Source organism: Camellia sinensis, chromosome 11 (assembly GCF_055761805.1).
Source record: "Camellia sinensis isolate YWXY chromosome 11, ASM5576180v1, whole genome shotgun sequence".
Classification (NCBI taxonomy): domain Eukaryota; kingdom Viridiplantae; phylum Streptophyta; class Magnoliopsida; order Ericales; family Theaceae; genus Camellia; species Camellia sinensis.
The window spans coordinates 1388908-1460996 of NC_138971.1; positions in this window are offsets into that span (position 1 = coordinate 1388908).

Here is a 72089-nt window from a genome sequence, read left to right on the forward strand (position 1 = left end):
AAACCACGTATTTACATTTCTGCCACTGTGCAGGAGAATCCGCATAGGTGTTCGAGTGCTCGAACCGTATTGCGCAAGAAATGGTATGTAAACCCCGTATTTACATATCTGCCACTGTGCAGGAGAATCCGCATAGGTGTTCGAGTGTTCGAACCGTAATGCGCAAGAAATGGTATGTAAACCCCGTATTTACATATCTGCCACTGTGCAGGAGAATCCGCATAGGTGTTCGAGTGTTCGAACCGTAATGCGCAAGAAATGGTATGTAAACCCCGTATTTACATATCTGCCACTGTGCAGGAGAATCCGCATAGGTGTTCGAGTGTTCGAACCGTAATGCGCAAGAAATGGTATGTAAACCCCGTATTTACAAATCTGCCACTGTGCAGGAGAATCCGTATAGGTGTTCGAGTGTTCGACCGTAATGCGCAAGAAATGGTACCGAAACCCCGTATTTACATATCCGCCACTGTGCAGGAGAATCCGTATAGGTGTTCGAGTGTTCGAACCGTAATGCGCAAAAAATGGTACCGAAACCCCGTATTTACATATCTGCCACTGTGCAGGAGAATCCGCACAGGTGTTCGAGTGCTCGAACCGTATTGCGCAAGAAATGGTATGTAAACCCCGTATTTACATGTCTGGCACAGTGCAGGAGAATCCTTATAGGTGTTCGAGTGTTCGAACCGTAATGCGCAAGAAAATGGTACCGAAACCCCGTATTTACATATCTGCCACTGTGCAGGAGAATCCGCATAGGTGTTCGAGTGTTCGAACCGTAATGCGCAAGAAATGGTTCGTAAACCCCGTATTTACATATCTGCCACTCTACAGGAGTATCCGTATTGGTGTTCGAGTGTTCGAACCGTAATGCGCAAGAAATGGTACAGAAACCCCGTATTTACATATCTGCCACTGTGCAGGAGAATCCGCATAGGTGTTCGAGTGTTCGAACCGTAATGCGCAAGAAATGGTATGTAAACCCCGTATTTACATATCTGCCACTGTGCAGGAGAATCCGCATAGGTGTTCGAGTGTTCGAACCGTAATGCGCAAGAAATGGTACGGAAACCCCGTATTTACATATCTGCCACTGTTTAGGAGAATCCGCATAGGTGTTCGAGTGTTCGAACCGTAATGCGCAAGAAATGGTACCGAAACCCCGTATTTACATATCTGCCACTGTGCAGGAGAATCCGTATAGGTGTTCGAGTGTTCGAACCTTAATGCGCAAGAAATGGTACCGAAACCCCGTATTTACATATCTGCCACTGTGCAGGAGAATCCGTATAGGTGTTCGAGTGTTCGAACCGTAATGCGCAAGAAATGGTACCGAAACCCCGTATTTACATTTCTGCCACTGTGCAGGAGAATCCGCATAGGTGTTCGAGTGCTCGAACCGTATTGCGCAAGAAATGGTATGTAAACCCCGTATTTACATATCTGCCACTGTGCAGGAGAATCCGCATAGGTGTTCGAGTGTTCGAACCGTAATGCGCAAGAAATGGTATGTAAACCCCGTATTTACATATCTGCCACTGTGCAGGAGAATCCGCATAGGTGTTCGAGTGTTCGAACCGTAATGCGCAAGAAATGGTATGTAAACCCCGTATTTACATATCTGCCACTGTGCAGGAGAATCCGCATAGGTGTTCGAGTGTTCGAACCGTAATGCGCAAGAAATGGTATGTAAACCCCGTATTTACAAATCTGCCACTGTGCAGGAGAATCCGTATAGGTGTTCGAGTGTTCGACCGTAATGCGCAAGAAATGGTACCGAAACCCCGTATTTACATATCCGCCACTGTGCAGGAGAATCCGTATAGGTGTTCGAGTGTTCGAACCGTAATGCGCAAAAAATGGTACCGAAACCCCGTATTTACATATCTGCCACTGTGCAGGAGAATCCGCACAGGTGTTCGAGTGCTCGAACCGTATTGCGCAAGAAATGGTATGTAAACCCCGTATTTACATGTCTGGCACAGTGCAGGAGAATCCTTATAGGTGTTCGAGTGTTCGAACCGTAATGCGCAAGAAAATGGTACCGAAACCCCGTATTTACATATCTGCCACTGTGCAGGAGAATCCGCATAGGTGTTCGAGTGTTCGAACCGTAATGCGCAAGAAATGGTTCGTAAACCCCGTATTTACATATCTGCCACTCTACAGGAGTATCCGTATAGGTGTTCGAGTGTTCGAACCGTAATGCGCAAGAAATGGTACAGAAACCCCGTATTTACATATCTGCCACTGTGCAGGAGAATCCGCATAGGTGTTCGAGTGTTCGAACCGTAATGCGCAAGAAATGGTATGTAAACCCCGTATTTACATATCTGCCACTGTGCAGGAGAATCCGTATAGGTGTTCGAGTGTTCGAACCGTAATGCGCAAGAAATGGTACCGAAACCCCGTATTTACATATCTGCCACTGTGCAGGAGAATCCGTATTGGTGTTCGAGTGTTCGAACCTTAATGCGCAAGAAATGGTACCGAAACCCCGTATTTACATATCTGCCACTGTGCAGGAGAATCCGTATAGGTGTTCGAGTGTTCGAACCGTAATGCGCAAGAAATGGTACCGAAACCCCGTATTTACATTTCTGCCACTGTGCAGGAGAATCCGCATAGGTGTTCGAGTGCTCGAACCGTATTGCGCAAGAAATGGTATGTAAACCCCGTATTTACATATCTGCCACTGTGCAGGAGAATCCGCATAGGTGTTCGAGTGTTCGAACCGTAATGCGCAAGAAATGGTATGTAAACCCCGTATTTACATATCTGCCACTGTGCAGGAGAATCCGCATAGGTGTTCGAGTGTTCGAACCGTAATGCGCAAGAAATGGTATGTAAACCCCGTATTTACATATCTGCCACTGTGCAGGAGAATCCGCATAGGTGTTCGAGTGTTCGAACCGTAATGCGCAAGAAATGGTATGTAAACCCCGTATTTACATGTCTGGCACAGTGCAGGAGAATCCGTATAGGTGTTCGAGTGTTCGAACCGTAATGCGCAAGAAAATGGTACCGAAACCCCGTATTTACATATCTGCCACTGTGCAGGAGAATCCGCATAGGTGTTCGAGTGTTCGAACCGTAATGCGCAAGAAATGGTTCGTAAACCCCGTATTTACATATCTGCCACTCTACAGGAGAATCCGTATAGGTGTTCGAGTGTTCGAACCGTAATGCGCAAGAAATGGTACAGAAACCCCGTATTTACATATCTGCCACTGTGCAGGAGAATCCGCATAGGTGTTCGAGTGTTCGAACCGTAATGCGCAAGAAATGGTATGTAAACCCCGTATTTACATATCTGCCACTGTGCAGGAGAATCCGTATAGGTGTTCGAGTGTTCGAACCGTAATGCGCAAGAAATGGTACCGAAACCCCGTATTTACATATCTGCCACTGTGCAGGAGAATCCGTATAGGTGTTCGAGTGTTCGAACCGTAATGCGCAAGAAATGGTACCGAAACCCCGTATTTACTTATCTGCCACTGTGCAGGAGAATCCGTATAGGTGTTCGAGTGTTCGAACCGTAATGCGCAAGAAAATGGTATCGAAACCCCGTATTTACATATCTGCCACTGTGTAGGAGAATCCGCATAGGTGTTCGAGTGTTCGAACCGTATTGCGCAAGAAATGGTATGTAAACCCCGTATTTACAAATCTGCCACTGTGCAGGAGAATCCGTATAGGTGTTCGAGTGTTCGAACCGTAATGCGCAAGAAATGGTACCGAAACCTCGTATTTACAAATCTGCCACTGTGCAGGAGAATCCGTATAGGTGTTCGAGTGTTCGAACCGTAATGCGCAAGAAATGGTATGTAAACCCCGTATTTACATATCTGCCACTGTGCAGGAGAATCCGTATAGGTGTTCGAGTGTTCGAACCGTAATGCGCAACAAATGGTACCGAAACCCCGTATTTACATATCTGCCACTGTTTAGGAGAATCCGTATAGGTGTTCGAGTGTTCGAACCGTAATGCACAAGAAATGGTGCCGAAACCCCGTATTTACATATCTGCCACAGTGCAGGAGAATCCGCATAGGTGTTCGAGTGTTCGAACCGTAATGCGCAAGAAATGGTATGTAAACCCCGTATTTACATATCTGCCACTGTGCAGGAGAATCCGCATAGGTGTTCGAGTGTTCGAACCGTAATGCGCAAGAAATGGTACGGAAACCCCGTATTTACATATCTGCCACTGTTTAGGAGAATCCGCATAGGTGTTCGAGTGTTCGAACCGTAATGCGCAAGAAATGGTACCGAAACCCCGTATTTACATATCTGCCACTGTGCAGGAGAATCCGTATAGGTGTTCGAGTGTTCGAACCTTAATGCGCAAGAAATGGTACCGAAACCCCGTATTTACATATCTGCCACTGTGCCGGAGAATCCGTATAGGTGTTCGAGTGTTCGAACCGTAATGCGCAAGAAATGGTACCGAAACCCCGTATTTACATTTCTGCCACTGTGCAGGAGAATCCGCATAGGTGTTCGAGTGCTCGAACCGTATTGCGCAAGAAATGGTATGTAAACCCCGTATTTACATATCTGCCACTGTGCAGGAGAATCCGCATAGGTGTTCGAGTGTTCGAACCGTAATGCGCAAGAAATGGTATGTAAACCCCGTATTTACATATCTGCCACTGTGCAGGAGAATCCGCATAGGTGTTCGAGTGTTCGAACCGTAATGCGCAAGAAATGGTATGTAAACCCCGTATTTACATATCTGCCACTGTGCAGGAGAATCCGCATAGGTGTTCGAGTGTTCGAACCGTAATGCGCAAGAAATGGTATGTAAACCCCGTATTTACAAATCTGCCACTGTGCAGGAGAATCCGTATAGGTGTTCGAGTGTTCGACCGTAATGCGCAAGAAATGGTACCGAAACCCCGTATTTACATATCCGCCACTGTGCAGGAGAATCCGTATAGGTGTTCGAGTGTTCGAACCGTAATGCGCAAAAAATGGTACCGAAACCCCGTATTTACATATCTGCCACTGTGCAGGAGAATCCGCACAGGTGTTCGAGTGCTCGAACCGTATTGCGCAAGAAATGGTATGTAAACCCCGTATTTACATGTCTGGCACAGTGCAGGAGAATCCTTATAGGTGTTCGAGTGTTCGAACCGTAATGCGCAAGAAAATGGTACCGAAACCCCGTATTTACATATCTGCCACTGTGCAGGAGAATCCGCATAGGTGTTCGAGTGTTCGAACCGTAATGCGCAAGAAATGGTTCGTAAACCCCGTATTTACATATCTGCCACTCTACAGGAGTATCCGTATAGGTGTTCGAGTGTTCGAACCGTAATGCGCAAGAAATGGTACAGAAACCCCGTATTTACATATCTGCCACTGTGCAGGAGAATCCGCATAGGTGTTCGAGTGTTCGAACCGTAATGCGCAAGAAATGGTATGTAAACCCCGTATTTACATATCTGCCACTGTGCAGGAGAATCCGTATAGGTGTTCGAGTGTTCGAACCGTAATGCGCAAGAAATGGTACCGAAACCCCGTATTTACATATCTGCCACTGTGCAGGAGAATCCGTATAGGTGTTCGAGTGTTCGAACCGTAATGCGCAAGAAATGGTACCGAAACCCCGTATTTACTTATCTGCCACTGTGCAGGAGAATCCGTATAGGTGTTCGAGTGTTCGAACCGTAATGCGCAAGAAAATGGTATCGAAACCCCGTATTTACATATCTGCCACTGTGTAGGAGAATCCGCATAGGTGTTCGAGTGTTCGAACCGTATTGCGCAAGAAATGGTATGTAAACCCCGTATTTACAAATCTGCCACTGTGCAGGAGAATCCGTATAGGTGTTCGAGTGTTCGAACCGTAATGCGCAAGAAATGGTACCGAAACCTCGTATTTACAAATCTGCCACTGTGCAGGAGAATCCGTATAGGTGTTCGAGTGTTCGAACCGTAATGCGCAAGAAATGGTATGTAAACCCCGTATTTACATATCTGCCACTGTGCAGGAGAATCCGTATAGGTGTTCGAGTGTTCGAACCGTAATGCGCAAGAAATGGTACGGAAACCCCGTATTTACATATCTGCCACTGTTTAGGAGAATCCGTATAGGTGTTCGAGTGTTAGAACCGTAATGCGCAAGAAATGGTACCGAAACCCCGTATTTACATATCTGCCACTGTGCAGGATAATCCGCATAGGTGTTCGAGTGTTCGAATCGTAATGCGCAAGAAATGGTACCGAAACCCCGTATTTACATATCTGCCACTGTGCAGGAGAATCCGCATAGGTGTTCGAGTGTTCGAACCGTAATGCGCAAGAAATGGTACGGAAACCCCGTATTTACATATCTGCCACTGTTTAGGAGAATCCGCATAGGTGTTCGAGTGTTCGAACCGTAATGCGCAAGAAATGGTACCGAAACCCCGTATTTACATATCTGCCACTGTGCAGGAGAATCCGTATAGGTGTTCGAGTGTTCGAACCTTAATGCGCAAGAAATGGTACCGAAACCCCGTATTTACATATCTGCCACTGTGCCGGAGAATCCGTATAGGTGTTCGAGTGTTCGAACCGTAATGCGCAAGAAATGGTACCGAAACCCCGTATTTACATTTCTGCCACTGTGCAGGAGAATCCGCATAGGTGTTCGAGTGCTCGAACCGTATTGCGCAAGAAATGGTATGTAAACCCCGTATTTACATATCTGCCACTGTGCAGGAGAATCCGCATAGGTGTTCGAGTGTTCGAACCGTAATGCGCAAGAAATGGTATGTAAACCCCGTATTTACATATCTGCCACTGTGCAGGAGAATCCGCATAGGTGTTCGAGTGTTCGAACCGTAATGCGCAAGAAATGGTATGTAAACCCCGTATTTACATATCTGCCACTGTGCAGGAGAATCCGCATAGGTGTTCGAGTGTTCGAACCGTAATGCGCAAGAAATGGTATGTAAACCCCGTATTTACAAATCTGCCACTGTGCAGGAGAATCCGTATAGGTGTTCGAGTGTTCGACCGTAATGCGCAAGAAATGGTACCGAAACCCCGTATTTACATATCTGCCACTGTGCAGGAGAATCCGTATAGGTGTTCGAGTGTTCGAACCGTAATGCGCAAGAAATGGTACCGAAACCCCGTATTTACTTATCTGCCACTGTGCAGGAGAATCCGTATAGGTGTTCGAGTGTTCGAACCGTAATGCGCAAGAAAATGGTATCGAAACCCCGTATTTACATATCTGCCACTGTGTAGGAGAATCCGCATAGGTGTTCGAGTGTTCGAACCGTATTGCGCAAGAAATGGTATGTAAACCCCGTATTTACAAATCTGCCACTGTGCAGGAGAATCCGTATAGGTGTTCGAGTGTTCGAACCGTAATGCGCAAGAAATGGTACCGAAACCTCGTATTTACAAATCTGCCACTGTGCAGGAGAATCCGTATAGGTGTTCGAGTGTTCGAACCGTAATGCGCAAGAAATGGTATGTAAACCCCGTATTTACATATCTGCCACTGTGCAGGAGAATCCGTATAGGTGTTCGAGTGTTCGAACCGTAATGCGCAAGAAATGGTACGGAAACCCCGTATTTACATATCTGCCACTGTTTAGGAGAATCCGTATAGGTGTTCGAGTGTTAGAACCGTAATGCGCAAGAAATGGTACCGAAACCCCGTATTTACATATCTGCCACTGTGCAGGATAATCCGCATAGGTGTTCGAGTGTTCGAATCGTAATGCGCAAGAAATGGTACCGAAACCCCGTATTTACATATCTGCCACTGTGCAGGAGAATCCGCATAGGTGTTCGAGTGTTCGAACCGTAATGCGCAAGAAATGGTACGGAAACCCCGTATTTACATATCTGCCACTGTTTAGGAGAATCCGCATAGGTGTTCGAGTGTTCGAACCGTAATGCGCAAGAAATGGTACCGAAACCCCGTATTTACATATCTGCCACTGTGCAGGAGAATCCGTATAGGTGTTCGAGTGTTCGAACCTTAATGCGCAAGAAATGGTACCGAAACCCCGTATTTACATATCTGCCACTGTGCCGGAGAATCCGTATAGGTGTTCGAGTGTTCGAACCGTAATGCGCAAGAAATGGTACCGAAACCCCGTATTTACATTTCTGCCACTGTGCAGGAGAATCCGCATAGGTGTTCGAGTGCTCGAACCGTATTGCGCAAGAAATGGTATGTAAACCCCGTATTTACATATCTGCCACTGTGCAGGAGAATCCGCATAGGTGTTCGAGTGTTCGAACCGTAATGCGCAAGAAATGGTATGTAAACCCCGTATTTACATATCTGCCACTGTGCAGGAGAATCCGCATAGGTGTTCGAGTGTTCGAACCGTAATGCGCAAGAAATGGTATGTAAACCCCGTATTTACATATCTGCCACTGTGCAGGAGAATCCGCATAGGTGTTCGAGTGTTCGAACCGTAATGCGCAAGAAATGGTATGTAAACCCCGTATTTACAAATCTGCCACTGTGCAGGAGAATCCGTATAGGTGTTCGAGTGTTCGACCGTAATGCGCAAGAAATGGTACCGAAACCCCGTATTTACATATCCGCCACTGTGCAGGAGAATCCGTATAGGTGTTCGAGTGTTCGAACCGTAATGCGCAAAAAATGGTACCGAAACCCCGTATTTACATATCTGCCACTGTGCAGGAGAATCCGCACAGGTGTTCGAGTGCTCGAACCGTATTGCGCAAGAAATGGTATGTAAACCCCGTATTTACATGTCTGGCACAGTGCAGGAGAATCCTTATAGGTGTTCGAGTGTTCGAACCGTAATGCGCAAGAAAATGGTACCGAAACCCCGTATTTACATATCTGCCACTGTGCAGGAGAATCCGCATAGGTGTTCGAGTGTTCGAACCGTAATGCGCAAGAAATGGTTCGTAAACCCCGTATTTACATATCTGCCACTCTACAGGAGTATCCGTATAGGTGTTCGAGTGTTCGAACCGTAATGCGCAAGAAATGGTACAGAAACCCCGTATTTACATATCTGCCACTGTGCAGGAGAATCCGCATAGGTGTTCGAGTGTTCGAACCGTAATGCGCAAGAAATGGTATGTAAACCCCGTATTTACATATCTGCCACTGTGCAGGAGAATCCGTATAGGTGTTCGAGTGTTCGAACCGTAATGCGCAAGAAATGGTACCGAAACCCCGTATTTACATATCTGCCACTGTGCAGGAGAATCCGTATAGGTGTTCGAGTGTTCGAACCGTAATGCGCAAGAAATGGTACCGAAACCCCGTATTTACTTATCTGCCACTGTGCAGGAGAATCCGTATAGGTGTTCGAGTGTTCGAACCGTAATGCGCAAGAAAATGGTATCGAAACCCCGTATTTACATATCTGCCACTGTGTAGGAGAATCCGCATAGGTGTTCGAGTGTTCGAACCGTATTGCGCAAGAAATGGTATGTAAACCCCGTATTTACAAATCTGCCACTGTGCAGGAGAATCCGTATAGGTGTTCGAGTGTTCGAACCGTAATGCGCAAGAAATGGTACCGAAACCTCGTATTTACAAATCTGCCACTGTGCAGGAGAATCCGTATAGGTGTTCGAGTGTTCGAACCGTAATGCGCAAGAAATGGTATGTAAACCCCGTATTTACATATCTGCCACTGTGCAGGAGAATCCGTATAGGTGTTCGAGTGTTCGAACCGTAATGCGCAAGAAATGGTACGGAAACCCCGTATTTACATATCTGCCACTGTTTAGGAGAATCCGTATAGGTGTTCGAGTGTTAGAACCGTAATGCGCAAGAAATGGTACCGAAACCCCGTATTTACATATCTGCCACTGTGCAGGATAATCCGTATAGGTGTTCGAGTGTTCGAATCGTAATGCGCAAGAAATGGTACCGAAACCCCGTATTTACATATCTGCCACTGTGCAGGAGAATCCGCATAGGTGTTCGAGTGTTCGAACCGTATTGCGCAAGAAATGGTATGTAAACCCCGTATTTACATATCTGCCACTGGGCAGGAGAATCCGTATAGGTGTTCGAGTGTTCGAACCGTAATGCGCAAGAAATGGTACCGAAACCCCGTATTTACAAATCTGCCACTGTGCAGGAGAATCCGTATAGGTGTTCGAGTGTTCGAACCTTAATGCGCAAGAAATGGTACCGAAACCCCGTATTTACATATCTGCCACTGTGCAGGAGAATCCGTATAGGTGTTCGAGTGTTCGAACCGTAATGCGCAAGAAATGGTACCGAAACCCCGTATTTACATATCTGCCACTGTGCAGGAGAATCCGAACAGGTGTTCGAGTGCTCGAACCGTATTGCGCAAGAAATGGTATGTAAACCCCGTATTTACATATCTGCCACTGTGCAGGAGAATCCGTATAGGTGTTCGAGTGTTCGAACCGTAATGCGCAAGAAAATGGTATCGAAACCCCGTATTTACATATCTGCCACTGTGCAGGAGAATCCGCATAGGTGTTCGAGTGTTCGAACCGTATTGCGCTAGAAATGGTATGTAAACCCCGTATTTACAAATCTGCCACTGTGCAGGAGAATCCGTATAGGTATTCGAGTGTTCGAACCGTAATGCGCAAGAAATGGTACCGAAACATCGTATTTACAAATCTGCCACTGTGCAGGAGAATCCGTATAGGTGTTCGAGTGTTCGAACCGTAATGCGCAAGAAATGGTATGTAAACCCCGTATTTACATATCTGCCACTGTGCAGGAGAATCCGTATAGGTGTTCGAGTGTTCGAACCGTAATGCGCAAGAAATGGTACCGAAACCCCGTATTTACATATCTGCCACTGTTTAGGAGAATCAATATAGGTGTTCGAGTGTTAGAACCGTAATGCGCAAGAAATGGTACCGAAACCCCGTATTTACATTTCTGCCACTGTGCAGGAGAATCCGCATAGGTGTTCGAGTGCTCGAACCGTATTGCGCAAGAAATGGTATGTAAACCCCGTATTTACATATCTGCCACTGTGCAGGAGAATCCGCATAGGTGTTCGAGTGTTCGAACCGTAATGCGCAAGAAATGGTATGTAAACCCCGTATTTACATATCTGCCACTGTGCAGGAGAATCCGCATAGGTGTTCGAGTGTTCGAACCGTAATGCGCAAGAAATGGTATGTAAACCCCGTATTTACATATCTGCCACTGTGCAGGAGAATCCGCATAGGTGTTCGAGTGTTCGAACCGTAATGCGCAAGAAATGGTATGTAAACCCCGTATTTACAAATCTGCCACTGTGCAGGAGAATCCGTATAGGTGTTCGAGTGTTCGACCGTAATGCGCAAGAAATGGTACCGAAACCCCGTACTTACATATCCGCCACTGTGCAGGAGAATCCGTATAGGTGTTCGAGTGTTCGAACCGTAATGCGCAAAAAATGGTACCGAAACCCCGTATTTACATATCTGCCACTGTGCAGGAGAATCCGCACAGGTGTTCGAGTGCTCGAACCGTATTGCGCAAGAAATGGTATGTAAACCCCGTATTTACATGTCTGGCACAGTGCAGGAGAATCCGTATAGGTGTTCGAGTGTTCGAACCGTAATGCGCAAGAAAATGGTACCGAAACCCCGTATTTACATATCTGCCACTGTGCAGGAGAATCCGCATAGGTGTTCGAGTGTTCGAACCGTAATGCGCAAGAAATGGTTCGTAAACCCCGTATTTACATATCTGCCACTCTACAGGAGTATCCGTATAGGTGTTCGAGTGTTCGAACCGTAATGCGCAAGAAATGGTACAGAAACCCCGTATTTACATATCTGCCACTGTGCAGGAGAATCCGCATAGGTGTTCGAGTGTTCGAACCGTAATGCGCAAGAAATGGTATGTAAACCCCGTATTTACATATCTGCCACTGTGCAGGAGAATCCGTATAGGTGTTCGAGTGTTCGAACCGTAATGCGCAAGAAATGGTACCGAAACCCCGTATTTACATATCTGCCACTGTGCAGGAGAATCCGTATAGGTGTTCGAGTGTTCGAACCGTAATGCGCAAGAAATGGTACCGAAACCCCGTATTTACTTATCTGCCACAGTGCAGGAGAATCCGTATAGGTGTTCGAGTGTTCGAACCGTAATGCGCAAGAAAATGGTATCGAAACCCCGTATTTACATATCTGCCACTGTGTAGGAGAATCCGCATAGGTGTTCGAGTGTTCGAACCGTATTGCGCAAGAAATGGTATGTAAACCCCGTATTTACAAATCTGCCACTGTGCAGGAGAATCCGTATAGGTGTTCGAGTGTTCGAACCGTAATGCGCAAGAAATGGTACCGAAACCTCGTATTTACAAATCTGCCACTGTGCAGGAGAATCCGTATAGGTGTTCGAGTGTTCGAACCGTAATGCGCAAGAAATGGTATGTAAACCCCGTATTTACATATCTGCCACTGTGCAGGAGAATCCGTATAGGTGTTCGAGTGTTCGAACCGTAATGCGCAAGAAATGGTACGGAAACCCCGTATTTACATATCTGCCACTGTTTAGGAGAATCCGTATAGGTGTTCGAGTGTTAGAACCGTAATGCGCAAGAAATGGTACCGAAACCCCGTATTTACATATCTGCCACTGTGCAGGATAATCCGTATAGGTGTTCGAGTGTTCGAATCGTAATGCGCAAGAAATGGTACCGAAACCCCGTATTTACATATCTGCCACTGTGCAGGAGAATCCGCATAGGTGTTCGAGTGTTCGAACCGTATTGCGCAAGAAATGGTATGTAAACCCCGTATTTACATATCTGCCACTGGGCAGGAGAATCCGTATAGGTGTTCGAGTGTTCGAACCGTAATGCGCAAGAAATGGTACCGAAACCCCGTATTTACAAATCTGCCACTGTGCAGGAGAATCCGTATAGGTGTTCGAGTGTTCGAACCTTAATGCGCAAGAAATGGTACCGAAACCCCGTATTTACATATCTGCCACTGTGCAGGAGAATCCGTATAGGTGTTCGAGTGTTCGAACCGTAATGCGCAAGAAATGGTACCGAAACCCCGTATTTACATATCTGCCACTGTGCAGGAGAATCCGAACAGGTGTTCGAGTGCTCGAACCGTATTGCGCAAGAAATGGTATGTAAACCCCGTATTTACATATCTGCCACTGTGCAGGAGAATCCGTATAGGTGTTCGAGTGTTCGAATCGTAATGCGCAAGAAAATGGTATCGAAACCCCGTATTTACATATCTGCCACTGTGCAGGAGAATCCGCATAGGTGTTCGAGTGTTCGAACCGTATTGCGCAAGAAATGGTATGTAAACCCCGTATTTACAAATCTGCCACTGTGCAGGAGAATCCGTATAGGTATTCGAGTGTTCGAACCGTAATGCGCAAGAAATGGTACCGAAACATCGTATTTACAAATCTGCCACTGTGCAGGAGAATCCGTATAGGTGTTCGAGTGTTCGAACCGTAATGCGCAAGAAATGGTATGTAAACCCCGTATTTACATATCTGCCACTGTGCAGGAGAATCCGTATAGGTGTTCGAGTGTTCGAACCGTAATGCGCAAGAAATGGTACCGAAACCCCGTATTTACATATCTGCCACTGTTTAGGAGAATCAATATAGGTGTTCGAGTGTTAGAACCGTAATGCGCAAGAAATGGTACCGAAACCCCGTATTTACATATCTGCCACTGTGCAGGATAATCCGTATAGGTGTTCGAGTGTTCGAATCGTAATGCGCAAGAAATGGTACCGAAACCCCGTATTTACATTTCTGCCACTGTGCAGGAGAATCCGCATAGGTGTTCGAGTGCTCGAACCGTATTGCGCAAGAAATGGTATGTAAACCCCGTATTTACATATCTGCCACTGTGCAGGATAATCCGCATAGGTGTTCGAGTGTTCGAACCGTAATGCGCAAGAAATGGTATGTAAACCCCGTATTTACATATCTGCCACTGTGCAGGAGAATCCGCATAGGTGTTCGAGTGTTCGAACCGTAATGCGCAAGAAATGGTATGTAAACCCCGTATTTACATATCTGCCACTGTGCAGGAGAATCCGCATAGGTGTTCGAGTGTTCGAACCGTAATGCGCAAGAAATGGTATGTAAACCCCGTATTTACATATCTGCCACTGTGCAGGAGAATCCGCATAGGTGTTCGAGTGTTCGAACCGTAATGCGCAAGAAATGGTATGTAAACCCCGTATTTACAAATCTGCCACTGTGAAGGAGAATCCGTATAGGTGTTCGAGTGTTCGACCGTAATGCGCAAGAAATGGTACCGAAACCCCGTATTTACATATCTGCCACTGTGCAGGAGAATCCGTATAGGTGTTCGAGTGTTCGAACCGTAATGCGCAAAAAATGGTACCGAAACCCCGTATTTACATATCTGCCACTGTGCAGGAGAATCCGCACAGGTGTTCGAGTGCTCGAACCGTATTGCGCAAGAAATGGTATGTAAACCCCGTATTTACATGTCTGGCACAGTGCAGGAGAATCCGTATAGGTGTTCGAGTGTTCGAACCGTAATGCGCAAGAAAATGGTACCGAAACCCCGTATTTACATATCTGCCACTGTGCAGGAGAATCCGCATAGGTGTTCGAGTGTTCGAACCGTAATGCGCAAGAAATGGTTCGTAAACCCCGTATTTACATATCTGCCACTCTACAGGAGAATCCGTATAGGTGTTCGAGTGTTCGAACCGTAATGCGCAAGAAATGGTACAGAAACCCCGTATTTACATATCTGCCACTGTGCAGGAGAATCCGCATAGGTGTTCGAGTGTTCGAACCGTAATGCGCAAGAAATGGTATGTAAACCCCGTATTTACATATCTGCCACTGTGCAGGAGAATCCGTATAGGTGTTCGAGTGTTCGAACCGTAATGCGCAAGAAATGGTACCGAAACCCCGTATTTACATATCTGCCACTGTGCAGGAGAATCCGTATAGGTGTTCGAGTGTTCGAACCGTAATGCGCAAGAAATGGTACCGAAACCCCGTATTTACTTATCTGCCACTGTGCAGGAGAATCCGTATAGGTGTTCGAGTGTTAGAACCGTAATGCGCAAGAAAATGGTATCGAAACCCCGTATTTACATATCTGCCACTGTGTAGGAGAATCCGCATAGGTGTTCGAGTGTTCGAACCGTATTGCGCAAGAAATGGTATGTAAACCCCGTATTTACAAATCTGCCACTGTGCAGGAGAATCCGTATAGGTGTTCGAGTGTTCGAACCGTAATGCGCAAGAAATGGTACCGAAACCTCGTATTTACAAATCTGCCACTGTGCAGGAGAATCCGTATAGGTGTTCGAGTGTTCGAACCGTAATGCGCAACAAATGGTACCGAAACCCCGTATTTACATATCTGCCACTGTTTAGGAGAATCCGTATAGGTGTTCGAGTGTTCGAACCGTAATGCACAAGAAATGGTGCCGAAACCCCGTATTTACATATCTGCCACAGTGTAGGAGAATCCGCATAGGTGTTCGAGTGTTCGAACCGTAATGCGCAAGAAATGGTATGTAAACCCCGTATTTACATATCTGCCACTGTGCAGGAGAATCCGCATAGGTGTTCGAGTGTTCGAACCGTAATGCGCAAGAAATGGTACGGAAACCCCGTATTTACATATCTGCCACTGTTTAGGAGAATCCGCATAGGTGTTCGAGTGTTCGAACCGTAATGCGCAAGAAATGGTACCGAAACCCCGTATTTACATATCTGCCACTGTGCAGGAGAATCCGTATAGGTGTTCGAGTGTTCGAACCTTAATGCGCAAGAAATGGTACCGAAACCCCGTATTTACATATCTGCCACTGTGCAGGAGAATCCGTATAGGTGTTCGAGTGTTCGAACCGTAATGCGCAAGAAATGGTACCGAAACCCCGTATTTACATTTCTGCCACTGTGCAGGAGAATCCGCATAGGTGTTCGAGTGCTCGAACCGTATTGCGCAAGAAATGGTATGTAAACCCCGTATTTACATATCTGCCACTGTGCAGGAGAATCCGCATAGGTGTTCGAGTGTTCGAACCGTAATGCGCAAGAAATGGTATGTAAACCCCGTATTTACATATCTGCCACTGTGCAGGAGAATCCGCATAGGTGTTCGAGTGTTCGAACCGTAATGCGCAAGAAATGGTATGTAAACCCCGTATTTACATATCTGCCACTGTGCAGGAGAATCCGCATAGGTGTTCGAGTGTTCGAACCGTAATGCGCAAGAAATGGTATGTAAACCCCGTATTTACAAATCTGCCACTGTGCAGGAGAATCCGTATAGGTGTTCGAGTGTTCGACCGTAATGCGCAAGAAATGGTACCGAAACCCCGTATTTACATATCCGCCACTGTGCAGGAGAATCCGTATAGGTGTTCGAGTGTTCGAACCGTAATGCGCAAAAAATGGTACCGAAACCCCGTATTTACATATCTGCCACTGTGCAGGAGAATCCGCACAGGTGTTCGAGTGCTCGAACCGTATTGCGCAAGAAATGGTATGTAAACCCCGTATTTACATGTCTGGCACAGTGCAGGAGAATCCGTATAGGTGTTCGAGTGTTCGAACCGTAATGCGCAAGAAAATGGTACCGAAACCCCGTATTTACATATCTGCCACTGTGCAGGAGAATCCGCATAGGTGTTCGAGTGTTCGAACCGTAATGCGCAAGAAATGGTTCGTAAACCCCGTATTTACATATCTGCCACTCTACAGGAGAATCCGTATAGGTGTTCGAGTGTTCGAACCGTAATGCGCAAGAAATGGTACAGAAACCCCGTATTTACATATCTGCCACTGTGCAGGAGAATCCGCATAGGTGTTCGAGTGTTCGAACCGTAATGCGCAAGAAATGGTATGTAAACCCCGTATTTACATATCTGCCACTGTGCAGGAGAATCCGTATAGGTGTTCGAGTGTTCGAACCGTAATGCGCAAGAAATGGTACCGAAACCCCGTATTTACATATCTGCCACTGTGCAGGAGAATCCGTATAGGTGTTCGAGTGTTCGAACCGTAATGCGCAAGAAATGGTACCGAAACCCCGTATTTACTTATCTGCCACTGTGCAGGAGAATCCGTATAGGTGTTCGAGTGTTCGAACCGTAATGCGCAAGAAAATGGTATCGAAACCCCGTATTTACATATCTGCCACTATGTAGGAGAATCCGCATAGGTGTTCGAGTGTTCGAACCGTATTGCGCAAGAAATGGTATGTAAACCCCGTATTTACAAATCTGCCACTGTGCAGGAGAATCCGTATAGGTGTTCGAGTGTTCGAACCGTAATGCGCAAGAAATGGTACCGAAACCTCGTATTTACAAATCTGCCACTGTGCAGGAGAATCCGTATAGGTGTTCGAGTGTTCGAACCGTAATGCGCAAGAAATGGTATGTAAACCCCGTATTTACATATCTGCCACTGTGCAGGAGAATCCGTATAGGTGTTCGAGTGTTCGAACCGTAATGCGCAACAAATGGTACCGAAACCCCGTATTTACATATCTGCCACTGTTTAGGAGAATCCGTATAGGTGTTCGAGTGTTCGAACCGTAATGCACAAGAAATGGTGCCGAAACCCCGTATTTACATATCTGCCACAGTGCAGGAGAATCCGCATAGGTGTTCGAGTGTTCGAACCGTAATGCGCAAGAAATGGTATGTAAACCCCGTATTTACATATCTGCCACTGTGCAGGAGAATCCGCATAGGTGTTCGAGTGTTCGAACCGTAATGCGCAAGAAATGGTACGGAAACCCCGTATTTACATATCTGCCACTGTTTAGGAGAATCCGCATAGGTGTTCGAGTGTTCGAACCGTAATGCGCAAGAAATGGTACCGAAACCCCGTATTTACATATCTGCCACTGTGCAGGAGAATCCGTATAGGTGTTCGAGTGTTCGAACCTTAATGCGCAAGAAATGGTACCGAAACCCCGTATTTACATATCTGCCACTGTGCAGGAGAATCCGTATAGGTGTTCGAGTGTTCGAACCGTAATGCGCAAGAAATGGTACCGAAACCCCGTATTTACATTTCTGCCACTGTGCAGGAGAATCCGCATAGGTGTTCGAGTGCTCGAACCGTATTGCGCATGAAATGGTATGTAAACCCCGTATTTACATATCTGCCACTGTGCAGGAGAATCCGCATAGGTGTTCGAGTGTTCGAACCGTAATGCGCAAGAAATGGTATGTAAACCCCGTATTTACATATCTGCCACTGTGCAGGAGAATCCGCATAGGTGTTCGAGTGTTCGAACCGTAATGCGCAAGAAATGGTATGTAAACCCCGTATTTACATATCTGCCACTGTGCAGGAGAATCCGCATAGGTGTTCGAGTGTTCGAACCGTAATGCGCAAGAAATGGTATGTAAACCCCGTATTTACAAATCTGCCACTGTGCAGGAGAATCCGTATAGGTGTTCGAGTGTTCGACCGTAATGCGCAAGAAATGGTACCGAAACCCCGTATTTACATATCCGCCACTGTGCAGGAGAATCCGTATAGGTGTTCGAGTGTTCGAACCGTAATGCGCAAAAAATGGTACCGAAACCCCGTATTTACATATCTGCCACTGTGCAGGAGAATCCGCACAGGTGTTCGAGTGCTCGAACCGTATTGCGCAAGAAATGGTATGTAAACCCCGTATTTACATGTCTGGCACAGTGCAGGAGAATCCGTATAGGTGTTCGAGTGTTCGAACCGTAATGCGCAAGAAAATGGTACCGAAACCCCGTATTTACATATCTGCCACTGTGCAGGAGAATCCGCATAGGTGTTCGAGTGTTCGAACCGTAATGCGCAAGAAATGGTTCGTAAACCCCGTATTTACATATCTGCCACTCTACAGGAGTATCCGTATAGGTGTTCGAGTGTTCGAACCGTAATGCGCAAGAAATGGTACAGAAACCCCGTATTTACATATCTGCCACTGTGCAGGAGAATCCGCATAGGTGTTCGAGTGTTCGAACCGTAATGCGCAAGAAATGGTATGTAAACCCCGTATTTACATATCTGCCACTGTGCAGGAGAATCCGTATAGGTGTTCGAGTGTTCGAACCGTAATGCGCAAGAAATGGTACCGAAACCCCGTATTTACATATCTGCCACTGTGCAGGAGAATCCGTATAGGTGTTCGAGTGTTCGAACCGTAATGCGCAAGAAATGGTACCGAAACCCCGTATTTACTTATCTGCCACTGTGCAGGAGAATCCGTATAGGTGTTCGAGTGTTCGAACCGTAATGCGCAAGAAAATGGTATCGAAACCCCGTATTTACATATCTGCCACTGTGTAGGAGAATCCGCATAGGTGTTCGAGTGTTCGAACCGTATTGCGCAAGAAATGGTATGTAAACCCCGTATTTACAAATCTGCCACTGTGCAGGAGAATCCGTATAGGTGTTCGAGTGTTCGAACCGTAATGCGCAAGAAATGGTACCGAAACCTCGTATTTACAAATCTGCCACTGTGCAGGAGAATCCGTATAGGTGTTCGAGTGTTCGAACCGTAATGCGCAAGAAATGGTATGTAAACCCCGTATTTACATATCTGCCACTGTGCAGGAGAATCCGTATAGGTGTTCGAGTGTTCGAACCGTAATGCGCAAGAAATGGTACCGAAACCCCGTATTTACATATCTGCCACTGTTTAGGAGAATCCGTATAGGTGTTCGAGTGTTAGAACCGTAATGCGCAAGAAATGGTACCGAAACCCCGTATTTACATATCTGCCACTGTGCAGGATAATCCGTATAGGTGTTCGAGTGTTCGAATCGTAATGCGCAAGAAATGGTACCGAAATCCCGTATTTACATATCTGCCACTGTGCAGGAGAATCCGCATAGGTGTTCGAGTGTTCGAACCGTATTGCGCAAGAAATGGTATGTAAACCCCGTATTTACATATCTGCCACTGGGCAGGAGAATCCGTATAGGTGTTCGAGTGTTCGAACCGTAATGCGCAAGAAATGGTACCGAAACCCCGTATTTACAAATCTGCCACTGTGCAGGAGAATCCGTATAGGTGTTCGAGTGTTCGAACCTTAATGCGCAAGAAATGGTACCGAAACCCCGTATTTACATATCTGCCACTGTGCAGGAGAATCCGTATAGGTGTTCGAGTGTTCGAACCGTAATGCGCAAGAAATGGTACCGAAACCCCGTATTTACATATCTGCCACTGTGCAGGAGAATCCGAACAGGTGTTCGAGTGCTCGAACCGTATTGCGCAAGAAATGGTATGTAAACCCCGTATTTACATATCTGCCACTGTGCAGGAGAATCCGTATAGGTGTTCGAGTGTTCGAACCGTAATGCGCAAGAAAATGGTATCGAAACCCCGTATTTACATATCTGCCACTGTGCAGGAGAATCCGCATAGGTGTTCGAGTGTTCGAACCGTATTGCGCAAGAAATGGTATGTAAACCCCGTATTTACAAATCTGCCACTGTGCAGGAGAATCCGTATAGGTATTCGAGTGTTCGAACCGTAATGCGCAAGAAATGGTACCGAAACATCGTATTTACAAATCTGCCACTGTGCAGGAGAATCCGTATTGGTGTTCGAGTGTTCGAACCGTAATGCGCAAGAAATGGTATGTAAACCCCGTATTTACATATCTGCCACTGTGCAGGAGAATCCGTATAGGTGTTCGAGTGTTCGAACCGTAATGCGCAAGAAATGGTACCGAAACCCCGTATTTACATATCTGCCACTGTTTAGGAGAATCAATATAGGTGTTCGAGTGTTAGAACCGTAATGCGCAAGAAATGGTACCGAAACCCCGTATTTACATATCTGCCACTGTGCAGGATAATCCGTATAGGTGTTCGAGTGTTCGAATCGTAATGCGCAAGAAATGGTACCGAAACCCCGTATTTACATTTCTGCCACTGTGGAGGAGAATCCGCATAGGTGTTCGAGTGCTCGAACCGTATTGCGCAAGAAATGGTATGTAAACCCCGTATTTACATATCTGCCACTGTGCAGGATAATCCGCATAGGTGTTCGAGTGTTCGAACCGTAATGCGCAAGAAATGGTATGTAAACCCCGTATTTACATATCTGCCACTGTGCAGGAGAATCCGCATAGGTGTTCGAGTGTTCGAACCGTAATGCGCAAGAAATGGTATGTAAACCCCGTATTTACATATCTGCCACTGTGCAGGAGAATCCGCATAGGTGTTCGAGTGTTCGAACCGTAATGCGCAAGAAATGGTATGTAAACCCCGTATTTACAAATCTGCCACTGTGCAGGAGAATCCGTATAGGTGTTCGAGTGTTCGACCGTAATGCGCAAGAAATGGTACCGAAACCCCGTATTTACATGTCTGCCACTGTGCAGGAGAATCCGTATAGGTGTTCGAGTGTTCGAACCGTAATGCGCAAGAAATGGTACCGAAACCCCGTATTTACATATCTGCCACTGTGCAGGAGAATCCGCATAGGTGTTCGAGTGCTCGAACCGTATTGCGCAAGAAATGGTATGTAAACCCCGTATTTACATATCTGGCACAGTGCAGGAGAATCCGTATAGGTGTTCGAGTGTTCGAACCGTAATGTGCAAGAAAATGGTACCGAAACCCCGTATTTACATATCTGCCACTGTGCAGGAGAATCCGCATAGGTGTTCGAGTGTTCGAACCGTAATACGCAAGAAATGGTTCGTAAACCCCGTATTTACATATCTGCCACTCTACAGGAGAATCCGTATAGGTGTTCGAGTGTTCGAACCGTAATGCGCAAGAAATGGTACAGAAACCCCGTATTTACATATCTGCCACTGTGCAGGAGAATCTGCATAGGTGTTCGAGTGTTCGAACCGTAATGCGCAAGAAATGGTATGTAAACCCCGTATTTACATATCTGCCACTGTGCAGGAGAATCCGTATAGGTGTTCGAGTGTTCGAACCGTAATGCGCAAGAAATGGTACCGAAACCCCGTATTTACATATCTGCCACTGTGCAGGAGAATCCGTATAGGTGTTCGAGTGTTAGAACCGTAATGCGCAAGAAATGGTACCGAAACCCCGTATTTACATATCTGCCACTGTGCAGGATAATCCGTATAGGTGTTCGAGTGTTCGAATCGTAATGCGCAAGAAATGGTACCGAAACCCCGTATTTACATATCTGCCACTGTGCAGGAGAATCCGCATAGGTGTTCGAGTGTTCGAACCGTATTGCGCAAGAAATGGTATGTAAACCCCGTATTTACATAGCTGCCACTGGGCAGGAGAATCCGTATAGGTGTTCGAGTGTTCGAACCGTAATGCGCAAGAAATGGTACCGAAACCCCGTATTTACAAATCTGCCACTGTGCAGGAGAATCCGTATAGGTGTTCGAGTGTTCGAACCTTAATGCGCAAGAAATGGTACCGAAACCCCGTATTTACATATCTGCCACTGTGCAGGAGAATCCGTATAGGTGTTCGAGTGTTCGAACCGTAATGCGCAAGAAATGGTACCGAAACCCCGTATTTACATATCTGCCACTGTGCAGGAGAATCCGAACAGGTGTTCGAGTGCTCGAACCGTATTGCGCAAGAAATGGTATGTAAACCCCGTATTTACATATCTGCCACTGTGCAGGAGAATCCGTATAGGTGTTCGAGTGTTCGAACCGTAATGCGCAAGAAAATGGTATCGAAACCCCGTATTTACATATCTGCCACTGTGCAGGAGAATCCGCATAGGTGTTCGAGTGTTCGAACCGTATTGCGCAAGAAATGGTATGTAAACCCCGTATTTACAAATCTGCCACTGTGCAGGAGAATCCGTATAGGTATTCGAGTGTTCGAACCGTAATGCGCAAGAAATGGTACCGAAACCTCGTATTTACAAATCTGCCACTGTGCAGGACAATCCGTATAGGTGTTCGAGTGTTCGAACCGTAATGCGCAAGAAATGGTATGTAAACCCCGTATTTACATATCTGCCACTGTGCAGGAGAATCCGTATAGGTGTTCGAGTGTTCGAACCGTAATGCGCAAGAAATGGTACCGAAACCCCGTATTTACATATCTGCCACTGTTTAGGAGAATCAATATAGGTGTTCGAGTGTTCGAATCGTAATGCGCAAGAAATGGTACCGAAACCCCGTATTTACATTTCTGCCACTGTGCAGGAGAATCCGCATAGGTGTTCGAGTGCTCGAACCGTATTGCGCAAGAAATGGTATGTAATCCCCGTATTTACATATCTGCCACTGTGCAGGAGAATTCGCATAGGTGTTCGAGTGTTCGAACCGTAATGCGCAAGAAATGGTATGTAAACCCCGTATTTACATATCTGCCACTGTGCAGGAGAATCCGCATAGGTGTTCGAGTGTTCGAACCGTAATGCGCAAGAAATGGTATGTAAACCCCGTATTTACATATCTGCCACTGTGCAGGAGAATCCGCATAGGTGTTCGAGTGTTCGAACCGTAATGCGCAAGAAATGGTATGTAAACCCCGTATTTACAAATCTGCCACTGTGCAGGAGAATCCGTATAGGTGTTCGAGTGTTCGACCGTAATGCGCAAGAAATGGTACCGAAACCCCGTATTTACATATCTGCCACTGTGCAGGAGAATCCGTATAGGTGTTCGAGTGTTCGAACCGTAATGCGCAAGAAATGGTACCGAAACCCCGTATTTACATATCTGCCACTGTGCAGGAGAATCCGCACAGGTGTTCGAGTGCTCGAACCGTATTGCGCAAGAAATGGTATGTAAACCCCGTATTTACATATCTGGCACAGTGCAGGAGAATCCGTATAGGTGTTCGAGTGTTCGAACCGTAATGCGCAAGAAATGGTATGTAAACCCCGTATTTACATATCTGCCACTGTGCAGGAGAATCCGCATAGGTGTTCGAGTGTTCGAACCGTAATGCGCAAGAAATGGTACGGAAACCCCGTATTTACATATCTGCCACTGTTTAGGAGAATCCGCATAGGTGTTCGAGTGTTCGAACCGTAATGCGCAAGAAATGGTACCGAAACCCCGTATTTACATATCTGCCACTGTGCAGGAGAATCCGTATAGGTGTTCGAGTGTTCGAACCTTAATGCGCAAGAAATGGTACCGAAACCCCGTATTTACATATCTGCCACTGTGCAGGAGAATCCGTATAGGTGTTCGAGTGTTCGAACCGTAATGCGCAAGAAATGGTACCGAAACCCCGTATTTACATTTCTGCCACTGTGCAGGAGAATCCGCATAGGTGTTCGAGTGCTCGAACCGTATTGCGCAAGAAATGGTATGTAAACCCCGTATTTACATATCTGCCACTGTGCAGGAGAATCCGCATAGGTGTTCGAGTGTTCGAACCGTAATGCGCAAGAAATGGTATGTAAACCCCGTATTTACATATCTGCCACTGTGCAGGAGAATCCGCATAGGTGTTCGAGTGTTCGAACCGTAATGCGCAAGAAATGGTATGTAAACCCCGTATTTACATATCTGCCACTGTGCAGGAGAATCCGCATAGGTGTTCGAGTGTTCGAACCGTAATGCGCAAGAAATGGTATGTAAACCCCGTATTTACAAATCTGCCACTGTGCAGGAGAATCCGTATAGGTGTTCGAGTGTTCGACCGTAATGCGCAAGAAATGGTACCGAAACCCCGTATTTACATATCCGCCACTGTGCAGGAGAATCCGTATAGGTGTTCGAGTGTTCGAACCGTAATGCGCAAAAAATGGTACCGAAACCCCGTATTTACATATCTGCCACTGTGCAGGAGAATCCGCACAGGTGTTCGAGTGCTCGAACCGTATTGCGCAAGAAATGGTATGTAAACCCCGTATTTACATGTCTGGCACAGTGCAGGAGAATCCGTATAGGTGTTCGAGTGTTCGAACCGTAATGCGCAAGAAAATGGTACCGAAACCCCGTATTTACATATCTGCCACTGTGCAGGAGAATCCGCATAGGTGTTCGAGTGTTCGAACCGTAATGCGCAAGAAATGGTTCGTAAACCCCGTATTTACATATCTGCCACTCTACAGGAGAATCCGTATAGGTGTTCGAGTGTTCGAACCGTAATGCGCAAGAAATGGTACAGAAACCCCGTATTTACATATCTGCCACTGTGCAGGAGAATCCGCATAGGTGTTCGAGTGTTCGAACCGTAATGCGCAAGAAATGGTATGTAAACCCCGTATTTACATATCTGCCACTGTGCAGGAGAATCCGTATAGGTGTTCGAGTGTTCGAACCGTAATGCGCAAGAAATGGTACCGAAACCCCGTATTTACATATCTGCCACTGTGCAGGAGAATCCGTATAGGTGTTCGAGTGTTCGAACCGTAATGCGCAAGAAATGGTACCGAAACCCCGTATTTACTTATCTGCCACTGTGCAGGAGAATCCGTATAGGTGTTCGAGTGTTCGAACCGTAATGCGCAAGAAAATGGTATCGAAACCCCGTATTTACATATCTGCCACTATGTAGGAGAATCCGCATAGGTGTTCGAGTGTTCGAACCGTATTGCGCAAGAAATGGTATGTAAACCCCGTATTTACAAATCTGCCACTGTGCAGGAGAATCCGTATAGGTGTTCGAGTGTTCGAACCGTAATGCGCAAGAAATGGTACCGAAACCTCGTATTTACAAATCTGCCACTGTGCAGGAGAATCCGTATAGGTGTTCGAGTGTTCGAACCGTAATGCGCAAGAAATGGTATGTAAACCCCGTATTTACATATCTGCCACTGTGCAGGAGAATCCGTATAGGTGTTCGAGTGTTCGAACCGTAATGCGCAACAAATGGTACCGAAACCCCGTATTTACATATCTGCCACTGTTTAGGAGAATCCGTATAGGTGTTCGAGTGTTCGAACCGTAATGCACAAGAAATGGTGCCGAAACCCCGTATTTACATATCTGCCACAGTGCAGGAGAATCCGCATAGGTGTTCGAGTGTTCGAACCGTAATGCGCAAGAAATGGTATGTAAACCCCGTATTTACATATCTGCCACTGTGCAGGAGAATCCGCATAGGTGTTCGAGTGTTCGAACCGTAATGCGCAAGAAATGGTACGGAAACCCCGTATTTACATATCTGCCACTGTTTAGGAGAATCCGCATAGGTGTTCGAGTGTTCGAACCGTAATGCGCAAGAAATGGTACCGAAACCCCGTATTTACATATCTGCCACTGTGCAGGAGAATCCGTATAGGTGTTCGAGTGTTCGAACCTTAATGCGCAAGAAATGGTACCGAAACCCCGTATTTACATATCTGCCACTGTGCAGGAGAATCCGTATAGGTGTTCGAGTGTTCGAACCGTAATGCGCAAGAAATGGTACCGAAACCCCGTATTTACATTTCTGCCACTGTGCAGGAGAATCCGCATAGGTGTTCGAGTGCTCGAACCGTATTGCGCATGAAATGGTATGTAAACCCCGTATTTACATATCTGCCACTGTGCAGGAGAATCCGCATAGGTGTTCGAGTGTTCGAACCGTAATGCGCAAGAAATGGTATGTAAACCCCGTATTTACATATCTGCCACTGTGCAGGAGAATCCGCATAGGTGTTCGAGTGTTCGAACCGTAATGCGCAAGAAATGGTATGTAAACCCCGTATTTACATATCTGCCACTGTGCAGGAGAATCCGCATAGGTGTTCGAGTGTTCGAACCGTAATGCGCAAGAAATGGTATGTAAACCCCGTATTTACAAATCTGCCACTGTGCAGGAGAATCCGTATAGGTGTTCGAGTGTTCGACCGTAATGCGCAAGAAATGGTACCGAAACCCCGTATTTACATATCCGCCACTGTGCAGGAGAATCCGTATAGGTGTTCGAGTGTTCGAACCGTAATGCGCAAAAAATGGTACCGAAACCCCGTATTTACATATCTGCCACTGTGCAGGAGAATCCGCACAGGTGTTCGAGTGCTCGAACCGTATTGCGCAAGAAATGGTATGTAAACCCCGTATTTACATGTCTGGCACAGTGCAGGAGAATCCGTATAGGTGTTCGAGTGTTCGAACCGTAATGCGCAAGAAAATGGTACCGAAACCCCGTATTTACATATCTGCCACTGTGCAGGAGAATCCGCATAGGTGTTCGAGTGTTCGAACCGTAATGCGCAAGAAATGGTTCGTAAACCCCGTATTTACATATCTGCCACTCTACAGGAGTATCCGTATAGGTGTTCGAGTGTTCGAACCGTAATGCGCAAGAAATGGTACAGAAACCCCGTATTTACATATCTGCCACTGTGCAGGAGAATCCGCATAGGTGTTCGAGTGTTCGAACCGTAATGCGCAAGAAATGGTATGTAAACCCCGTATTTACATATCTGCCACTGTGCAGGAGAATCCGTATAGGTGTTCGAGTGTTCGAACCGTAATGCGCAAGAAATGGTACCGAAACCCCGTATTTACATATCTGCCACTGTGCAGGAGAATCCGTATAGGTGTTCGAGTGTTCGAACCGTAATGCGCAAGAAATGGTACCGAAACCCCGTATTTACTTATCTGCCACTGTGCAGGAGAATCCGTATAGGTGTTCGAGTGTTCGAACCGTAATGCGCAAGAAAATGGTATCGAAACCCCGTATTTACATATCTGCCACTGTGTAGGAGAATCCGCATAGGTGTTCGAGTGTTCGAACCGTATTGCGCAAGAAATGGTATGTAAACCCCGTATTTACAAATCTGCCACTGTGCAGGAGAATCCGTATAGGTGTTCGAGTGTTCGAACCGTAATGCGCAAGAAATGGTACCGAAACCTCGTATTTACAAATCTGCCACTGTGCAGGAGAATCCGTATAGGTGTTCGAGTGTTCGAACCGTAATGCGCAAGAAATGGTATGTAAACCCCGTATTTACATATCTGCCACTGTGCAGGAGAATCCGTATAGGTGTTCGAGTGTTCGAACCGTAATGCGCAAGAAATGGTACCGAAACCCCGTATTTACATATCTGCCACTGTTTAGGAGAATCCGTATAGGTGTTCGAGTGTTAGAACCGTAATGCGCAAGAAATGGTACCGAAACCCCGTATTTACATATCTGCCACTGTGCAGGATAATCCGTATAGGTGTTCGAGTGTTCGAATCGTAATGCGCAAGAAATGGTACCGAAATCCCGTATTTACATATCTGCCACTGTGCAGGAGAATCCGCATAGGTGTTCGAGTGTTCGAACCGTATTGCGCAAGAAATGGTATGTAAACCCCGTATTTACATATCTGCCACTGGGCAGGAGAATCCGTATAGGTGTTCGAGTGTTCGAACCGTAATGCGCAAGAAATGGTACCGAAACCCCGTATTTACAAATCTGCCACTGTGCAGGAGAATCCGTATAGGTGTTCGAGTGTTCGAACCTTAATGCGCAAGAAATGGTACCGAAACCCCGTATTTACATATCTGCCACTGTGCAGGAGAATCCGTATAGGTGTTCGAGTGTTCGAACCGTAATGCGCAAGAAATGGTACCGAAACCCCGTATTTACATATCTGCCACTGTGCAGGAGAATCCGAACAGGTGTTCGAGTGCTCGAACCGTATTGCGCAAGAAATGGTATGTAAACCCCGTATTTACATATCTGCCACTGTGCAGGAGAATCCGTATAGGTGTTCGAGTGTTCGAACCGTAATGCGCAAGAAAATGGTATCGAAACCCCGTATTTACATATCTGCCACTGTGCAGGAGAATCCGCATAGGTGTTCGAGTGTTCGAACCGTATTGCGCAAGAAATGGTATGTAAACCCCGTATTTACAAATCTGCCACTGTGCAGGAGAATCCGTATAGGTATTCGAGTGTTCGAACCGTAATGCGCAAGAAATGGTACCGAAACATCGTATTTACAAATCTGCCACTGTGCAGGAGAATCCGTATTGGTGTTCGAGTGTTCGAACCGTAATGCGCAAGAAATGGTATGTAAACCCCGTATTTACATATCTGCCACTGTGCAGGAGAATCCGTATAGGTGTTCGAGTGTTCGAACCGTAATGCGCAAGAAATGGTACCGAAACCCCGTATTTACATATCTGCCACTGTTTAGGAGAATCAATATAGGTGTTCGAGTGTTAGAACCGTAATGCGCAAGAAATGGTACCGAAACCCCGTATTTACATATCTGCCACTGTGCAGGATAATCCGTATAGGTGTTCGAGTGTTCGAATCGTAATGCGCAAGAAATGGTACCGAAACCCCGTATTTACATTTCTGCCACTGTGGAGGAGAATCCGCATAGGTGTTCGAGTGCTCGAACCGTATTGCGCAAGAAATGGTATGTAAACCCCGTATTTACATATCTGCCACTGTGCAGGATAATCCGCATAGGTGTTCGAGTGTTCGAACCGTAATGCGCAAGAAATGGTATGTAAACCCCGTATTTACATATCTGCCACTGTGCAGGAGAATCCGCATAGGTGTTCGAGTGTTCGAACCGTAATGCGCAAGAAATGGTATGTAAACCCCGTATTTACATATCTGCCACTGTGCAGGAGAATCCGCATAGGTGTTCGAGTGTTCGAACCGTAATGCGCAAGAAATGGTATGTAAACCCCGTATTTACAAATCTGCCACTGTGCAGGAGAATCCGTATAGGTGTTCGAGTGTTCGACCGTAATGCGCAAGAAATGGTACCGAAACCCCGTATTTACATGTCTGCCACTGTGCAGGAGAATCCGTATAGGTGTTCGAGTGTTCGAACCGTAATGCGCAAGAAATGGTACCGAAACCCCGTATTTACATATCTGCCACTGTGCAGGAGAATCCGCATAGGTGTTCGAGTGCTCGAACCGTATTGCGCAAGAAATGGTATGTAAACCCCGTATTTACATATCTGGCACAGTGCAGGAGAATCCGTATAGGTGTTCGAGTGTTCGAACCGTAATGTGCAAGAAAATGGTACCGAAACCCCGTATTTACATATCTGCCACTGTGCAGGAGAATCCGCATAGGTGTTCGAGTGTTCGAACCGTAATACGCAAGAAATGGTTCGTAAACCCCGTATTTACATATCTGCCACTCTACAGGAGAATCCGTATAGGTGTTCGAGTGTTCGAACCGTAATGCGCAAGAAATGGTACAGAAACCCCGTATTTACATATCTGCCACTGTGCAGGAGAATCTGCATAGGTGTTCGAGTGTTCGAACCGTAATGCGCAAGAAATGGTATGTAAACCCCGTATTTACATATCTGCCACTGTGCAGGAGAATCCGTATAGGTGTTCGAGTGTTCGAACCGTAATGCGCAAGAAATGGTACCGAAACCCCGTATTTACATATCTGCCACTGTGCAGGAGAATCCGTATAGGTGTTCGAGTGTTAGAACCGTAATGCGCAAGAAATGGTACCGAAACCCCGTATTTACATATCTGCCACTGTGCAGGATAATCCGTATAGGTGTTCGAGTGTTCGAATCGTAATGCGCAAGAAATGGTACCGAAACCCCGTATTTACATATCTGCCACTGTGCAGGAGAATCCGCATAGGTGTTCGAGTGTTCGAACCGTATTGCGCAAGAAATGGTATGTAAACCCCGTATTTACATAGCTGCCACTGGGCAGGAGAATCCGTATAGGTGTTCGAGTGTTCGAACCGTAATGCGCAAGAAATGGTACCGAAACCCCGTATTTACAAATCTGCCACTGTGCAGGAGAATCCGTATAGGTGTTCGAGTGTTCGAACCTTAATGCGCAAGAAATGGTACCGAAACCCCGTATTTACATATCTGCCACTGTGCAGGAGAATCCGTATAGGTGTTCGAGTGTTCGAACCGTAATGCGCAAGAAATGGTACCGAAACCCCGTATTTACATATCTGCCACTGTGCAGGAGAATCCGAACAGGTGTTCGAGTGCTCGAACCGTATTGCGCAAGAAATGGTATGTAAACCCCGTATTTACATATCTGCCACTGTGCAGGAGAATCCGTATAGGTGTTCGAGTGTTCGAACCGTAATGCGCAAGAAAATGGTATCGAAACCCCGTATTTACATATCTGCCACTGTGCAGGAGAATCCGCATAGGTGTTCGAGTGTTCGAACCGTATTGCGCAAGAAATGGTATGTAAACCCCGTATTTACAAATCTGCCACTGTGCAGGAGAATCCGTATAGGTATTCGAGTGTTCGAACCGTAATGCGCAAGAAATGGTACCGAAACCTCGTATTTACAAATCTGCCACTTTTCAGGACAATCCGTATAGGTGTTCGAGTGTTCGAACCGTAATGCGCAAGAAATGGTATGTAAACCCCGTATTTACATATCTGCCACTGTGCAGGAGAATCCGTATAGGTGTTCGAGTGTTCGAACCGTAATGCGCAAGAAATGGTACCGAAACCCCGTATTTACATATCTGCCACTGTTTAGGAGAATCAATATAGGTGTTCGAGTGTTCGAATCGTAATGCGCAAGAAATGGTACCGAAACCCCGTATTTACATTTCTGCCACTGTGCAGGAGAATCCGCATAGGTGTTCGAGTGCTCGAACCGTATTGCGCAAGAAATGGTATGTAATCCCCGTATTTACATATCTGCCACTGTGCAGGAGAATTCGCATAGGTGTTCGAGTGTTCGAACCGTAATGCGCAAGAAATGGTATGTAAACCCCGTATTTACATATCTGCCACTGTGCAGGAGAATCCGCATAGGTGTTCGAGTGTTCGAACCGTAATGCGCAAGAAATGGTATGTAAACCCCGTATTTACATATCTGCCACTGTGCAGGAGAATCCGCATAGGTGTTCGAGTGTTCGAACCGTAATGCGCAAGAAATGGTATGTAAACCCCGTATTTACAAATCTGCCACTGTGCAGGAGAATCCGTATAGGTGTTCGAGTGTTCGACCGTAATGCGCAAGAAATGGTACCGAAACCCCGTATTTACATATCTGCCACTGTGCAGGAGAATCCGTATAGGTGTTCGAGTGTTCGAACCGTAATGCGCAAGAAATGGTACCGAAACCCCGTATTTACATATCTGCCACTGTGCAGGAGAATCCGCACAGGTGTTCGAGTGCTCGAACCGTATTGCGCAAGAAATGGTATGTAAACCCCGTATTTACATATCTGGCACAGTGCAGGAGAATCCGTATAGGTGTTCGAGTGTTCGAACCGTAATGCGCAAGAAAATGGTACCGAAACCCCGTATTTACATATCTGCCACTGTGCAGGAGAATCCGCATAGGTGTTCGAGTGTTCGAACCGTAATGCGCAAGAAATGGTTCGTAAACCCCGTATTTACATATCTGCCACTCTACAGGAGAATCCGTATAGGTGTTCGAGTGTTCGAACCGTAATGCGCAAGAAATGGTACAGAAACCCCGTATTTACATATCTGCCACTGTGCAGGAGAATCTGCATAGGTGTTCGAGTGTTCGAACCGTAATGCGCAAGAAATGGTATGTAAACCCCGTATTTACATATCTGCCACTGTGCAGGAGAATCCGTATAGGTGTTCGAGTGTTCGAACCGTAATGCGCAAGAAATGGTACCGAAACCCCGTATTTACATATCTGCCACTGTGCAGGAGAATCTGTATAGGTGTTCGAGTGTTAGAACCGTAATGCGCAAGAAATGGTACCGAAACCCCGTATTTACATATCTGCCACTGTGCAGGATAATCCGTATAGGTGTTCGAGTGTTCGAATCGTAATGCGCAAGAAATGGTACCGAAACCCCGTATTTACATATCTGCCACTGTGCAGGAGAATCCGCATAGGTGTTCGAGTGTTCGAACCGTATTGCGCAAGAAATGGTATGTAAACCCCGTATTTACATAGCTGCCACTGGGCAGGAGAATCCGTATAGGTGTTCGAGTGTTCGAACCGTAATGCGCAAGAAATGGTACCGAAACCCCGTATTTACAAATCTGCCACTGTGCAGGAGAATCCGTATAGGTGTTCGAGTGTTCGAACCTTAATGCGCAAGAAATGGTACCGAAACCCCGTATTTACATATCTGCCACTGTGCAGGAGAATCCGTATAGGTGTTCGAGTGTTCGAACCGTAATGCGCAAGAAATGGTACCGAAACCCCGTATTTACATATCTGCCACTGTGCAGGAGAATCCGCACAGGTGTTCGAGTGCTCGAACCGTATTGCGCAAGAAATGGTATGTAAACCCCGTATTTACATATCTGCCACTGTGCAGGAGAATCCGTATAGGTGTTCGAGTGTTCGAACCGTAATGCGCAAGAAATGGTACGGAAACCCCGTATTTACATATCTGCCACTGTGCAGGAGAATCCGTATAGAAGTTCGAGTGTTCGAACCGTAATGCGCAAGAAATGGTACCGAAACCCCGTATTTACATATCTGCCACTGTGCAGGAGAATCCGCATAGTTGTTCGAGTGTTCGAACCGTAACGCGCAAGAAATGGTATGTAAACCCCGTATTTACATATCTGCCATTGTGCAGGAGAATCCGTATAGGTGTTCGAGTGTTCGAACCGTAATGCGCAAGAAAATGGTACCGAAACCCCGTATTTACATATCTGCCACTGTGCAGGAGAATCCGCATAGGTGTTCGAGTGTTCGAACCGTAATGCGCAAGAAATGGTTCGTAAACCCCATATTTACATATCTGCCACTGTACAGGAGAATCCGTATAGGTGTTCAAGTGTTCGAACCGTAATGCGCAAGAAATGGTACAGAAACCCCGTATTTACATATCTGCCACTGTGCAGGAGAATCCGCATGGGTGTTCGACTGTTCGAACCGTAATGCGCAAGAAATGGTATGTAAACCCCGTATTTACATACCTGCCACTGTGCAGGAGAATCCGTATAGGTGTTCGAGTGTTCGAACCGTAATGCGCAAGAAATGGTACCGAAACCCCGTATTTACATATCGGCCACTGTGCAGGAGAATCCGTGTAGGTGTTCAAGTGTTCGAACCGTAATGCGCAAGAAATGGTACCGAAACCCCGTATTTACTTATCTGCCACTGTGCAGGAGAATCCGTATAGGTGTTCGAGTGTTCGAACCGTAATGCGCAAAAATGGTACCGAAACCCCGTATTTACATATCTGCCACTGTGCAGGAGAATCCGCATAGGTGTTCGAGTGTTCGAACCGTAATGCGCAAGAAATGTTATGTAAACCCCGTATTTACATATCTGCCACTGTGCAGGAGAATCCGTATAGGTGTTCGAGTGTTCGAACCGTAATGCGCAAGAAATGGTACCGAAACCCCGTATTTACATATCTGCCACTGTGCAGGAGAATCCGCATAGGTGTTCGAGTGCTCGAACCGTATTGCGCAAGAAATGGTATGTAAACCCCGTATTTACATATCTGCCACTGTGCAGGAGAATCCGCATATGTGTTCGAGTGTTCGAACCGTAATGCGCAAGAAATGGTATGTAAACCCCGTATTTACATATCTGCCACTGTGCAGGAGAATCCATATAGGTGTTCGAGTGTTCGAACCGTAATGCGCAAGAAATGGTACCGAAACCCCGTATTTACATATCTGCCACTGTTTAGGAGAATCCGTATAGGTGTTCGAGTGTTCGAACCGTAATGCGCAAGAAATGGTACCGAAACCCCGTATTTACATATCTGCCACTGTGCAGGATAATCCGTATAGGTGTTCGAGTGTTCGAATCGTAATGCGCAAGAAATGGTACCGAAACCCCGTATTTACATATCTGCCACTGTGCAGGAGAATCCGCATAGGTGTTCGAGTGTTCGAACCGTATTGCGCAAGAAATGGTATGTAAACCCCGTATTTACATATCTGCCACTGTGCAGGATAATCCGTATAGGTGTTCGAGTGTTCGAATCGTAATGCGCAAGAAATGCTACCGAAACCCCGTATTTACATATCTGCCACTGTGCAGGACAATCCGTATAGGTGTTCGAGTGTTCGAACCGTAATGCGCAAGAAATGGTACGGAAACCCCGTATTTACATATCTGCCACTGTGCAGGAGAATCCGTATAGGTGTTCGAGTGTTCGAACCGTAATGCGCAAAAATGGTACCGAAACCCCGTATTTACATATCTGCCACTGTGCAGGAGAATCCGCATAGGTGTTCGAGTGTTCGAACCGTAATGCGCAAGAAATGGTATGTAAACCCCGTATTTACATATCTGCCACTGTACAGGAGAATCCGTATAGGTGTTCGAGTGTTCGAACCGTAATGCGCAAGAAATGGTAACGAAACCCCGTATTTACATATCTGCCACTGTGCAGGAGAATCCGCAAAGGTGTTCGAGTGTTCGAACCGTAATGCGCAAGAAATGGTATGTAAACCACGTATTTACATATCTGCCACTGTGCAGGAGAATCCGTATAGGTGTTCGAGTGTTCGAACCGTAATGCGCAAGAAATGGTACGGAAACCCCGTATTTACATATCTACCACTGTGCAGGAGAATCCGCATAGGTGTTCGAGTGTTCGAACCGTAATGCGCAAGAAATGGTATGTAAACCCCGTATTTACATATCTGCCACTGTGCAGGAGAATCCGTATAGGTGTTCGAGTGTTCGAACCGTAATGCGCAAGAAATGGTACGGAAACCCCGTATTTACATATCTGCCACTGTGCAGGAGAATCCGCATAGGTGTTCGAGTGCTCGAACCGTATTGCGCAAGAAATGGTATGTAAACCCCGTATTTACATATCTGCCACTGTGCAGGAGAATCCGCATATGTGTTCGAGTGTTCGAACCGTAATGCGCAAGAAATGGTATGTAAACCCCGTATTTACATATCTGCCACTGTGCAGGAGAATCCATATAGGTGTTCGAGTGTTCGAACCGTAATGCGCAAGAAATGGTACCGAAACCCCGTATTTACATATCTGCCACTGTTTAGGAGAATCCGTATAGGTGTTCGAGTGTTCGAACCGTAATGCGCAAGAAATGGTACCGAAACCCCGTATTTACATATCTGCCACTGTGCAGGATAATCCGTATAGGTGTTCGAGTGTTCGAATCGTAATGCGCAAGAAATGGTACCGAAACCCCGTATTTACATATCTGCCACTGTGCAGGAGAATCCGCATAGGTGTTCGAGTGTTCGAACCGTATTGCGCAAGAAATGGTATGTAAACCCCGTATTTACATATCTGCCACTGTGCAGGATAATCCGTATAGGTGTTCGAGTGTTCGAATCGTAATGCGCAAGAAATGCTTCCGAAACCCCGTATTTACATATCTGCCACTGTGCAGGACAATCCGTATAGGTGTTCGAGTGTTCGAACCGTAATGCGCAAGAAATGGTATGTAAACCCCGTATTTACATATCTGCCACTGTGCAGGAGAATCCGTATAGGTGTTCGAGTGTTCGAACCGTAATGTGCAAGAAATGGTACGGAAACCCCGTATTTACATATCTGCCACTGTGCAGGAGAATCCGCATAGGTGTTCGAGTGCTCGAACCGTATTGCGCAAGAAATGGTATGTAAACCCCGTATTTACATATCTGCCACTGTGCAGGAGAATCCGCATAGGTGTTCGAGTGTTCGAAACGTAATGCGCAAGAAATGGTATGTAAACCTCGTATTTACATATCTGCCACTGTGCAGGAGAATCCATATAGGTGTTCGAGTGTTCGAACCGTAATGCGCAAGAAATGGTACCGAAATCCCGTATTTACATATCTGCCACTGTTTAGGAGAATCCGTATAGGTGTTCGAGTGTTCGAACCGTAATGCGCAAGAAATGGTACCGAAACCCCGTATTTACATATCTGCCACTGTGCAGGATAATCCGTATAGGTGTTCGAGTGTTCGAATCGTAATGCGCAAGAAATGGTACCGAAACCCCGTATTTACATATCTGCCACTGTGCAGGAGAATCCGCATAGGTGTTCGAGTGTTCGAACCGTAATGCGCAAGAAATGGTACCGAACCCCCGTATTTACAAATCTGCCACTATGCAGGAGAATCCGTATAGGTGTTCGAGTGTTCGAACCGTAATGCGCAAGAAATGGTACCGAAACCCCGTATTTACATATCTGCCACTGTGCAGGACAATCCGTATAGGTGTTCGAGTGTTCGAACCGTAATGCGCAAGAAATGGTATGGAAACCCCGTATTTACATATCTGCCACTGTGCAGGAGAATCCGTATAGGTGTTCGAGTGTTCGAACCGTAATGCGCAAGAAATGGTACGGAAACCCCGTATTTACATATCTGCCACTGTGCAGGAGAATCCGTATAGGTGTTCGAGTGTTCGAACCGTAATGCGCAAGAAATGGTACCGAAACCCCGTATTTACATATCTGCCACTGTGCAGGAGAATCCGCATAGTTGTTCGAGTGTTCGAACCGTAACGCGCAAGAAATGGTATGTAAACCCCGTATTTACATATCTGCCACAGTGCAGGAGAATCCGTATAGGTGTTCGAGTGTTCGAACCGTAATGCGCAAGAAAATGGTACCGAAACCCCGTATTTACATATCTGCCACTGTGCAGGAGAATCCGCATAGGTGTTCGAGTGTTCGAACCGTAATGCGCAAGAAATGGGTCGTAAACCCCGTATTTACATATCTGCCACTGTACAGGAGAATCCGTATAGGTGTTCGAGTGTTCGAACCGTAATGCGCAAGAAATGGTACAGAAACCCCGTATTTACATATCTGCCACTGTGCAGGAGAATCCGCATAGGTGTTCGAGTGTTCGAACCGTAATGCGCAAGAAATGGTATGTAAACCCCGTATTTACATATCTGCCACTGTGCAGGAGAATCCGTATAGGTGTTCGAGTGTTCGAACCGTAATGCGCAAGAAATGGTACCGAAACCCCGTATTTACATATCTGCCACTGTGCAGGAGAATCCGTATAGGTGTTCGAGTGTTCGAACCGTAATGCGCAAGAAAATGGTACCGAAACCCCGTATTTACATATCTGCCACTGTGCAGGAGAATCCGCATAGGTGTTCGAGTGTTCGAACCGTAATGCGCAAGAAATGGTTCGTAAACCCCGTATTTACATATCTGCCACTGTACAGGAGAATCCGTATAGGTGTTCGAGTGTTCGAACCGTAATGCGCAAGAAATGGTACAGAAACCCCGTATTTACATATCTGCCACTGTGCAGGAGAATCCGCATAGGTGTTCGAGTGTTCGAACCGTAATGCGCAAGAAATGGTATGTAAACCCCGTATTTACATATCTGCCACTGTGCAGGAGAATCCGTATAGGTGTTCGAGTGTTCGAACCGTAATGCGCAAGAAATGGTACCGAAACCCCGTATTTACATATCTGCCACTGTGCAGGAGAATCCGTATAGGTGTTCGAGTGTTCGAACCGTAATGCGCAAGAAATGGTACCGAAACCCCGTATTTACTTATCTGTCACTGTGCAGGAAAATCCGTATAGGTGTTCGAGTGTTCGAACCGTAATGCGCAAGAAATGGTACCGAAACCCCGTATTTACATATCTGCCACTGTGCAGGAGAATCCGCATAGGTGTTCGAGTGTTCGAACCGTAATGCGCAAGAAATGGTATGTAAACCCCGTATTTACATATCTGCCGCAGTGCAGGAGAATCCGTATAGGTGTTCGAGTGTTCGAACCGTAATGCGCAAGAAATGGTACCGAAACCCCGTATTTACATATCTGCCACTGTGCAGGAGAATCCGCAAAGGTGTTCGAGTGTTCGAACCGTAATGCGCAAGAAATGGTATGTAAACCCCGTATTTACATATCTGCCACTGTGCAGGAGAATCCGTATAGGTGTTCGAGTGTTCGAACCGTAATGCGCAAGAAATGGTACGGAAACCCCGTATTTACATATCTGCCACCGTGCAGGAGAATCCGCATAGGTGTTCGAGTGTTCGAACCGTAATGCGCAAGAAATGGTATGTAAACCCCGTATTTACATATCTGCCACTGTGCAGGAGAATCCGTATAGGTGTTCGAGTGTTCGAACCGTAATGCGCAAGAAATGGTACCGAAACCCCGTATTTACATATCTGCCATTGTGCAGGAGAATCCGCACAGGTGTTCGAGTGTTCGAACCGTATTGCGCAAGAAATGGTATGTAAACCCCGTATTTACATATCTGCCACTGGGCAGGAGAATCCGTATAGGTGTTCGAGTGTTCGAACCGTAATGCGCAAGAAATGGTACCGAAACCCCGTATTTACAAATCTGCCACTTTGCAGGAGAATCCGTATAGGTGTTCGAGTGTTCGAACCGTAATGCGCAAGAAATGGTACCGAAACCCCGTATTTACATATCTGCCACTGTGCAGGAGAATCCGTATAGGTGTTCGAGTGTTCGAACCGTTATGCGCAAGAAATGGTACCGAAACCCCGTATTTACATATCTGCCATTGTGCAGGAGAATCCGCACAGGTGTTCGAGTGCTCGAACCGTATTGCGCAAGAAATGGTATGTAAACCCCGTATTTACATATCTGCCACTGTGCAGGAGAATCCGTATAGGTGTTCGAGTGTTCGAACCGTAATGCGCAAGAAATGGTATGGAAACCCCGTATTTACATATCTGCCACTGTGCAGGAGAATCCGTATAGGTGTTCGAGTGTTCGAACCGTAATGCGCAAGAAATGGTACGGAAACCCCGTATTTACATATCTGCCACTGTGCAGGAGAATCCGTATAGGTGTTCGAGTGTTCGAACCGTAATGCGCAAGAAATGGTACCGAAACCCCGTATTTACATATCTGCCACTGTGCAGGAGAATCCGCATAGTTGTTCGAGTGTTCGAACCGTAACGCGCAAGAAATGGTATGTAAACCCCGTATTTACATATCTGCCACAGTGCAGGAGAATCCGTATAGGTGTTCGAGTGTTCGAACCGTAATGCGCAAGAAAATGGTACCGAAACCCCGTATTTACATATCTGCCACTGTGCAGGAGAATCCGCATAGGTGTTCGAGTGTTCGAACCGTAATGCGCAAGAAATGGTTCGTAAACCCCGTATTTACATATCTGCCACTGTACAGGAGAATCCGTATAGGTGTTCGAGTGTTCGAACCGTAATGCGCAAGAAATGGTACAGAAACCCCGTATTTACATATCTGCCACTGTGCAGGAGAATCCGCATAGGTGTTCGAGTGTTCGAACCGTAATGCGCAAGAAATGGTTTGTAAACCCCGTATTTACATATCTGCCACTGTGCAGGAGAATCCGTATAGGTGTTCGAGTGTTCGAACCGTAATGCGCAAGAAATGGTACCGAAACCCCGTATTTACATATCTGCCACTGTGCAGGAGAATCCGTATAGGTGTTCGAGTGTTCGAACCGTAATGCACAAGAAATGGTACCGAAACCCCGTATTTACTTATCTGCCACTGTGCAGGAGAATCCGTATAGGTGTTCGAGTGTTCGACCCGTAATGCGCAAGAAATGGTACCGAAACCCCGTATTTACATATCTGCCACTGTGTAGGAGAATCCGCATAGGTATTCGAGTGTTCGAACCGTAATGCGCAAGAAATGGTATGTAAACCCCGCATTTACATATCTGCCACTGTGCAGGAGAATCCGTATAGGTGTTCGAGTGTTCGAACCGTAATGCGCAAGAAATGGTACCGAAACCCCGTATTTACATATCTGCCACTGTGCAGGAGAATCCGCAAAGGTGTTCGAGTGTTCGAACCGTAATGCGCAAGAAATGGTATGTAAACCCCGTATTTACATATCTGCCACTGTGTAGGAGAATCCGTATAGGTGTTCGAGTGTTCGAACCGTAATGCGCAAGAAATGGTACGGAAACCCCGTATGTACATATCTGCCACTGTGCAGGAGAATCCGCATAGGTGTTCGAGTGTTCGAACCGTAATGCGCAAGAAATGGTATGTAAACCCCGTATTTACATATCTGCCACTGTGCAGGAGAATCCGCATAGGTGTTCGAGTGTTCGAACCGTAATGCGCAAGAAATGGTATGTAAACCCCGTATTTACATATCTGCCACTGTGTAGGAGAATCCGTATAGGTGTTCGAGTGTTCGAACCGTAATGCGCAAGAAATGGTACGGAAACCCCGTATTTACATATCTGCCACTGTGCAGGAGAATCCGCATAGGTGTTCGAGTGTTCGAACCGTAATGCGCAAGAAATGGTATGTAAACCCCGTATTTACATATCTGCCACTGTGCAGGAGAATCCATATAGGTGTTCGAGTGTTCGAACCGTAATGCGCAAGAAATGGTACGGAAACCCCGTATTTACATATCTGCCACTGTGCAGGGGAATCCGTATAGGTGTTCGAGTGTTCGAACCGTAATGCGCAAGAAATGGTACCGAAACCCCGTATTTACATATCTGCCACTCTGCAGGAGAATCCGCAAAGGTGTTCGAGTGTTCGAACCGTAATGCGCAAGAAATGGTATGTAAACCCCGTATTTACATATCTGCCACTGTGCAGGAGAATCCGTATAGGTGTTCGAGTGTTCGAACCGTAATGCGCAAGAAATGGTACGGAAACCCCGTATTTACATATCTGCCACTGTGCAGGAGAATCCGCATAGGTGTTCGAGTGTTCGAACCGTAATGCGCAAGAAATGGTATGTAAACCCCGTATTTACATATCTGCCACTGTGCAGGAGAATCCGCATAGGTGTTCGAGTGTTCGAACCGTAATGCGCAAGAAATGGTATGTAAACCCCGTATTTACATATCTGCCACTGTGCAGGAGAATCCAAATAGGTGTTCGAGTGTTCGAACCGTAATGCGCAAGAAATGGTACCGAAACCCCGTATTTACATATCTGCCACTGTTTCGGAGAATCCGTATAGGTGTTCGAGTGTTCGAACCGTAATGCGCAAGAAATGGTACCGAAACCCCGTATTTACATATCTGCCACTGTGCAGGATAATCCGTATAGGTGTTCGAGTGTTCGAATCGTAATGCGCAAGAAATGGTACCGAAACCCCGTATTTACATATCTGCCACTGTGCAGGAGAATCCGCATAGGTGTTCGAGTGTTCGAACCGTAATGCGCAAGAAATGGTACCGAAACCCCGTATTTACATATCTGCCACTGTGCAGGAGAATCCGTATAGGTGTTCGAGTGTTCGAACCGTAATGCGCAAGAAATGGTACCGAAACCCCGTATTTACTTATCTGCCACTGTGCTGGAGAATCCGTATAGGTGTTCGAGTGTTCGACCCGTAATGCGCAAGAAATGGTACCGAAACCCCGTATTTACATATCTGCCACTGTGCAGGAGAATCCGCATAGGTGTTCGAGTGTTCGAACCGTAATGCGCAAGAAATGGTATGTAAACCCCGTATTTACATATCTGCCACTGTGCAGGAGAATCCGTATAGGTGTTCGAGTGTTCGAACCGTAACGCGCAAGAAATGGTATGTAAACCCCGTATTTACATATCTGCCACTGTGCAGGAGAATCCATATAGGTGTTCGAGTGTTCGAACCGTAATGCGCAAGAAATGGTACCGAAACCCCGTATTTACATATCTGCCACTGTGCAGGATAATCCGTATAGGTGTTCGAGTGTTCGAATCGTAATGCGCAAGAAATGGTACCGAAACCCCGTATTTACATATCTGCCACTGTGCAGGAGAATCCGCATAGGTGTTCGAGTGTTCGAACCGTATTGCGCAAGAAATGGTATGTAAACCCCGTATTTACATATCTGCCACTGGGCAGGAGAATCCGTATAGGTGTTCGAGTGTTCGAACCGTAATGCGCAAGAAATGGTACCGAAACCCCGTATTTACAAATCTGCCACTATGCAGGAGAATCCGTATAGGTGTTCGAGTGTTCGAACCGTAATGCGCAAGAAATGACACCGAAACCCCGTATTTACATATCTGCCACTGTGCAGGAGAATCCGTATAGGTGTTCGAGTGTTCGAACCGTAATGCGCAAGAAATGGTACCGAAACCCCGTATTTACATATCTGCCATTGTGCAGGAGAATCCGCACAGGTGTTCGAGTGCTCGAACCGTATTGCGCAAGAAATGGTATGTAAACCCCGTATTTACATATCTGCCACTGTGTAGGAGAATCCGTATAGGTGTTCGAGTGTTCGAACCGTAATGCGCAAGAAATGGTATGGAAACCCCGTATTTACATATCTGCCACTGTGCAGGAGAATCCGTATAGGTGTTCGAGTGTTCGAACCGTAATGCGCAAGAAATGGTACGGAAACCCCGTATTTACATATCTGCCACTGTGCAGGAGAATCCGTATAGGTGTTCGAGTGTTCGAACCGTAATGCGCAAGAAATGGTACCGAAACCCCGTATTTACATATCTGCCACTGTGCAGTAGAATCCGCATAGTTGTTCGAGTGTTCGAACCGTAACGCGCAAGAAATGGTATGTAAACCCCGTATTTACATATCTGCCACAGTGCAGGAGAATCCGTATAGGTGTTCGAGTGTTCGAACCGTAATGCGCAAGAAAATGGTACCGAAACCCCGTATTTACATATCTGCCACTGTGCAGGAGAATCCGCATAGGTGTTCGAGTGTTCGAACCGTAATGCGCAAGAAATGGTTCGTAAACCCCGTATTTACATATCTGCCACTGTACAGGAGAATCCGTATAGGTGTTCGAGTGTTCGAACCGTAATGCGCAAGAAATGGTACAGAAACCCCGTATTTACATATCTGCCACTGTGCAGGAGAATCCGCATAGGTGTTCGAGTGTTCGAACCGTAATGCGCAAGAAATGGTTTGTAAACCCCGTATTTACATATCTGCCACTGTGCAGGAGAATCCGCATAGGTGTTCGAGTGTTCGAACCGTAATGCGCAAGAAATGGTACCGAAACCCCGTATTTACATATCTGCCACTGTGCAGGAGAATCCGTATAGGTGTTCGAGTGTTCGAACCGTAATGCGCAAGAAATGGTACCGAAACCCCGTATTTACTTATCTGCCACTGTGCAGGAGAATCCGTATAGGTGTTCGAGTGTTCGACCCGTAATGCGCAAGAAATGGTACCGAAACCCCGTATTTACATATCTGCCACTGTGCAGGAGAATCCGCATAGGTGTTCGAGTGTTCGAACCGTAATGCGCAAGAAATGGTATGTAAACCCCGTATTTACATATCTGCCACTGTGCAGGAGAATCCGTATAGGTGTTCGAGTGTTCGAACCGTAATGCGCAAGAAATGGTATGTAAACCCCGTATTTACATATCTGCCACTGTGCAGGAGAATCCATATAGGTGTTCGAGTGTTCGAACCGTAATGCGCAAGAAATGGTACCGAAACCCCGTATTTACTTATCTGCCACTGTGCAGGAGAATCCGTATAGGTGTTCGAGTGTTCGACCCGTAATGCGCAAGAAATGGTACCGAAACCCCGTATTTACATATCTGCCACTATGCAGGAGAATCCGTATAGGTGTTCGAGTGTTCGACCCGTAATGCGCAAGAAATGGTACCGAAACCCCGTATTTACATATCTGCCACTGTGCAGGAGAATCCGCATAGGTGTTCGAGTGTTCGAACCGTAATGCGCAAGAAATGGTATGTAAACCCCGTATTTACATATCTGCCACTGTGCAGGAGAATCCGTATAGGTGTTCGAGTGTTCGAACCGTAATGCGCAAGAAATGGTATGTAAACCCCGTATTTACATATCTGCCACTGTGCAGGAGAATCCATATAGGTGTTCGAGTGTTCGAACCGTAATGCGCAAGAAATGGTACCGAAACCCCGTATTTACATATCTGCCACTGTTTAGGAGAATCCGTATAGGTGTTCGAGTGTTCGAACCGTAATGCGCAAGAAATGGTACCGAAACCCCGTATTGACATATCTGCCACTGTGCAGGATAATCCGTATAGGTGTTCGAGTGTTCGAATCGTAATGCGCAACAAATGGTACCGAAACCCCGTATTTACATATCTGCCACTGTGCAGGAGAATCCGCATAGGTGTTCGAGTGTTCGAACCGTATTGCGCAAGAAATGGTATGTAAACCCCGTATTTACATATCTGCCACTGGGCAGGAGAATCCGTATAGGTGTTCGAGTGTTCGAACCGTAATGCGCAAGAAATGGTACCGAAACCCCGTATTTACAAATCTGCCACTATGCAGGAGAATCCGTATAGGTGTTCGAGTGTTCGAACCGTAATGCGCAAGAAATGGTACCGAAACCCCGTATTTACATATCTGCCACTGTGCAGGAGAATCCGTATAGGTGTTCGAGTGTTCGAACCGTTATGCGCAAGAAATGGTACCGAAACCCCGTATTTACATATCTGCCATTGTGCAGGAGAATCCGCACAGGTGTTCGAGTGCTCGAACCGTATTGCGCAAGAAATGGTATGTAAACCCCGTATTTACATATCTGCCACTGTGCAGGAGAATCCGTATAGGTGTTCGAGTGTTCGAACCGTAATGCGCAAGAAATGGTATGGAAACCCCGTATTTACATATCTGCCACTGTGCAGGAGAATCCGTATAGGTGTTCGAGTGTTCGAACCGTAATGCGCAAGAAATGGTACGGAAACCCCGTATTTACATATCTGCCACTGTGCAGGAGAATCCGTATAGGTGTTCGAGTGTTCGAACCGTAATGCGCAAGAAATGGTACCGAAACCCCGTATTTACATATCTGCCACTGTGCAGGAGAATCCGCATAGTTGTTCGAGTGTTCGAACCGTAACGCGCAAGAAATGGTATGTAAACCCCGTATTTACATATCTGCCACAGTGCAGGAGAATCCGTATAGGTGTTCGAGTGTTCGAACCGTAATGCGCAAGAAAATGGTACCGAAACCCCGTATTTACATATCTGCCACTGTGCAGGAGAATCCGCATAGGTGTTCGAGTGTTCGAACCGTAATGCGCAAGAAATGGTTCGTAAACCCCGTATTTACATATCTGCCACTGTACAGGAGAATCTGTATAGGTGTTCGAGTGTTCGAACCGTAATGCGCAAGAAATGGTACAGAAACCCCGTATTTACATATCTGCCACTGTGCAGGAGAATCCGCATAGGTGTTCGAGTGTTCGAACCGTAATGCGCAAGAAATGGTTTGTAAACCCCGTATTTACATATCTGCCACTGTGCAGGAGAATCCGTATAGGTGTTCGAGTGTTCGAACCGTAATGCGCAAGAAATGGTACCGAAACCCCGTATTTACATATCTGCCACTGTGCAGGAGAATCCGTATAGGTGTTCGAGTGTTCGAACCGTAATGCGCAAGAAATGGTACCGAAACCCCGTATTTACTTATCTGCCACTGTGCAGGAGAATCCGTATAGGAGTTCGAGTGTTCGACCCGTAATGCGCAAGAAATGGTACCGAAACCCCGTATTTACATATCTGCCACTGTGCAGGAGAATCCGCATTGGTGTTCGAGTGTTCGAACCGTAATGCGCAAGAAATGGTACCGAAACCCCGTATTTACATATCTGCCACTGTGCAGGAGAATCCGTATAGGTGTTCGAGTGTTCGAACCGTAATGCGCAAGAAATGGTACCGAAACCCCGTATTTACATATCTGCCATTGTGCAGGAGAATCCGCACAGGTGTTCGAGTGCTCGAACCGTATTGCGCAAGAAATGGTATGTAAACCCCGTATTTACATATCTGCCACTGTGCAGGAGAATCCGTATAGGTGTTCGAGTGTTCGAACCGTAATGCGCAAGAAATGGTATGGAAACCCCGTATTTACATATCTGCCACTGTGCAGGAGAATCCGTATAGGTGTTCGAGTGTTCGAACCGTAATGCGCAAGAAATGGTACGGAAACCCCGTATTTACATATCTGCCACTGTGCAGGAGAATCCGTATAGGTGTTCGAGTGTTCGAACCGTAATGCGCAAGAAATGGTACCGAAACCCCGTATTTACATATCTGTCACTGTGCAGGAGAATCCGCATAGTTGTTCGAGTGTTCGAACCGTAACTCGCAAGAAATGGTATGTAAACCCCGTATTTACATATCTGCCACAGTGCAGGAGAATCCGTATAGGTGTTCGAGTGTTCGAACCGTAATGCGCAAGAAAATGGTACCGAAACCCCGTATTTACATATCTGCCACTGTGCAGGAGAATCCGAATAGGTGTTCGAGTGTTCGAACCGTAATGCGCAAGAAATGGTTCGTAAACCCCGTATTTACATATCTGCCACTGTACAGGAGAATCCGTATAGGTGTTCGAGTGTTCGAACCGTAATGCGCAAGAAATGGTACAGAAACCCCGTATTTACTTATCTGCCACTGTGCAGGAGAATCCGCATAGGTGTTCGAGTGTTCGAACCGTAATGCGCAAGAAATGGTTTGTAAACCCCGTATTTACATATCTGCCACTGTGCCGGAGAATCCGTATAGGTGTTCGAGTGTTCGAACCGTAATGCGCAAGAAATGGTACCGAAACCCCGTATTTACATATCTGCCACTGTGCAGGAGAATCCGTATAGGTGTTCGAGTGTTCGAACCGTAATGCGCAAGAAATGGTACCGAAACCCCGTATTTACTTATCTGCCACTGTGCAGGAGAATCCGTATAGGTGTTCGAGTGTTCGACCCGTAATGCGCAAGAAATGGTACCGAAACCCCGTATTTACAAATCTGCCACTATGCAGGAGAATCCGTATAGGTGTTCGAGTGTTCGAACCGTAATGCGCAAGAAATGGTACCGAAACCCCTTATTTACATATCTGCCACTGTGCAGGAGAATCCGTATAGGTGTTCGAGTGTTCGAACCGTTATGCGCAAGAAATGGTACCGAAACCCCGTATTTACATATCTGCCATTGTGCAGGAGAATCCGCACAGGTGTTCGAGTGCTCGAACCGTATTGCACAAGAAATGGTATGTAAACCCCGTATTTACATATCTGCAACTGTGCAGGAGAATCCGTATAGGTGTTCGAGTGTTCGAACCGTAATGCGCAAGAAATGGTATGGAAACCCCGTATTTACATATCTGCCACTGTGCAGGAGAATCCGTATAGGTGTTCGAGTGTTCGAACCGTAATGCGCAAGAAATGGTACGGAAACCCCGTATTTACATATCTGCCACTGTGCAGGAGAATCCGTATAGGTGTTCGAGTGTTCGAACCGTAATGCGCAAGAAATGGTACCGAAACCCCGTATTTACATATCTGCCATTGTGCAGGAGAATCCGCACAGGTGTTCGAGTGCTCGAACCGTATTGCGCAAGAAATGGTATGTAAACCCCGTATTTACATATCTGCCACTGTGCAGGAGAATCCGTATAGGTGTTCGAGTGTTCGAACCGTAATGCGCAAGAAATGGTATGGAAACCCCGTATTTACATATCTGCCACTGTGCAGGAGAATCCGTATAGGTGTTCGAGTGTTCGAACCGTAATGCGCAAGAAATGGTACGGAAACCCCGTATTTACATATCTGCCACTGTGCAGGAGAATCCGTATAGGTGTTCGAGTGTTCGAACCGTAATGCGCAAGAAATGGTACCGAAACCCCGTATTTACATATCTGCCACTGTGCAGGAGAATCCGCATAGTTGTTCGAGTGTTCGAACCGTAACTCGCAAGAAATGGTATGTAAACCCCGTATTTACATATCTGCCACAGTGCAGGAGAATCCGTATAGGTGTTCGAGTGTTCGAACCGTAATGCGCAAGAAAATGGTACCGAAACCCCGTATTTACATATCTGCCACTGTGCAGGAGAATCCGAATAGGTGTTCGAGTGTTCGAACCGTAATGCGCAAGAAATGGTTCGTAAACCCCGTATTTACATATCTGCCACTGTACAGGAGAATCCGTATAGGTGTTCGAGTGTTCGAACCGTAATGCGCAAGAAATGGTACAGAAACCCCGTATTTACTTATCTGCCACTGTGCAGGAGAATCCGCATAGGTGTTCGAGTGTTCGAACCGTAATGCGCAAGAAATGGTTTGTAAACCCCGTATTTACATATCTGCCACTGTGCCGGAGAATCCGTATAGGTGTTCGAGTGTTCGAACCGTAATGCGCAAGAAATGGTACCGAAACCCCGTATTTACATATCTGCCACTGTGCAGGAGAATCCGTATAGGTGTTCGAGTGTTCGAACCGTAATGCGCAAGAAATGGTACCGAAACCCCGTATTTACTTATCTGCCACTGTGCAGGAGAATCCGTATAGGTGTTCGAGTGTTCGACCCGTAATGCGCAAGAAATGGTACCGAAACCCCGTATTTACATATCTGCCACTATGCAGGAGAATCCGTATAGGTGTTCGAGTGTTCGACCCGTAATGCGCAAGAAATGGTACCGAAACCCCGTATTTACATATCTGCCACTGTGCAGGAGAATCCGCATAGGTGTTCGAGTGTTCGAACCGTAATGCGCAAGAAATGGTATGTAAACCCCGTATTTACATATCTGCCACTGTGCAGGAGAATCCGTATAGGTGTTCGAGTGTTCGAACCGTAATGCGCAAGAAATGGTATGTAAACCCCGTATTTACATATCTGCCACTGTGCAGGAGAATCCATATAGGTGTTCGAGTGTTCGAACCGTAATGCGCAAGAAATGGTACCGAAACCCCGTATTTACATATCTGCCACTGTTTAGGAGAATCCGTATAGGTGTTCGAGTGTTCGAACCGTAATGCGCAAGAAATGGTACCGAAACCCCGTATTGACATATCTGCCACTGTGCAGGATAATCCGTATAGGTGTTCGAGTGTTCGAATCGTAATGCGCAACAAATGGTACCGAAACCCCGTATTTACATATCTGCCACTGTGCAGGAGAATCCGCATAGGTGTTCGAGTGTTCGAACCGTATTGCGCAAGAAATGGTATGTAAACCCCGTATTTACATATCTGCCACTGGGCAGGAGAATCCGTATAGGTGTTCGAGTGTTCGAACCGTAATGCGCAAGAAATGGTACCGAAACCCCGTATTTACAAATCTGCCACTATGCAGGAGAATCCGTATAGGTGTTCGAGTGTTCGAACCGTAATGCGCAAGAAATGGTACCGAAACCCCGTATTTACATATCTGCCACTGTGCAGGAGAATCCGTATAGGTGTTCGAGTGTTCGAACCGTTATGCGCAAGAAATGGTACCGAAACCCCGTATTTACATATCTGCCATTGTGCAGGAGAATCCGCACAGGTGTTCGAGTGCTCGAACCGTATTGCGCAAGAAATGGTATGTAAACCCCGTATTTACATATCTGCCACTGTGCAGGAGAATCCGTATAGGTGTTCGAGTGTTCGAACCGTAATGCGCAAGAAATGGTATGGAAACCCCGTATTTACATATCTGCCACTGTGCAGGAGAATCCGTATAGGTGTTCGAGTGTTCGAACCGTAATGCGCAAGAAATGGTACGGAAACCCCGTATTTACATATCTGCCACTGTGCAGGAGAATCCGTATAGGTGTTCGAGTGTTCGAACCGTAATGCGCAAGAAATGGTACCGAAACCCCGTATTTACATATCTGCCACTGTGCAGGAGAATCCGCATAGTTGTTCGAGTGTTCGAACCGTAACGCGCAAGAAATGGTATGTAAACCCCGTATTTACATATCTGCCACAGTGCAGGAGAATCCGTATAGGTGTTCGAGTGTTCGAACCGTAATGCGCAAGAAAATGGTACCGAAACCCCGTATTTACATATCTGCCACTGTGCAGGAGAATCCGCATAGGTGTTCGAGTGTTCGAACCGTAATGCGCAAGAAATGGTTCGTAAACCCCGTATTTACATATCTGCCACTGTACAGGAGAATCCGTATAGGTGTTCGAGTGTTCGAACCGTAATGCGCAAGAAATGGTACAGAAACCCCGTATTTACATATCTGCCACTGTGCAGGAGAATCCGCATAGGTGTTCGAGTGTTCGAACCGTAATGCGCAAGAAATGGTTTGTAAACCCCGTATTTACATATCTGCCACTGTGCAGGAGAATCCGTATAGGTGTTCGAGTGTTCGAACCGTAATGCGCAAGAAATGGTACCGAAACCCCGTATTTACATATCTGCCACTGTGCAGGAGAATCCGTATAGGTGTTCGAGTGTTCGAACCGTAATGCGCAAGAAATGGTACCGAAACCCCGTATTTACTTATCTGCCACTGTGCAGGAGAATCCGTATAGGAGTTCGAGTGTTCGACCCGTAATGCGCAAGAAATGGTACCGAAACCCCGTATTTACATATCTGCCACTGTGCAGGAGAATCCGCATTGGTGTTCGAGTGTTCGAACCGTAATGCGCAAGAAATGGTACCGAAACCCCGTATTTACATATCTGCCACTGTGCAGGAGAATCCGTATAGGTGTTCGAGTGTTCGAACCGTAATGCGCAAGAAATGGTACCGAAACCCCGTATTTACATATCTGCCATTGTGCAGGAGAATCCGCACAGGTGTTCGAGTGCTCGAACCGTATTGCGCAAGAAATGGTATGTAAACCCCGTATTTACATATCTGCCACTGTGCAGGAGAATCCGTATAGGTGTTCGAGTGTTCGAACCGTAATGCGCAAGAAATGGTATGGAAACCCCGTATTTACATATCTGCCACTGTGCAGGAGAATCCGTATAGGTGTTCGAGTGTTCGAACCGTAATGCGCAAGAAATGGTACGGAAACCCCGTATTTACATATCTGCCACTGTGCAGGAGAATCCGTATAGGTGTTCGAGTGTTCGAACCGTAATGCGCAAGAAATGGTACCGAAACCCCGTATTTACATATCTGCCACTGTGCAGGAGAATCCGCATAGTTGTTCGAGTGTTCGAACCGTAACTCGCAAGAAATGGTATGTAAACCCCGTATTTACATATCTGCCACAGTGCAGGAGAATCCGTATAGGTGTTCGAGTGTTCGAACCGTAATGCGCAAGAAAATGGTACCGAAACCCCGTATTTACATATCTGCCACTGTGCAGGAGAATCCGAATAGGTGTTCGAGTGTTCGAACCGTAATGCGCAAGAAATGGTTCGTAAACCCCGTATTTACATATCTGCCACTGTACAGGAGAATCCGTATAGGTGTTCGAGTGTTCGAACCGTAATGCGCAAGAAATGGTACAGAAACCCCGTATTTACTTATCTGCCACTGTGCAGGAGAATCCGCATAGGTGTTCGAGTGTTCGAACCGTAATGCGCAAGAAATGGTTTGTAAACCCCGTATTTACATATCTGCCACTGTGCCGGAGAATCCGTATAGGTGTTCGAGTGTTCGAACCGTAATGCGCAAGAAATGGTACCGAAACCCCGTATTTACATATCTGCCACTGTGCAGGAGAATCCGTATAGGTGTTCGAGTGTTCGAACCGTAATGCGCAAGAAATGGTACCGAAACCCCGTATTTACTTATCTGCCACTGTGCAGGAGAATCCGTATAGGTGTTCGAGTGTTCGACCCGTAATGCGCAAGAAATGGTACCGAAACCCCGTATTTACAAATCTGCCACTATGCAGGAGAATCCGTATAGGTGTTCGAGTGTTCGAACCGTAATGCGCAAGAAATGGTACCGAAACCCCGTATTTACATATCTGCCACTGTGCAGGAGAATCCGTATAGGTGTTCGAGTGTTCGAACCGTTATGCGCAAGAAATGGTACCGAAACCCCGTATTTACATATCTGCCATTGTGCAGGAGAATCCGCACAGGTGTTCGAGTGCTCGAACCGTATTGCACAAGAAATGGTATGTAAACCCCGTATTTACATATCTGCCACTGTGCAGGAGAATCCGTATAGGTGTTCGAGTGTTCGAACCGTAATGCGCAAGAAATGGTATGGAAACCCCGTATTTACATATCTGCCACTGTGCAGGAGAATCCGTATAGGTGTTCGAGTGTTCGAACCGTAATGCGCAAGAAATGGTACGGAAACCCCGTATTTACATATCTGCCACTGTGCAGGAGAATCCGTATAGGTGTTCGAGTGTTCGAACCGTAATGCGCAAGAAATGGTACCGAAACCCCGTATTTACATATCTGCCACTGTGCAGGAGAATCCGTATAGGTGTTCGAGTGTTCGAACCGTAATGCGCAAGAAATGGTACCGAAACCCCGTATTTACATATCTGCCACTGTGTAGGAGAATCCGTATAGGTGTTCGAGTGTTCGAACCGTTATGCGCAAGAAATGGTACCGAAACCCCGTATTTACATATCTGCCATTGTGCAGGAGAATCCGCACAGGTGTTCGAGTGCTCGAACCGTATTGCACAAGAAATGGTATGTAAACCCCGTATTTACATATCTGCCACTGTGCAGGAGAATCCGTATAGGTGTTCGAGTGTTCGAACCGTAATGCGCAAGAAATGGTATGGAAACCCCGTATTTACATATCTGCCACTGTGCAGGAGAATCCGTATAGGTGTTCGAGTGTTCGAACCGTAATGCGCAAGAAATGGTACGGAAACCCCGTATTTACATATCTGCCACTGTGCAGGAGAATCCGTATAGGTGTTCGAGTGTTCGAACCGTAATGCGCAAGAAATGGTACGGAAACCCCGTATTTACATATCTGCCACTGTGCAGGAGAATCCGTATAGGTGTTCGAGTGTTCGAACCGTAATGCGCAAGAAATGGTACGGAAACCCCGTATTTACATATCTGCCACTGTGCAGGAGAATCCGTATAGGTGTTCGAGTGTTCGAACCGTAATGCGCAAGAAATGTTACCGAAACCCCGTATTTACATATCTGCCACTGTGCAGGAGAATCCGCATAGTTGTTCGAGTGTTCGAACCGTAACGCGCAAGAAATGGTATGTAAACCCCGTATTTACATATCTGCCACAGTGATGGAGAATCCGTATAGGTGTTCGAGTGTTCGAACCGTAATGCGCAAGAAAATGGTACCGAAACCCCGTATTTACATATCTGCCACTGTGCAGGAGAATCCGCATAGGTGTTCGAGTGTTCGAACCGTAATGCGCAAGAAATGGTTCGTAAACCCCGTATTTACATATCTGCCACTGTACAGGAGAATCCGTATAGGTGTTCGAGTGTTCGAACCGTAATGCGCAAGAAATGGTACAGAAACCCCGTATTTACATATCTGCCACTGTGCAGGAGAATCCGCATAGGTGTTCGAGTGTTCGAACCGTAATGCGCAAGAAATGGTTTGTAAACCCCGTATTTACATATCTGCCACTGTGCAGGAGAATCCGTATAGGTGTTCGAGTGTTCGAACCGTAATGCGCAAGAAATGGTACCGAAACCCCGTATTTACATATCTGCCACTGTGCAGGAGAATCCGTATAGGTGTTCGAGTGTTCGAACCGTAATGCGCAAGAAATGGTACCGAAACCCCGTATTTACTTATCTGCCACTGTGCAGGAGAATCCGTATAGGAGTTCGAGTGTTCGACCCGTAATGCGCAAGAAATGGTACCGAAACCCCGTATTTACATATCTGCCACTGTGCAGGAGAATCCGCATAGGTGTTCGAGTGTTCGAACCGTAATGCGCAAGAAATGGTACCGAAACCCCGTATTTACATATCTGCCACTGTGCAGGAGAATCCGTATAGGTGTTCGAGTGTTCGAACCGTAATGCGCAAGAAATGGTACCGAAACCCCGTATTTACATATCTGCCATTGTACAGGAGAATCCGCACAGGTGTTCGAGTGCTCGAACCGTATTGCGCAAGAAATGGTATGTAAACCCCGTATTTACATATCTGCCACTGTGCAGGAGAATCCGTATAGGTGTTCGAGTGTTCGAACCGTAATGCGCAAGAAATGGTATGGAAACCCCGTATTTACATATCTGCCACTGTGCAGGAGAATCCGTATAGGTGTTCGAGTGTTCGAACCGTAATGCGCAAGAAATGGTACGGAAACCCCGTATTTACATATCTGCCACTGTGCAGGAGAATCCGTATAGGTGTTCGAGTGTTCGAACCGTAATGCGCAAGAAATGGTACCGAAACCCCGTATTTACATATCTGCCATTGTGCAGGAGAATCCGCACAGGTGTTCGAGTGCTCGAACCGTATTGCGCAAGAAATGGTATGTAAACCCCGTATTTACATATCTGCCACTGTGCAGGAGAATCCGTATAGGTGTTCGAGTGTTCGAACCGTAATGCGCAAGAAATGGTATGGAAACCCCGTATTTACATATCTGCCACTGTGCAGGAGAATCCGTATAGGTGTTCGAGTGTTCGAACCGTAATGCGCAAGAAATGGTACGGAAACCCCGTATTTACATATCTGCCACTGTGCAGGAGAATCCGTATAGGTGTTCGAGTGTTCGAACCGTAATGCGCAAGAAATGTTACCGAAACCCCGTATTTACATATCTGCCACTGTGCAGGAGAATCCGCATAGTTGTTCGAGTGTTCGAACCGTAACGCGCAAGAAATGGTATGTAAACCCCGTATTTACATATCTGCCACAGTGATGGAGAATCCGTATAGGTGTTCGAGTGTTCGAACCGTAATGCGCAAGAAAATGGTACCGAAACCCCGTATTTACATATCTGCCACTGTGCAGGAGAATCCGCATAGGTGTTCGAGTATTCGAACCGTAATGCGCAAGAAATGGTTCGTAAACCCCGTATTTACATATCTGCCACTGTACAGGAGAATCCGTATAGGTGTTCGAGTGTTCGAACCGTAATGCGCAAGAAATGGTACAGAAACCCCGTATTTACATATCTGCCACTGTGCAGGAGAATCCGCATAGGTGTTCGAGTGTTCGAACCGTAATGCGCAAGAAATGGTTTGTAAACCCCGTATTTACATATCTGCCACTGTGCAGGAGAATCCGTATAGGTGTTCGAGTGTTCGAACCGTAATGCGCAAGAAATGGTACCGAAACCCCGTATTTACATATCTGCCACTGTGCAGGAGAATCCGTATAGGTGTTCGAGTGTTCGAACCGTAATGCGCAAGAAATGGTACCGAAACCCCGTATTTACTTATCTGCCACTGTGCAGGAGAATCCGTATAGGAGTTCGAGTGTTCGACCCGTAATGCGCAAGAAATGGTACCGAAACCCCGTATTTACATATCTGCCACTGTGCAGGAGAATCCGCATAGGTGTTCGAGTGTTCGAACCGTAATGCGCAAGAAATGGTACCGAAACCCCGTATTTACATATCTGCCACTGTGCAGGAGAATCCGTATAGGTGTTCGAGTGTTCGAACCGTAATGCGCAAGAAATGGTACCGAAACCCCGTATTTACATATCTGCCACTATGCAGGAGAATCCGTATAGGTGTTCGAGTGTTCGAACCGTAATGCGCAAGAAATGGTACCGAAACCCCGTATTTACTTATCTGCCACTGTGCAGGAGAATCCGTATAGGTGTTCGAGTGTTCGACCCGTAATGCGCAAGAAATGGTACCGAAACCCCGTATTTACATATCTGCCACTGTGCAAGAGAATCCGCATAGGTGTTCGAGTGTTCGAACCGTAATGCGCAAGAAATGGTATGTAAACCCCGTATTTACATATCTGCCACTGTGCAGGAGAATCCGTATAGGTGTTCGAGTGTTCGAACCGTAACGCGCAAGAAATGGTATGTAAACCCCGTATTTACATATCTGCCACTGTGCAGGAGAATACATATAGGTGTTCGAGTGTTCGAACCGTAATGCGCAAGAAATGGTACCGAAACCCCGTATTTACATATCTGCCACTGTTTAGGAGAATCCGTATAGGTGTTCGAGTGTTCGAACCGTAATTCGCAAGAAATGGTACCGAAACCCCGTATTTACATATCTGCCACTGTTTAGGAGAATCCGTATAGGTGTTCGAGTGTTCGAACCGTAATGCGCAAGAAATGGTACCGAAACCCCGTATTTACATATCTGCCACTGTGCAGGAGAATCCGTATAGGTGTTCGAGTGTTCGAACCGTAATGCGCAAGAAATGGTACCGGAACCCCGTATTTACATATCTGCCACTGTGCAGGAGAATCCGCATAGTTGTTCGAGTGTTCGAACCGTAACGCGCAAGAAATGGTATGTAAACCCCGTATTTACATATCTGCCACAGTGCAGGAGAATCCGTATAGGTGTTCGAGTGTTCGAACCGTAATGCGCAAGAAAATGGTACCGAAACCCCGTATTTACATATCTGCCACTGTGCAGGAGAATCCGCATAGGTGTTCGAGTGTTCGAACCGTAATGCGCAAGAAATGGTTCGTAAACCCCGTATTTACATATCTGCCACTGTACAGGAGAATCCGTATAGGTGTTCGAGTGTTCGAACCGTAATGCGCAAGAAATGGTACAGAAACCCCGTATTTACATATCTGCCACTGTGCAGGAGAATCCGCATAGGTGTTCGAGTGTTCGAACCGTAATGCGCAAGAAATGGTTTGTAAACCCCGTATTTACATATCTGCCACTGTGCAGGAGAATCCGTATAGGTGTTCGAGTGTTCGAACCGTAATGCGCAAGAAATGGTACCGAAACCCCGTATTTACATATCTGCCACTGTGCAGGAGAATCCGTATAGGTGTTCGAGTGTTCGAACCGTAATGCGCAAGAAATGGTACCGAAACCCCGTATTTACTTATCTGCCACTGTGCAGGAGAATCCGTATAGGTGTTCGAGTGTTCGACCCGTAATGCGCAAGAAATGGTACCGAAACCCCGTATTTACATATCTGCCACTGTGCAGGAGAATCTGCATAGGTGTTCGAGTGTTCGAACCGTAATGCGCAAGAAATGGTATGTAAACCCCGTATTTACATATCTGCCACTGTGCAGGAGAATCCGTATAGGTGTTCGAGTGTTCGAACCGTAATGCGGAAGAAATGGTATGTAAACCCCGTATTTACATATCTGCCACTGTGCAGGAGAATCCATATAGGTGTTCGAGTGTTCGAACCGTAATGCGCAAGAAATGGTACCGAAACCCCGTATTTACATATGTGCCACTGTTTAGGAGAATCCGTATAGGTGTTCGAGTGTTCGAACCGTAATGCGCAAGAAATGGTACCGAAACCCCGTATTTACATATCTGCCACTGTGCAGGATAATCCGTATAGGTGTTCGAGTGTTCGAATCGTAATGCGCAACAAATGGTACCGAAACCCCGTATTTACATATCTGCCACTGTGCAGGAGAATCCGCATAGGTGTTCGAGTGTTCGAACCGTATTGCGCAAGAAATGGTATGTAAACCCCGTATTTACATATCTGCCACTGGGCAGGAGAATCCGTATAGGTGTTCGAGTGTTCGAACCGTAATGTGCAAGAAATGGTACCGAAACCCCGTATTTACATATCTGCCACTGTTTAGGAGAATCCGTATAGGTGTTCGAGTGTTCGAACCGTAATGCGCAAGAAATGGTACCGAAACCCCGTATTTACATATCTGCCACTGTGCAGGAGAATCCGTATAGGTGTTCGAGTGTTCGAACCGTAATGCGCAAGAAATGGTACCGGAACCCCGTATTTACATATCTGCCACTGTGCAGGAGAATCCGCATAGTTGTTCGAGTGTTCGAACCGTAACGCGCAAGAAATGGTATGTAAACCCCGTATTTACATATCTGCCACAGTGCAGGAGAATCCGTATAGGTGTTCGAGTGTTCGAACCGTAATGCGCAAGAAAATGGTACCGAAACCCCGTATTTACATATCTGCCACTGTGCAGGAGAATCCGCATAGGTGTTCGAGTGTTCGAACCGTAATGCGCAAGAAATGGTTCGTAAACCCCGTATTTACATATCTGCCACTGTACAGGAGAATCCGTATAGGTGTTCGAGTGTTCGAACCGTAATGCGCAAGAAATGGTACAGAAACCCCGTATTTACATATCTGCCACTGTGCAGGAGAATCCGCATAGGTGTTCGAGTGTTCGAACCGTAATGCGCAAGAAATGGTTTGTAAACCCCGTATTTACATATCTGCCACTGTGCAGGAGAATCCGTATAGGTGTTCGAGTGTTCGAACCGTAATGCGCAAGAAATGGTACCGAAACCCCGTATTTACATATCTGCCACTGTGCAGGAGAATCCGTATAGGTGTTCGAGTGTTCGAACCGTAATGCGCAAGAAATGGTACCGAAACCCCGTATTTACTTATCTGCCACTGTGCAGGAGAATCCGTATAGGTGTTCGAGTGTTCGACCCGTAATGCGCAAGAAATGGTACCGAAACCCCGTATTTACATATCTGCCACTGTGCAGGAGAATCCGCATAGGTGTTCGAGTGTTCGAACCGTAATGCGCAAGAAATGGTATGTAAACCCCGTATTTACATATCTGCCACTGTGCAGGAGAATCCGTATAGGTGTTCGAGTGTTCGAACCGTAATGCGGAAGAAATGGTATGTAAACCCCGTATTTACATATCTGCCACTGTGCAGGAGAATCCATATAGGTGTTCGAGTGTTCGAACCGTAATGCGCAAGAAATGGTACCGAAACCCCGTATTTACATATGTGCCACTGTTTACGAGAATCCGTATAGGTGTTCGAGTGTTCGAACCGTAATGCGCAAGAAATGGTACCGAAACCCCGTATTTACATATCTGCCACTGTGCAGGATAATCCGTATAGGTGTTCGAGTGTTCGAATCGTAATGCGCAACAAATGGTACCGAAACCCCGTATTTACATATCTGCCACTGTGCAGGAGAATCCGCATAGGTGTTCGAGTGTTCGAACCGTATTGCGCAAGAAATGGTATGTAAACCCCGTATTTACATATCTGCCACTGGGCAGGAGAATCCGTATAGGTGTTCGAGTGTTCGAACCGTAATGCGCAAGAAATGGTACCGAAACCCCGTATTTACATATCTGCCACTGTTTAGGAGAATCCGTATAGGTGTTCGAGTGTTCGAACCGTAATGCGCAAGAAATGGTACCGAAACCCCGTATTTACATATCTGCCACTGTGCAGGAGAATCCGTATAGGTGTTCGAGTGTTCGAACCGTAATGCGCAAGAAATGGTACCGGAACCCCGTATTTACATATCTGCCACTGTGCAGGAGAATCCGCATAGTTGTTCGAGTGTTCGAACCGTAACGCGCAAGAAATGGTATGTAAACCCCGTATTTACATATCTGCCACAGTGCAGGAGAATCCGTATAGGTGTTCGAGTGTTCGAACCGTAATGCGCAAGAAAATGGTACCGAAACCCCGTATTTACATATCTGCCACTGTGCAGGAGAATCCGCATAGGTGTTCGAGTGTTCGAACCGTAATGCGCAAGAAATGGTTCGTAAACCCCGTATTTACATATCTGCCACTGTACAGGAGAATCCGTATAGGTGTTCGAGTGTTCGAACCGTAATGCGCAAGAAATGGTACAGAAACCCCGTATTTACATATCTGCCACTGTGCAGGAGAATCCGCATAGGTGTTCGAGTGTTCGAACCGTAATGCGCAAGAAATGGTTTGTAAACCCCGTATTTACATATCTGCCACTGTGCAGGAGAATCCGTATAGGTGTTCGAGTGTTCGAACCGTAATGCGCAAGAAATGGTACCGAAACCCCGTATTTACATATCTGCCACTGTGCAGGAGAATCCGTATAGGTGTTCGAGTGTTCGAACCGTAATGCGCAAGAAATGGTACCGAAACCCCGTATTTACTTATCTGCCACTGTGCAGGAGAATCCGTATCGGTGTTCGAGTGTTCGACCCGTAATGCGCAAGAAATGGTACCGAAACCCCGTATTTACATATCTGCCACTGTGCAGGAGAATCCGCATAGGTGTTCGAGTGTTCGAACCGTAATGCGCAAGAAATGGTATGTAAACCCCGTATTTACATATCTGCCACTGTGCAGGAGAATCCGTATAGGTGTTCGAGTGTTCGAACCGTAATGCGGAAGAAATGGTATGTAAACCCCGTATTTACATATCTGCCACTGTGCAGGAGAATCCATATAGGTGTTCGAGTGTTCGAACCGTAATGCGCAAGAAATGGTACCGAAACCCCGTATTTACATATGTGCCACTGTTTAGGAGAATCCGTATAGGTGTTCGAGTGTTCGAACCGTAATGCGCAAGAAATGGTACCGAAACCCCGTATTTACATATCTGCCACTGTGCAGGATAATCCGTATAGGTGTTCGAGTGTTCGAATCGTAATGCGCAACAAATGGTACCGAAACCCCGTATTTACATATCTGCCACTGTGCAGGAGAATCCGCATAGGTGTTCGAGTGTTCGAACCGTATTGCGCAAGAAATGGTATGTAAACCCCGTATTTACATATCTGCCACTGGGCAGGAGAATCCGTATAGGTGTTCGAGTGTTCGAACCGTAATGCGCAAGAAATGGTACCGAAACCCCGTATTTACATATCTGCCACTGTTTAGGAGAATCCGTATAGGTGTTCGAGTGTTCGAACCGTAATGCGCAAGAAATGGTACCGAAACCCCGTATTTACATATCTGCCACTGTGCAGGAGAATCCGTATAGGTGTTCGAGTGTTCGAACCGTAATGCGCAAGAAATGGTACCGGAACCCCGTATTTACATATCTGCCACTGTGCAGGAGAATCCGCATAGTTGTTCGAGTGTTCGAACCGTAACGCGCAAGAAATGGTATGTAAACCCCGTATTTACATATCTGCCACAGTGCAGGAGAATCCGTATAGGTGTTCGAGTGTTCGAACCGTAATGCGCAAGAAAATGGTACCGAAACCCCGTATTTACATATCTGCCACTGTGCAGGAGAATCCGCATAGGTGTTCGAGTGTTCGAACCGTAATGCGCAAGAAATGGTTCGTAAACCCCGTATTTACATATCTGCCACTGTACAGGAGAATCCGTATAGGTGTTCGAGTGTTCGAACCGTAATGCGCAAGAAATGGTACAGAAACCCCGTATTTACATATCTGCCACTGTGCAGGAGAATCCGCATAGGTGTTCGAGTGTTCGAACCGTAATGCGCAAGAAATGGTTTGTAAACCCCGTATTTACATATCTGCCACTGTGCAGGAGAATCCGTATAGGTGTTCGAGTGTTCGAACCGTAATGCGCAAGAAATGGTACCGAAACCCCGTATTTACATATCTGCCACTGTGCAGGAGAATCCGTATAGGTGTTCGAGTGTTCGAACCGTAATGCGCAAGAAATGGTACCGAAACCCCGTATTTACTTATCTGCCACTGTGCAGGAGAATCCGTATAGGTGTTCGAGTGTTCGACCCGTAATGCGCAAGAAATGGTACCGAAACCCCGTATTTACATATCTGCCACTGTGCAGGAGAATCCGCATAGGTGTTCGAGTGTTCGAACCGTAATGCGCAAGAAATGGTATGTAAACCCCGTATTTACATATCTGCCACTGTGCAGGAGAATCCGTATAGGTGTTCGAGTGTTCGAACCGTAATGCGGAAGAAATGGTATGTAAACCCCGTATTTACATATCTGCCACTGTGCAGGAGAATCCATATAGGTGTTCGAGTGTTCGAACCGTAATGCGCAAGAAATGGTACCGAAACCCCGTATTTACATATGTGCCACTGTTTAGGAGAATCCGTATAGGTGTTCGAGTGTTCGAACCGTAATGCGCAAGAAATGGTACCGAAACCCCGTATTTACATATCTGCCACTGTGCAGGATAATCCGTATAGGTGTTCGAGTGTTCGAATCGTAATGCGCAACAAATGGTACCGAAACCCCGTATTTACATATCTGCCACTGTGCAGGAGAATCCGCATAGGTGTTCGAGTGTTCGAACCGTATTGCGCAAGAAATGGTATGTAAACCCCGTATTTACATATCTGCCACTGGGCAGGAGAATCCGTATAGGTGTTCGAGTGTTCGAACCGTAATGCGCAAGAAATGGTACCGAAACCCCGTATTTACATATCTGCCACTGTTTAGGAGAATCCGTATAGGTGTTCGAGTGTTCGAACCGTAATGCGCAAGAAATGGTACCGAAACCCCGTATTTACATATCTGCCACTGTGCAGGAGAATCCGTATAGGTGTTCGAGTGTTCGAACCGTAATGCGCAAGAAATGGTACCGGAACCCCGTATTTACATATCTGCCACTGTGCAGGAGAATCCGCATAGTTGTTCGAGTGTTCGAACCGTAACGCGCAAGAAATGGTATGTAAACCCCGTATTTACATATCTGCCACAGTGCAGGAGAATCCGTATAGGTGTTCGAGTGTTCGAACCGTAATGCGCAAGAAAATGGTACCGAAACCCCGTATTTACATATCTGCCACTGTGCAGGAGAATCCGCATAGGTGTTCGAGTGTTCGAACCGTAATGCGCAAGAAATGGTTCGTAAACCCCGTATTTACATATCTGCCACTGTACAGGAGAATCCGTATAGGTGTTCGAGTGTTCGAACCGTAATGCGCAAGAAATGGTACAGAAACCCCGTATTTACATATCTGCCACTGTGCAGGAGAATCCGCATAGGTGTTCGAGTGTTCGAACCGTAATGCGCAAGAAATGGTTTGTAAACCCCGTATTTACATATCTGCCACTGTGCAGGAGAATCCGTATAGGTGTTCGAGTGTTCGAACCGTAATGCGCAAGAAATGGTACCGAAACCCCGTATTTACATATCTGCCACTGTGCAGGAGAATCCGTATAGGTGTTCGAGTGTTCGAACCGTAATGCGCAAGAAATGGTACCGAAACCCCGTATTTACTTATCTGCCACTGTGCAGGAGAATCCGTATAGGTGTTCGAGTGTTCGACCCGTAATGCGCAAGAAATGGTACCGAAACCCCGTATTTACATATCTGCCACTGTGCAGGAGAATCCGCATAGGTGTTCGAGTGTTCGAACCGTAATGCGCAAGAAATGGTATGTAAACCCCGTATTTACATATCTGCCACTGTGCAGGAGAATCCGTATAGGTGTTCGAGTGTTCGAACCGTAATGCGGAAGAAATGGTATGTAAACCCCGTATTTACATATCTGCCACTGTGCAGGAGAATCCATATAGGTGTTCGAGTGTTCGAACCGTAATGCGCAAGAAATGGTACCGAAACCCCGTATTTACATATGTGCCACTGTTTAGGAGAATCCGTATAGGTGTTCGAGTGTTCGAACCGTAATGCGCAAGAAATGGTACCGAAACCCCGTATTTACATATCTGCCACTGTGCAGGATAATCCGTATAGGTGTTCGAGTGTTCGAATCGTAATGCGCAACAAATGGTACCGAAACCCCGTATTTACATATCTGCCACTGTGCAGGAGAATCCGCATAGGTGTTCGAGTGTTCGAACCGTATTGCGCAAGAAATGGTATGTAAACCCCGTATTTACATATCTGCCACTGGGCAGGAGAATCCGTATAGGTGTTCGAGTGTTCGAACCGTAATGCGCAAGAAATGGTACCGAAACCCCGTATTTACATATCTGCCACTGTTTAGGAGAATCCGTATAGGTGTTCGAGTGTTCGAACCGTAATGCGCAAGAAATGGTACCGAAACCCCGTATTTACATATCTGCCACTGTGCAGGAGAATCCGTATAGGTGTTCGAGTGTTCGAACCGTAATGCGCAAGAAATGGTACCGGAACCCCGTATTTACATATCTGCCACTGTGCAGGAGAATCCGCATAGTTGTTCGAGTGTTCGAACCGTAACGCGCAAGAAATGGTATGTAAACCCCGTATTTACATATCTGCCACAGTGCAGGAGAATCCGTATAGGTGTTCGAGTGTTCGAACCGTAATGCGCAAGAAAATGGTACCGAAACCCCGTATTTACATATCTGCCACTGTGCAGGAGAATCCGCATAGGTGTTCGAGTGTTCGAACCGTAATGCGCAAGAAATGGTTCGTAAACCCCGTATTTACATATCTGCCACTGTACAGGAGAATCCGTATAGGTGTTCGAGTGTTCGAACCGTAATGCGCAAGAAATGGTACAGAAACCCCGTATTTACATATCTGCCACTGTGCAGGAGAATCCGCATAGGTGTTCGAGTGTTCGAACCGTAATGCGCAAGAAATGGTTTGTAAACCCCGTATTTACATATCTGCCACTGTGCAGGAGAATCCGTATAGGTGTTCGAGTGTTCGAACCGTAATGCGCAAGAAATGGTACCGAAACCCCGTATTTACATATCTGCCACTGTGCAGGAGAATCCGTATAGGTGTTCGAGTGTTCGAACCGTAATGCGCAAGAAATGGTACCGAAACCCCGTATTTACTTATCTGCCACTGTGCAGGAGAATCCGTATAGGTGTTCGAGTGTTCGACCCGTAATGCGCAAGAAATGGTACCGAAACCCCGTATTTACATATCTGCCACTGTGCAGGAGAATCCGCATAGGTGTTCGAGTGTTCGAACCGTAATGCGCAAGAAATGGTATGTAAACCCCGTATTTACATATCTGCCACTGTGCAGGAGAATCCGTATAGGTGTTCGAGTGTTCGAACCGTAATGCGGAAGAAATGGTATGTAAACCCCGTATTTACATATCTGCCACTGTGCAGGAGAATCCATATAGGTGTTCGAGTGTTCGAACCGTAATGCGCAAGAAATGGTACCGAAACCCCGTATTTACATATGTGCCACTGTTTAGGAGAATCCGTATAGGTGTTCGAGTGTTCGAACCGTAATGCGCAAGAAATGGTACCGAAACCCCGTATTTACATATCTGCCACTGTGCAGGATAATCCGTATAGGTGTTCTAGTGTTCGAATCGTAATGCGCAACAAATGGTACCGAAACCCCGTATTTACATATCTGCCACTGTGCAGGAGAATCCGCATAGGTGTTCGAGTGTTCGAACCGTATTGCGCAAGAAATGGTATGTAAACCCCGTATTTACATATCTGCCACTGGGCAGGAGAATCCGTATAGGTGTTCGAGTGTTCGAACCGTAATGCGCAAGAAATGGTACCGAAACCCCGTATTTACAAATCTGCCACTATGCAGGAGAATCCGTATAGGTGTTCGAGTGTTCGAACCGTAATGCGCAAGAAATGGTATGTAAACCCCGTATTTACATATCTGCCACTGTGCAGGAGAATCCGTATAGGTGTTCGAGTGTTCGAACCGTAACGCGCAAGAAATGGTATGTAAACCCCGTATTTACATATCTGCCACTGTGCAGGAGAATCCATATAGGTGTTCGAGTGTTCGAACCGTAATGCGCAAGAAGTGGTACCGAAACCCCGTATTTACATATCTGCCACTGTTTAGGAGAATCCGTATAGGTGTTCGAGTGTTCGAACCGTAATGCGCAAGAAATGGTACCGAAACCCCGTATTTACATATCTGCCACTGTTTAGGAGAATCCGTATAGGTGTTCGAGTGTTCGAACCGTAATGCGCAAGAAATGGTACCGAAACCCCGTATTTACATATCTGCCACTGTGCAGGAGAATCCGTATAGGTGTTCGAGTGTTCGAACCGTAATGCGCAAGAAATGGTACCGAAACCCCGTATTTACATATCTGCCACTGTGCAGGAGAATCCGCATAGTTGTTCGAGTGTTCGAACCGTAACGCGCAAGAAATGGTATGTAAACCCCGTATTTACATATCTGCCACAGTGCAGGAGAATCCGTATAGGTGTTCGAGTGTTCGAACCGTAATGCGCAAGAAAATGGTACCGAAACCCCGTATTTACATATCTGCCACTGTGCAGGAGAATCCGCATAGGTGTTCGAGTGTTCGAACCGTAATGCGCAAGAAATGGTTCGTAAACCCCGTATTTACATATCTGCCACTGTACAGGAGAATCCGTATAGGTGTTCGAGTGTTCGAACCGTAATGCGCAAGAAATGGTACAGAAACCCCGTATTTACATATCTGCCACTGTGCAGGAGAATCCGCATAGGTGTTCGAGTGTTCGAACCGTAATGCGCAAGAAATGGTTTGTAAACCCCGTATTTACATATCTGCCACTGTGCAGGAGAATCTGTATAGGTGTTCGAGTGTTCGAACCGTAATGCGCAAGAAATGGTACCGAAACCCCGTATTTACATATCTGCCACTGTGCAGGAGAATCCGTATAGGTGTTCGAGTGTTCGAACCGTAATGCGCAAGAAATGGTACCGAAACCCCGTATTTACTTATCTGCCACTGTGCAGGAGAATCCGTATAGGTGTTCGAGTGTTCGACCCGTAATGCGCAAGAAATGGTACCGAAACCCCGTATTTACATATCTGCCACTATGCAGGAGAATCCGCATAGGTGTTCGAGTGTTCGAACCGTAATGCGCAAGAAATGGTATGTAAACCCCGTATTTACATATCTGCCACTGTGCAGGAGAATCCGTATAGGTGTTCGAGTGTTCGAACCGTAATGCGCAAGAAATGGTATGTAAACCCCGTATTTACATATCTGCCACTGTGCAGGAGAATCCATATAGGTGTTCGAGTGTTCGAACCGTAATGCGCAAGAAATGGTACCGAAACCCCGTATTTACATATGTGCCACTGTTTAGGAGAATCCGTATAGGTGTTCGAGTGTTCGAACCGTAATGCGCAAGAAATGGTACCGAAACCCCGTATTTACATATCTGCCACTGTGCAGGATAATCCGTATAGGTGTTCGAGTGTTCGAATCGTAATGCGCAACAAATGGTACCGAAACCCCGTATTTACATATCTGCCACTGTGCAGGAGAATCCGCATAGGTGTTCGAGTGTTCGAACCGTATTGCGCAAGAAATGGTATGTAAACCCCGTATTTACATATCTGCCACTGGGCAGGAGAAGCCGTATAGGTGTTCGAGTGTTCGAACCGTAATGCGCAAGAAATGGTACCGAAACCCCGTATTTACAAATCTGCCACTGTTTAGGAGAATCCGTATAGGTGTTCGAGTGTTCGAACCGTAATGCGCAAGAAATGGTACCGAAACCCCGTATTTACATATCTGCCACTGTTTAGGAGAATCCGTATAGGTGTTCGAGTGTTCGAACCGTAATGCGCAAGAAATGGTACCGAAACCCCGTATTTACATATCTGCCACTGTGCAGGAGAATCCGTATAGGTGTTCGAGTGTTCGAACCGTAATGCGCAAGAAATGGTACCGAAACCCCGTATTTACATATCTGCCACTGTGCAGGAGAATCCGCATAGTTGTTCGAGTGTTCGAACCGTAACGCGCAAGAAATGGTATGTAAACCCCGTATTTACATATCTGCCACAGTGCAGGAGAATCCGTATAGGTGTTCGAGTGTTCGAACCGTAATGCGCAAGAAAATGGTACCGAAACCCCGTATTTACATATCTGCCACTGTGCAGGAGAATCCGCATAGGTGTTCGAGTGTTCGAACCGTAATGCGCAAGAAATGGTTCGTAAACCCCGTATTTACATATCTGCCACTGTACAGGAGAATCCGTATAGGTGTTCGAGTGTTCGAACCGTAATGCGCAAGAAATGGTACAGAAACCCCGTATTTACATATCTGCCACTGTGCAGGAGAATCCGCATAGGTGTTCGAGTGTTCGAACCGTAATGCGCAAGAAATGGTTTGTAAACCCCGTATTTACATATCTGCCACTGTGCAGGAGAATCTGTATAGGTGTTCGAGTGTTCGAACCGTAATGCGCAAGAAATGGTACCGAAACCCCGTATTTACATATCTGCCACTGTGCAGGAGAATCCGTATAGGTGTTCGAGTGTTCGAACCGTAATGCGCAAGAAATGGTACCGAAACCCCGTATTTACTTATCTGCCACTGTGCAGGAGAATCCGTATAGGTGTTCGAGTGTTCGACCCGTAATGCGCAAGAAATGGTACCGAAACCCCGTATTTACATATCTGCCACTGTGCAGGAGAATCCGCATAGGTGTTCGAGTGTTCGAACCGTAATGCGCAAGAAATGGTATGTAAACCCCGTATTTACATATCTGCCACTGTGCAGGATAATCCGTATAGGTGTTCTAGTGTTCGAATCGTAATGCGCAACAAATGGTACCGAAACCCCGTATTTACATATCTGCCACTGTGCAGGAGAATCCGCATAGGTGTTCGAGTGTTCGAACCGTATTGCGCAAGAAATGGTATGTAAACCCCGTATTTACATATCTGCCACTGGGCAGGAGAATCCGTATAGGTGTTCGAGTGTTCGAACCGTAATGCGCAAGAAATGGTACCGAAACCCCGTATTTACAAATCTGCCACTATGCAGGAGAATCCGTATAGGTGTTCGAGTGTTCGAACCGTAATGCGCAAGAAATGGTATGTAAACCCCGTATTTACATATCTGCCACTGTGCAGGAGAATCCGTATAGGTGTTCGAGTGTTCGAACCGTAACGCGCAAGAAATGGTATGTAAACCCCGTATTTACATATCTGCCACTGTGCAGGAGAATCCATATAGGTGTTCGAGTGTTCGAACCGTAATGCGCAAGAAGTGGTACCGAAACCCCGTATTTACATATCTGCCACTGTTTAGGAGAATCCGTATAGGTGTTCGAGTGTTCGAACCGTAATGCGCAAGAAATGGTACCGAAACCCCGTATTTACATATCTGCCACTGTTTAGGAGAATCCGTATAGGTGTTCGAGTGTTCGAACCGTAATGCGCAAGAAATGGTACCGAAACCCCGTATTTACATATCTGCCACTGTGCAGGAGAATCCGTATAGGTGTTCGAGTGTTCGAACCGTAATGCGCAAGAAATGGTACCGAAACCCCGTATTTACATATCTGCCACTGTGCAGGAGAATCCGCATAGTTGTTCGAGTGTTCGAACCGTAACGCGCAAGAAATGGTATGTAAACCCCGTATTTACATATCTGCCACAGTGCAGGAGAATCCGTATAGGTGTTCGAGTGTTCGAACCGTAATGCGCAAGAAAATGGTACCGAAACCCCGTATTTACATATCTGCCACTGTGCAGGAGAATCCGCATAGGTGTTCGAGTGTTCGAACCGTAATGCGCAAGAAATGGTTCGTAAACCCCGTATTTACATATCTGCCACTGTACAGGAGAATCCGTATAGGTGTTCGAGTGTTCGAACCGTAATGCGCAAGAAATGGTACAGAAACCCCGTATTTACATATATGCCACTGTGCAGGAGAATCCGCATAGGTGTTCGAGTGTTCGAACCGTAATGCGCAAGAAATGGTTTGTAAACCCCGTATTTACATATCTGCCACTGTGCAGGAGAATCTGTATAGGTGTTCGAGTGTTCGAACCGTAATGCGCAAGAAATGGTACCGAAACCCCGTATTTACATATCTGCCACTGTGCAGGAGAATCCGTATAGGTGTTCGAGTGTTCGAACCGTAATGCGCAAGAAATGGTACCGAAACCCCGTATTTACTTATCTGCCACTGTGCAGGAGAATCCGTATAGGTGTTCGAGTGTTCGACCCGTAATGCGCAAGAAATGGTACCGAAACCCCGTATTTACATATCTGCCACTATGCAGGAGAATCCGCATAGGTGTTCGAGTGTTCGAACCGTAATGCGCAAGAAATGGTATGTAAACCCCGTATTTACATATCTGCCACTGTGCAGGAGAATCCGTATAGGTGTTCGAGTGTTCGAACCGTAATGCGCAAGAAATGGTATGTAAACCCCGTATTTACATATCTGCCACTGTGCAGGAGAATCCATATAGGTGTTCGAGTGTTCGAACCGTAATGCGCAAGAAATGGTACCGAAACCCCGTATTTACATATGTGCCACTGTTTAGGAGAATCCGTATAGGTGTTCGAGTGTTCGAACCGTAATGCGCAAGAAATGGTACCGAAACCCCGTATTTACATATCTGCCACTGTGCAGGATAATCCGTATAGGTGTTCGAGTGTTCGAATCGTAATGCGCAACAAATGGTACCGAAACCCCGTATTTACATATCTGCCACTGTGCAGGAGAATCCGCATAGGTGTTCGAGTGTTCGAACCGTATTGCGCAAGAAATGGTATGTAAACCCCGTATTTACATATCTGCCACTGGGCAGGAGAAGCCGTATAGGTGTTCGAGTGTTCGAACCGTAATGCGCAAGAAATGGTACCGAAACCCCGTATTTACAAATCTGCCACTGTTTAGGAGAATCCGTATAGGTGTTCGAGTGTTCGAACCGTAATGCGCAAGAAATGGTACCGAAACCCCGTATTTACATATCTGCCACTGTTTAGGAGAATCCGTATAGGTGTTCGAGTGTTCGAACCGTAATGCGCAAGAAATGGTACCGAAACCCCGTATTTACATATCTGCCACTGTGCAGGAGAATCCGTATAGGTGTTCGAGTGTTCGAACCGTAATGCGCAAGAAATGGTACCGAAACCCCGTATTTACATATCTGCCACTGTGCAGGAGAATCCGCATAGTTGTTCGAGTGTTCGAACCGTAACGCGCAAGAAATGGTATGTAAACCCCGTATTTACATATCTGCCACAGTGCAGGAGAATCCGTATAGGTGTTCGAGTGTTCGAACCGTAATGCGCAAGAAAATGGTACCGAAACCCCGTATTTACATATCTGCCACTGTGCAGGAGAATCCGCATAGGTGTTCGAGTGTTCGAACCGTAATGCGCAAGAAATGGTTCGTAAACCCCGTATTTACATATCTGCCACTGTACAGGAGAATCCGTATAGGTGTTCGAGTGTTCGAACCGTAATGCGCAAGAAATGGTACAGAAACCCCGTATTTACATATCTGCCACTGTGCAGGAGAATCCGCATAGGTGTTCGAGTGTTCGAACCGTAATGCGCAAGAAATGGTTTGTAAACCCCGTATTTACATATCTGCCACTGTGCAGGAGAATCTGTATAGGTGTTCGAGTGTTCGAACCGTAATGCGCAAGAAATGGTACCGAAACCCCGTATTTACATATCTGCCACTGTGCAGGAGAATCCGTATAGGTGTTCGAGTGTTCGAACCGTAATGCGCAAGAAATGGTACCGAAACCCCGTATTTACTTATCTGCCACTGTGCAGGAGAATCCGTATAGGTGTTCGAGTGTTCGACCCGTAATGCGCAAGAAATGGTACCGAAACCCCGTATTTACATATCTGCCACTGTGCAGGAGAATCCGCATAGGTGTTCGAGTGTTCGAACCGTAATGCGCAAGAAATGGTATGTAAACCCCGTATTTACATATCTGCCACTGTGCAGGAGAATCCGTATAGGTGTTCGAGTGTTCGAACCGTAATGCGCAAGAAATGGTATGTAAACCCCGTATTTACATATCTGCCACTGTGCAGGAGAATCCATATAGGTGTTCGAGTGTTCGAACCGTAATGCGCAAGAAATGGTACCGAAACCCCGTATTTACATATGTGCCACTGTTTAGGAGAATCCGTATAGGTGTTCGAGTGTTCGAACCGTAATGCGCAAGAAATGGTACCGAAACCCCGTATTTACATATCTGCCACTGTGCAGGATAATCCGTATAGGTGTTCGAGTGTTCGAATCGTAATGCGCAACAAATGGTACCGAAACCCCGTATTTACATATCTGCCACTGTGCAGGAGAATCCGCATAGGTGTTC